At 33.5% G+C, this 72,089-nt stretch overlaps 2 protein-coding genes across 2 annotated transcripts; one reads left to right on the forward strand and one right to left on the reverse strand.

Moving 5' to 3' along the window:
* Nucleotides 1-1,320: 1,320 nt before the first annotated feature.
* LOC142607772 (protein TIC 20-IV, chloroplastic-like) lies at nt 1,321-4,916 on the reverse strand. The gene is made up of 3 exons (XM_075779397.1): nt 4,712-4,916; nt 2,898-2,989; nt 1,321-2,298 (listed from the first exon to the last, which is right to left on the reverse strand). The coding sequence occupies exons 1-3, from the start codon at nt 4,771-4,773 to the stop codon at nt 1,640-1,642; spliced, it is 813 nt and encodes a 270-aa protein (XP_075635512.1). The 5' UTR covers nt 4,774-4,916; the 3' UTR covers nt 1,321-1,639.
* Nucleotides 4,917-20,651: 15,735 nt separating this feature from the next.
* On the forward strand, nt 20,652-32,815 carry LOC142633563 (laccase-14-like). The gene is made up of 7 exons (XM_075807811.1): nt 20,652-20,832; nt 23,674-23,825; nt 24,094-24,338; nt 25,823-25,951; nt 30,553-31,162; nt 31,776-32,134; nt 32,457-32,815. Exons 1-7 carry the CDS (start codon nt 20,725-20,727, stop codon nt 32,657-32,659), a joined length of 1,806 nt encoding a protein of 601 aa, XP_075663926.1. The 5' UTR covers nt 20,652-20,724; the 3' UTR covers nt 32,660-32,815.
* The last annotated feature ends 39,274 nt before the right edge of the window (nt 32,816-72,089 follow it).

Consider the following 72,089-nt stretch of genomic DNA (forward strand, 5'->3'; position numbering starts at 1 on the left):
TTTATATAATTACAAAAATAAATTAATTTTCGGAAATATATCCAACAACTATTGCCTCATTCTCTTCTGTTTTTTATTTATTTATTTTAAAGTTTTTAATTTAGTAACAATATTTTAATTGATGAACTTATTTAGTAACAGTATTTTTTTTATTTAACTACAGGTTGTGTTGATGAGAAAGTACGATAATGGAATGGTACTTAGTAGCTTTGGTGATTGTAAGATCGTTCTTATATATTGCTAGATTTTACACCCCTAGACTTGCATAAAAATGTTCTCAGAAAATACTTCTAACAAATCTCAACCTCACAAATGAAATGTATATTGATAAAAGTTTGGGATCTAAAGTGTCCCATTTGAGTTTACTGTTAGCTAAGACTTTTGCTAAAATTTTATATAAGCAAGCAACCCACAAAACTAATAAACCTGTAATCTTTCAAACTTTGTGCCACAACTTTTTTCAGAATGCAACTCGGAAAGAGTGGGTTGCGCTCACTGAGAATTCCTGATAGTAAAATGCTATTATCAAACTCCATTTTACAAGCTTTAGCACCCTGAACCTGAAGCAACTCTATCATGCTTGAGGATATTGAATACCTCTTTTCACAACTTCAGGTTGAATGTATTTTCTAGAGTTTTGCATCTGTAAGTGTACCACTTGGTCTTGGTGAGAATTTTGATTGTTGATAAATCTGGTGATCAATATTCATACTTATTAAGTCTGAGGTGCTCAATAATTTAGCCTATTTTTCTGAACAATTGCTAGTGAATGAATGAAGACACTGGTAATCTAACTCGTCAAACATGTAAGCTTCACAATGCTGTGGTAACTGCTATAAATGAATATAATTTTCTGAAGGTAACATTGACAACATCAATGTACATTTTCTTCAACACTTATCTTGTAACCCTCAACATGTTACTATGCAAATCGGAGAAACAACCATTTTGAGGTAAAAACATAAAATGGCTTAGTATAATCATTTTACATCGACTTTGGGTCCGTTTGGATAGAACTTATTGCTGAAAACTGAAAACTGAAAACACTGTAGCAAAATAATTTTTAAATGTGTGAATAGTACCGTGGGACCCATTTTTAATAAAAAAGTTGCTGAAAAGTGAAATTTGTGAGTCCATAAACAGTGCACGGATGCACTGTTCATGAGGAATTAGTCAACAACTACGGCTGAAAAAAAAAAAAAAGAAGAAGCTGAAAACGCTGAAACGCAGGATAAGTTGAATCCAAACGCCCTCTTTAACTACTGCATAATATTAAATGTACACACCAAAACATCTGACAGTGTGTGATCATAACATGTATGCAAAAAAGGAACACTGTAAATTAAGCTTACAAAGTTCATTGTTGTTTGGTAATTCATTCTCACTAATCACAAATTTAGAAGTTCTCATAGTTGCAAGACATTTTATACATTGTACCATCAAAAAAAATCAGTTTATTGTTCATCAAAATTTTCAACTCAAGAAATAACCATCATGAAAAGGGAAAGACAAATTTCAACACCAGTGCTGCGACATATTTTCTCTCTTTCTTTTCTCCTCTTTCGGGCAACATTGGACTCCATGTTGGGCATACACAAATCCCAAGCTCCTAAATTTTACAGGACCTAAATAACGCTTCCTAGAAAGGCCGCTGATATCCCCCAATTTTAAAAAGACTATGGATAAATGCACTATCACTTATCAAAGGGATTTTGACATACTTACCAGCAAGAGCACACCTTACACACTCCAACATGATGAAAATATATAGGAATCCCACAGCTGCCCAATAGTACAACCCATATGTACCTTGGAAGTGTATAAGTGGCATGAAATTGCTTGACAAAACTACCACTTGCAGGGCCTGTTCCAATAAAAAGCCCATTGCCACATGGAATCTTAGATAATGAGGCCATTTTTTACTCTGCACCACTCCAAAGTATGCTAAGTAGAAATGTAGTATATGGAACCACCAAGGCAGCCTCCTAACAGCTCCTGGGATATAATACAACAAATCCTCAAGGAATTCATGTCGGTCAAGTAAGGGTTGGACATAAGATGCTGTCTCAGACATCTGCAAAGCTAAAAGATAGGGGATACAGGCAATAATTCTCCACCACCATTCTGGCTTCTCAGTCATTTTTGGAATGCGATAACCGAATGGATTATCCTTGGATGCTTGCAGAGGCATTATAGATTTGCGTGGTCTGGGTAATAAAGGAATTCTATGCAACAGGCCACCTTGATTCCCACTTGAAAACAGAGATGATGTAGCAGAAAGGTGTGGGAATGAATTTCCTGTAGATTATACAATTGGTAATTAGAAAATATCAATGACCTTGGGGATGTCCCACATATAATGATCCATTCAAGTTTTCAACCATGAACAAAATTCTTAATAATATTTAGATATTCCATCTTAGTGCCCAGTTGATCTTGAAACCACAACCTCACCCCTCCAACCAATTGTTACAGGAGAAGGAAGTGTTAGTTAAGCTATAGCTCATTGGCAGATATTCCATATTAGTGGACTACATAAGCTAAGCTATAGCTCATTGGCAGATATTCCATATTATTGGACTACATAAGCAATATAAGACGAGTTAGGGAGGTAGAAACCCTCCCTTTCTGAATGATGTAGCACTTTTGCAGGTAGATAGCAAAAGGAAGAAATGGGGAAGGTAGTTCAAACTTCAAAGCCAGTTCCCTCCAAAAAATTATGCAATCAGTTCTCTTTACCAGGCTTATTAAGCGACTAACAATAAATTGGTTATCTAAACCTGTATCATTTCACCAAAGGCTGCCTTGATGATTTGAACTTTAAGAATCAAAGTCTATCTAGTTAAAAGTGGAAAAGGAGAGAGAAAGAGAGAGAGATGACAAGAAAATTAGCATACCTTTAGAACCGCATGCAACAACTGTGAGTCTAGCCAAGGATTTATGTGTTGTGAAGGTCTTGGTAAATTTTTGTAGAACTGCATCCTTATACCTGGTGTTAAAGGCGAACATCAGTATGAGAAGAACAATATGAAAACTCATTATCCAGGGGGAAACCCCCTACTTTTCCTATTAGACCCACCTCACTCCCGGAACAAGGTCAAGTTTATTAAATGTTATCTGAAATATGTACGCCCTATAGTATCTCTTTCTGTCCCTAAGAGAGGGGAGATTTCTGGAGACTCAAAAGCAATCATGTCCCATCTCTGCACAAACATGCAGACCTAGAAAAAGTCCAACCACTTCGCTTGAGCCTACATCTCTCCCCTTAGGAATGATGATATATGGTATATTATCATGATGATCCATAAAGGATTAGATTTGCTGCCAAAACCCAAATTCTTGAAAATCCAAATTCTTGAAAATGCTTTGTATCCAGTGCCAAACAATAAACATTCAAAATGCTACTCATCAAACTGCCTGAATAACCTTCTATCTTTTATATTTTTTTCCTCCCCAAATAATATTCTTTTTCCCCCCAAGATGCTACTGCATCTTAAAATTTTGTTCAAAGCATTCTGCAATATGTTCAAGTTGATTGATTTAATATATTTCTCACTATATTAGTTCTCAGTTTTATATTAGAAAACTCAAACCCAGGGGAAAAAAAATGATACCACACTAATTTACTTAAGAAAAATAAAAGGACATCTAAAAGTCACAAAAGCACCATGTAGATCTACACTGATATATTATTCTAAAATTCTGTTGCATTGCTAAAATTTCATAATACTATAATCAATCAGACATTATTTGTAGATCTCTCAAAACCCAATGAAACCAATAGTTTCAGTCATAACAAAATAAAAATCAGAGTAATGAAAATAGCAGAACTAATGATTCAGCAGATTGTACAAAGTACAATGTTACAGAACAAATCTCAAGAACTTGCAAGTTCGGCATCGTTGTCCTCTTCCAATTCAAATTGAAGCGATGAATCTTCAGTCTTTTGCATATAAGGGAAATTATAATCAATGCAAGATTCAATTTGTTGCCTGTGAAGCACTTAGAAGTCTATCATTGTCTGAAACAGTAAGTACAGAACAATAATTGCAAGACCAAATTTCAAGACTTCCCCAGCTTAAGAATTTAAAGGCACGGCCTTGGGGTATACCAGAGAAGTTGTTCTACTAGTACTCTCAGTTGCTAACCCGGCATGGAGAAGCTATTGAATTGTAATATTCAAAAAATAATTCCATGCACTTGAGAAGTTTTCAACTTTAACAATGTTAAGGACACAATTTGCTAAGGTAGAAAGTCAAATTCATGTAAATCTACCACTGACATTGCCTCTAACACTGCTTCTCTCATGCACCAATCAGAAGTTCAAAAGTTATATATCCCTAAACTTATTGATTAATGGGTGTCTACTGCAGCAACTATGCTCAAAAGGAAAACAGATAAAAGACAACTCTCATCCTCATATTCTCCAAAAAAAAAATACATATAGAACTTGTCAGCTTAGCATAACATGCAAGCCCAATTTGTGGACTATAATATTAAACTTAAATTTGGCTTACATGACAAATAGTTAGCACTGGACATCATTGAAACCATAACAAATCTAAACCAATCTACCAATCAATTAAATAGTTATACAAATTTAATCAAGGAAAAAAACCACATACAAAGCACAACCAAAACCTGTACAAATTTAAGAATACCAACATAGTTCTGCATTGCAAGATTCAGAGAAAGGGAAAAGCTAGCGTACCAAGAAGAACCGACAATGGTGGAAACTGTTCCTGTTGAGTCAGGCACAATCAAGGTCATCATCTATACAGATGGGTGTGTTCAGGTTTTTGGGGCTGTTGGAGATTGAGATTAGAAGAATGAGAGAGAAGAAGAGGAAGCAGATGAAGAGTTTATGTTTTCTGCGTGTGGGTTTAAGGTTTTCAACTTTGGGTTTATCGGAGGAGAGTTTTAAGTTTTCTGTACCTTTTTTTTTATTCGGTTTCACATAGTAGGCCCATTGAGGTGGGCAACCTCGGCCTTGGACGATGGATTGGGCTTGCTGCTTTTTTGTTTTTTTGTTTTTAATTAGTTATAATAATGGGGAGGGTTTTTATTTATTTATTTATTTTTTATACCAAAACAAATAGGATTACATCACAGAGTTAGGAGTCTGACTTGCCATCATATTAGCAAGTTTCTTACAATCAGCTAAGATAGAGTCCGGAGCTCTCAAAATGACAACAAACATAGAGTATTGATTAACAATATTATGAATATCATCTATTAAACTATCAATCCACCAAGGCCAGTAGCTCTTAGATCTCCAGAAGAGTTGAATTTCTTTACTGTCAGTTAGGATCACCACCCTTTGAAGGCTTGAATGAGTTGTGTAAAGGAGTGCTTCACGGATTGCAGCAAGCTTTGCCTTCTTAGGATCTAGGAAAGCTGTGAGAAATGTATTTTTAACAATTGGATTTCCTTCCTTTGATTTTCCAATTAGGGCAACACCTCATCTTCCTTTAGTTAGTTTGCTGGAAATTGCAACTAGATACAACAGCTGCCAAACTTCTTGACAGGGCCAAACCGGGGAAAGGTGTTGGTTTTCTTCCTTTGATGTTTGATCTTGACCTGTAAGATTTTCAAAAAAAGCAGCATTGTACCTGAGAGTTAAAGCATTTGCGGTTAGAATAACCTCCCTTGCATTGGGTAGTTTCCCTTCGAAGACTACGCCATTTCTATGATTCCAAATACACCAAAGGGTAACAAGCAAGGTAGGGATACAGATCTTAATTCAGATTTCCTTTTGGCTTCCTTGTAGCTAGTTACAAATCCAATCAGAGACGGTGTGATAGGGCAGAATATTAGTACGAATGGTTATTTCACTGCCTAACCAAACAACTCTAGCAAAATGGCAGTTGAGGAACAAGTGCTCTAAAGTTTCCCTATCTCCTTGACAAAAAGGACAGATATCCAAACAATTTAGACCTCTATTGATAAGGATGTTTCTAACAGGGAGGGCTGAGTGTAAACTTTCCAGATGAATTGTAGGATTTTTTGGGGCAGGGGGATTTTTCATAAAGTTTTCTGTATTTTTTGTGGGATCGCAGGTGGATTTGGGTGAGCTGGGAGATTGTCATTGAGGAGGATGGAATTGGCTTTTTTCACTTGGAAGCCTCAGATAAAGTGTTAGTTGAATTACAATACTCTTCAACAATTGGGTTGAGTTGAGTTAGTAAAATTAGAATATATATATATATATATATGGTTGCACATAGTTTAAAAAAGACATAGTTGGAAGGAAATTAAAATCTTTTAGAGTTTGTGAGGTAACTAATATGGAGTTGGTAAAATCTAGTTCATCCATTTTGAAATTGGTGGACTAAATTTTCTCACGTAATCAATATATAAAAAATATGAATTATTACTATTTTGATGTTTATTCAAATTATTGATGATTTGGCAAAATGCAATTCACTCATTTCAAGGGGTCTAAAACTTTACAATTTTTTTTAAAAATAGGTTAAAATTAATATGTTGTTAATTTTTATTTTTAATACACGTATATTGTAGCACTAATGGATGAGGATGTAGTTGCAAAAGATTTCTTTGACTTAAATGAACCACTTCAAGAAAGTATTATAATTTTATTTTATTTGTGATTTACATTTCATTTATCATAGAATATTTTTAAACTCTTGTTTTAATATAGAACCAAAATTAATATGATAATTTTTATTTCTAATACATGTATTATAACACCAATGAATGGGAATGTGGTTGCAAGTGAGACACGTTACTTTACTCCAAAAAATTGTTTTGACTTAAATGAACCCCTTCAAGAAGGTATTATAATTTTATTTTATTTGTAAATTTTTATTTTATTTGTTATCAAATATGATGTTTATATTTTAAACTCTTGTTTTAACAAAGCACCAATGGATGACAATGTAGATGCAAGTGAGACTCATCAATTTGTTCCAATGGATTGTTTTGACTTAAATAAATTGTCTCAAGAAGCTATTATTTTTTCATTTTATTTGTTATATATAATTCATATATCATACAATATGATGTTGACTGTTTTTTTAATTTTTGTTTTAATATAGCACAAGTTGATGATGATTTGATTGCAAGTTTCATGGAAGTGTTTCAAAGAATTGTGTTGAATTAAATGAGCTTTCAAATGATGGAAAAAAATAATAATACTTATAGAGATGAAATAATTGATTGGAATGAATGTCCATAGATAAAATGAGAATTATTGAAGAACATGAAGATATAAATTTAATAAAAAATGAGTTTGAGCCTATAGTTGGTCAATGTTTTCCTAGTGAAGAAAGCTTTCATTTTCTATAAAAATTATGCAAATTAATATGGTTTTACAATTAGAAAAGGTTGTACTGAGAAAAAAAAAGAGAGAAATAGTAAGATGTCATTTCTTTTGTCATCGACAAGGTAAACAACCACTAAAATAGTGGATCCATCTAAGGAGCAATGAAATAGGAGGTCTTTAAAATGTGGACAAAAAGCTCATTTAAGTATCATTTTGCTCAAGTTATTTGATATTTTTCCTCGAGAATGGCATGTCATTAAGTTTGTTGTAAACCACAATCATGATTTGTTCTCTCCTTTGGAAGTGTGATTTCTTCTAGCCAATCGAGCTATCACTATAGATGATGAAAAACACATTTTCTCATTAAAAGAAGCTGGACTTTCAATTAGAGAGGTAATGCGTGTTATGGACCTTGAGAGACATTTGAAACATGGACAACTTTTATTTTTGCAAAGGGATATTCGTAATCTTTATGTGAAAATGAGGAGGAAGAATGCAAAAAATAATGCCATGGATCTTCTACAATTTTGCAAAGTTGCTAAAGAAGATAACTCTAGATTCCAATTTGCATTGACAACTGATAAAGAAAATAGATTGGAGCATATTTATTTGGTCACCTACTCATTGTTTTGATTGGTATGAAAAATATGGAGATGTGTTTGTTTTTTATGCTACTTATAAGGTGAATGCTTATGATATGCTTTTTGGTATTTTTGTTGGTGTCAATAATCATGAAAAGACAATTCTCTTTGGTTGTGCACTTCTTCAGAATGAAACAATAGGTGCCTTTCAATGGTTAACAAAGGTATATTCTTTGTCTTATAAATTTGTGCAGTTATTTTTTAAATTTTATTTGATTAATTAGTAGAATAATAACGTATATCTTTTGAAATATTTTCATGCTTTATTAAATTTGTATTTGATTAGCATACTTTTGCATGCTTAATGAAGAATTAACTCAAGACAATTTTGACAGACATCAATTCGTGGTAATCAATATTCAAATTGGTGCATGGGCTTTTATAAGTTATACAAGTTAGAGTCATGTGAAGATTTTGACAATCAATGGTTTCAAGTTATGACAAAACATGACATGCTTATTAACAAACATGTAATTGGTTTATATCAAATCAAGCACTTTTGGATACCATGTTACTTTCATGGGAATTTTTTTGGTGGAATGACAACAACTGGAATATTGGAAAGTATAAATACATTTATTAAACGGTTTGGTTGTTCTCACACAAACTTGATCCAACTCATCAAACAAGTACGCCATAATTTACCATTGATTTCTTTTGCTGTATAGTGTTTTTTATTTGTTAATATTTGTAGTCTTCATGTGCCATACCAAGGTTTTTAATTTATTTTAATATTTGTAATTTTAGATTGATCTTGCCATTGAAGAAATTGAGCAAACACAATCATGTGATGCGATGTTGGAGACATATAGAGGTTCTTCTTTAAGATCAATGTCATCGTTAGAAGACCAAGCACATAGTGTTTTGACGTCCTATGCTTTCAAGATTTTTCAAGAGGAGTTTGAGAGAGCAACACAATATTCGATACTTCAAGAAAATAGTATTGAATTGTGCTACAATATTATAAAGATGAAACTAGTCAAAGGCACAAAGGATTATGGGATGGTAAGATGACATATTGTAGTTGCAAGAATTTTGAATTTTGGGGTATATTTTGTCGTCATGTACTTAGTGTATTCCTTCATAAAGATTGTTACCAAATTCCATTATTGTATTTACCACCACATTGGTGTTGTGAAGCATCATTAAGTGAAAAAGAATTGCTAGTGGTGGCTGATGAAAATTTAGTGGACAAAGAAAATGTGGTTGATGCTAATGTTAATTATATGATTGATAGAGATTGTTTCATCAATTGTCCCCGGCTCTCAAAGACAAAAGGTTGCCCGAAGCAAAAAACGAATGAAAGGTCGAAAAGAATTAGGAAAGAAAAAGAAAGTCTTGTAGCCTTTGCAAGAATGTTGGTCATAACATCTTAACATGTTCAGAGAAAGATAATTGTACTTCCTCAAATGGGGTGAAAAAAAAAGTACTTAAAGTGAAATTGGATTGAATCCAATATTTTCTTTGAAATTTTAGGCATAAAGTCTTGAGCTTGTAAAAGAAGAAAAAAAATGACATTATCGTGTTTTTTAATTTTGACAATATAATGTCTTTGTTAATTTTGACGCTTCTCTTGTGTTATTTTTTTGGTTTTACATTTCCACTTTGACAATTATGTCATTGTACTAAAACACTTCTTCCTACTTTTTTTTTATAATGAATTTACCTAAATTTTTATAAGGGATTCAATAAATAATAATTTAAATTAAATATTCTTGAAGAAATTTAAATCATGCTTAAATTGCCCATTTATAAGGGATTCCAACCTAAACTCTAATCCATGTTGATATTACATTGTTAGTCCCTAATATTTATCTACTAGTTCTTTAGTCCCTAAAGTATCAAGTGAATGTTATTGGTATTTAAAGTATCAATTTTGACAACTTAATGTATTTGTTATTGTTTTAACTTTCTTTTTTTGGTGTACCCATAGCATAAACAATTCAATCAAAATTAATATTTTTCTTGGGGTTGAGGAGTATTTTCAATTCAATCCACCATATTCAGATTGAAAAAAGATCAAACCCAACCTAGCCCACTTAGATCGGGTTAGAATTTTCTTCAAAAAAAGTAATAATTTAATTGAGCATTCAAACAACACTGATACAAATAAGAGCAAATTTATAACCAAAAAAGCCTGAGCCTACTACCAAACTAACACAAACTATTTTATTAGTGCTTCAAAGTTAGTAGGATATCATATAGCTCCATCCTAACTCGGTTGATAAGAAAAGAATAAATAATAAAATTATATAATATTTTTAAAATATAGATTTAATATAGGTAGGTCTAGTTAGGCGAATTTGCTGACCCACCAATCTTTAAAAACTGACCCAAACTAATAGGTAGGGTTGAATTGGATCGGTTTTGGTGGATCGACGACTTGGTTTCACACCCCTAGCCTCATATAGTAGAATAAATAAAGGGTAAAGAGTTGAAAAAGAAAATTTAAGATTTGAGCTTCCTCTAATGCACTTGTGAATTTATGTTCTCTTATCCTTCCTTATTTGTTTGGTTGCAAATCTTCATCTTCTTTTTTCATCTTTTAATTTCTTAATTGATCTTCCCATCTTTTTTTCATTAGTTTTCATTAGTTTTTTTTTTTCATTAATGGTAGGTGAAAAAATATTAATGTCACTAAGAGGTCTAGATAAGAACTAATAACAACTTATTGCATAAACTTTATTATGAAATTGTTATGAAAATATTGTGTAAATAGCAAAAAAAACTTCTAAAGAAAAATAACACTAGTTTAAAAAGTTTGGAGATGATAAATTTAAAAGACAAAGTTTAGCTACAAAATTGGTTGTAACTTAAGGCTACAACTTTACTTAGTAAAATAAACATTACTACATATTTTGAAAATCTAACCGTTAAATTGTACGTGCTACATGCTCCTAATACACATGCCAAATTTTGTGTCAATCAGATATTATTTACTATATGATCTATAAGCTTATATATTATGCATAATTTTAAATTACAAAAAAACTTGTAATTTAATAAATTTATTGATGACATAGCTATTGATCTTTAATTTTCTAGAAATTTTGCAAACATGAAGGATATAAGAAGAAGATATAATCCAATGGTAACTTTGCCAAAATTCACCTCTAATAAAAATATATTGAGTAAGGTTGTAGCCTTTTGTACCTAAACTTTGTCCTACAATAAATTGTGACAATATTTTCACAGTATTTTTTGTTTTTGGGTCTTGTTAACGGGTGCTGCACAACACCTATTAAGTCTACATGATTTTACTAAATTAGCTTGGGAAATCAAGAAAAACAACAACACATTAATGATTCATGTCAGGCGGCATAAAAAACAACAAATATTGCAAGCTTTTACTTAAATACCGTTTCAACCATTTTTACCATCTCCTTTTTATCTCTCCCCCTTCCTTTGGTTTCTTCATTCATCCTTATCTTTTATTTTTTTCCCCCTTTCCTGCATGGCTATGTCAGGCGCAACATGAAGGTAATGTCAACCATTTGTTATTTATTTATTAATTATTATTATTATTATTTAGCCTCCAAAAAAATAACTTTTTAAAAAAGAAATAAGACTCCTAAATTCAAATATTCATGAGTTGGAATATTTAAAGAAAAAATTTATCTAAAAAAAAAAAAGAATACATAGATAAAATCAGTGGCACAGTTAAGGGAAAAAAAAATCAAAATAAAGTTATATATTTAATCTCTTATAAACATACATGGCTCTGGTTGGATTGGGTCGACTGGTTATACTTATATATGTTCAATCTCTTGCAAGCAGTCTCTTTTCAATATATATTATTAAATTCACATAATATGCCTAAATATATTCCAAATTTCTAGATTCATCAAAACCAATTCTCAAAAATAAATCAAACTTAAAATTAAAATAAGGGTAACAAAATAAACTTAAAAATATGGTGGGTTGCTTTGAGTCAGATGAATTGAAAAAATTATCAATTCAAACTTGACACAACTTAAGACTTAGATTACATCCTTCCTATATATTTCTTTTGCTTTGTCTTTAAATTGTAACTAGGAAAAAGAATCTTGCATTTTCTCTTATTTATGTTCATTTGTTTAACAAATAAACCAAAATTAAGCCAAATTTAAGCTTGACTATTAAACAAGCTAAGCTCAAACATGATAATATATATATGTGAATAAGCTCGTGAATATGATAAAAATTTTATAGTTTATTATAATTAATAATTCTATTCGTAGTAAAATTCATTGATTTGTGAAGGGGTAAAAATAGGTAGTCAATGGTTTTACAATATATGAGAAAGGCTAAAGTGTAAAATACACCCCTAAAATTTATGGTCTTGTAATTTTTCTCCCTAAAGTAGGGCTACTTTAGTAAGACGACTAAGATCGTGCATTTTTAGGATTGTAAGTAGGATTGGTAAAATCTAACTGATCCTACAATCATGAAAGATCCTACTAAAAACCCAAATTTGCTTTAGGTTGGTTTAAAAAAAAAAAACCCCCAATCAACCTAATGGATAGAAATAATCTAATGGGCCTTAAACAATGTTGAAGTGTTGAAAAGACCTCTATGTAAACTAAAAATATCAAAAACAAATTTCACTTTAAATTACAAACTTATTCCATATAGTCTTAGTTATGTGGGATCAAAAAATGATTATCTTCCTGAGTATTTATTTATTATACTTGACATCTGTGTATTATATAAATAAAAAGGCTGTTATAAACTTCCATTAGACTAATATTATATTAATATTAGTTGGTTTTCATCTTTGAGAAGTAAATTTAGTTGGTTCGTTTGATATAAAATTTAAGCAATAGTTTGCAATTGTAGTCTTACAAATTTTTTTTTTTAAATTTTGCTGCTCATTTTTCAAGAATATTTAACCATAATTAGTATAATTTAAAATATCATGATCACAACTGGTCAAAATCAATAAGAGTACTTAACTAACCAAAACAGTTAAGTACAATGCCATAATATTCTCAAAATGACAATATAACACCCAAAAAAGAAAAAAAGAAAAAAAAGACAAGAGAAGCATCAATTAACAATGGCATAACATAGTCATAGTGGGGGAAGAAGCAATGGCATAAGATTGTCAAAAATTACAAAATATTGGATTCAATCCCAATTCAAAAATACAAGTTCAAGAGCTTCTACCTAACATTTCAAACAAAGTATTGGATTCAATCCCATTTCACTTGGAAGTACACGTTTTCCTTTTTTTTTTGCACTATTTGAGGAAGTACAAGTCTTTCTCTGGACACGTAGAGGTGTTATGACCAACATGCTTGCAAAGCCCACAAGTCTTCTTTTGCTTTCCTAATTCTCTTCCGCCTTTCATTCGTTTTTGCTTTGGACATCCTTTTGTCTTTGATAACGGAGGACAATTAATGAAACAATCTCCATCAATCACACTATTAACATTGGCATCAATCACATTTTCCTTGCCTACTAAATTTTCATCATCCAACACTAGCAATTCTTTTTCACTTAATGAGGCTTCACAACACCAATGAGATGGTAAATACAATGGTGGAATATGGTAACAATCTTTGTGAAGGAATACACTAAGAATGTGACGACAAAGTATACCCCAAAATTCAAAATGTTTGCAACTACAATTAGTCACCTCACCATCCCAAAAGACCTTGTGCTTTTGACTAGTTTCATCTTTGTGAGTGGTAATTCTTTTGTTATTGCCTCTGTAATCCATGGATCTTGATCTGTCAAAATTGCATTGGGTTGTTTCTTCATTAAACATGCAAAATTTTGCTAATAAAAAAAATTATTAGAATATGTAAACATTTCAAATGATATGTATTAATATTAGCTACTAATCATGGGATTTAGACTTTTCAGCACAAAAATTAGCCCAATAAATTGCAACTTTCATGAACAAGGGGAAACAATACATTAATATAAACAAGAAAAATTGCATCTCGACTAAAGTGAACTCCACCCCATGCAGCAATTAAAAATACAACTACCCACATTAGCTCTTTTTTATAATATAAATAAGTAAACTTTTATTGAAACAACAAATAGTATTTATCCCCATTTACTCACAAATTTCTAATTGGTTTTGCTTCTTTCACATACAAAAAGAAAGAAGAATCTCAATTCTCACTCATCTAATAGTTTATACAAAACCCAAAATTCCATTTTCAATTCCACGCAAAACAAGCAGAAAATAACACCAAGAATTCCAATACAAACAAACCATTTTCACCCAAGAAACAAAACGCTAATTAAATAAAATGGAAAAATAGTTGTACAAATTTATAAGATAATTAGATTACCTTCATTAGCCATCGAAAGCCGCTAGTTGTTTCATTTCGAAGAAGTGCACAACCAAAGAGAATCGACTTTCCATGATTATTGACACTAACAAAAATACCAAAAGGCATATCATAAGCATTTACCTTGTAAGTAGTATAAAAAACAACCACATCTCCATATTTTTGGTACCAATCAAAACTATGAGGGTGCGACCAAAAAATATGCTCTAACCTTTTCTTTTCATTGGTTTTGAATGCATATTGAAACTTAGAATTCCTTTCTTTAGCAACTTTACAAAATTGTAAGAGATCCATAGCATCATTCACAGCATGCATCTTTCTCATTTACACATAAAGATTACAAATATCCCATTGAAAAAATGGGAGATGTCAATGTTTCACATTTTTCTTAAGTTCCATGACATGTATTATTTCTCTAATTGAAAGTCTAGCTTCTTTGTATAAGAGAATACAATTTTTATCATCTTCAGTGATAACTTGATTGGCCAGAAGAAATTGTACACTTGAAGGGGGACAACAATTCATGATTTTGATCTACAACAAAAATAGTGACATGCCATTCTTTCGGAAAAATGTCTATTGACTTTCGCAATACAATAGTTTGATGTGCTTTGCATCCACATTTTAAAGACTTTCTATTTCCTTACTCCTTAGATGGATCCACCATTTTTAGTGGTTGCCTACCTTCCTGATAACAAAAGAAATAATGTCTTTCTATTTCTCCATTTTTTTTCTCCAAACGACTTTTTTGAATCGTAAAACCATTTTGATTCACATAATTTTTATAGAAAATGAAAGCTTCTTCTTCATTAAGAAAACATTGACCAACAGAAGGCTCAAATTCATTTTCTATTGAATTTATATCCTCATATTCTTCAATAACCCCCATCTCATCTATTGGACATTCATTCTAATCAATTATTTCCCCTCCACATGTGTTATTATTTTTTCCGTTATTCAGAAACTCATTTAACTCAACACAATTCCTTGAAACACTTCCATGAATCTCACTTGCAATTAAATCATCATCAATTTGTGCTATATTAAAACAAGAATAAAAAAAATCAATATCATATTATACGTTAAATAAAATATGGATTACAAAAAAAAAAAAAAACAATGGTACATTCTTGAGGTAGTTCATTTAAGTCAAAGTAATTCATTGGAACAAGTTGATGAGTCTCACTTGCAACTAAATTGTCATCTATTTGTGTTACATTAAAACAAGATTAAAACAATCAATACTCAATATCATATTTTAGGATAAAAAAAAGTGATTCAAATAAAATAAAATAATAGTTCATTCTTGAAGTAATTCATTTAAGTTAAAACAATTCCTTTTAACAACTTGATGAGTCTCACTTATAACTAAATTCTCATTTATTGGTGCTTTATTAAAACAAGATTAAAACAATCCACATCACATTTTAGGATAAATGAAAAAAAAATGATACAAATAAAATAAGATTAACCTCATATTCAAATATATTTTAAAAAATAAAATTATTTTACCTTGCAAATAATTGTTTAATCCTTCATTGAACACTTGAACTTTTCTTCATCTTTTTTTTTTTTTTTTTTTTTGGAAGTGGGTTTGATAATGGTAAAGTGAAAGAAAGTGAGTTTGATACTGGTAAAGTAAAAGAAGATGAAGAGTAAAATATTGATAAAGTGAAATTCGTTGGAAAATAAAAAGTGAAATGGAGAGAAATGTGTTAAAGGTGTGTTAAAAAGAACATTTTTGTCCTATAATTATTGTAGAAACCAAAGCCGCCAAATTGTAGTACGGAATCATCTCCAAAGATTTCGGTCAGAGCAAGCATATGCTAAACGTGAATACCCCCTGAAGCCACGGGCAGAACACCTAGTAAAGAGACCCAATCTTGAGTGAAATAAATACCACAGCTTCGATCTTTTTCAATATAATCATTACGTAGTAAATCAACAAAATCTAAAGTGATTTCTCATCATCAACCACAGCTGAAAAGTAAAACTTTGCCAATTTCCTATGCAGCTGAAAAGTACACGTCTAAAAGCATCCACAACAGTAGAGCTAAAAATTTAGCTATTTGACACCACAAAAAGTTACTTTATCTATTTTACCTACTCACTTTACAAAACATGCTGCAGCAGTAGATCTATTTTAATTTTCAACACAATAAAATAATATAAACATCATAATAAAATAATATATCTATTACAATAAAATAATATATCCACTACAATAAACAACAATCACAACGACCCGCAACTGCAATCGCTACTGCTACCACTACCACCGCTGCCGCCACCGCCACCGCAATTAGCTCAATGTAGCTAATTTTTTTTTATATAAATATGTTAATTTATTTCTACATGCGTGCCTCTCTTCTTCTTTTTTTTGTGTCCTTTGCTTCTCCCTGTTTCTAAAATTTCCCATCACCCACGTGGCTTCACCTAATGCCTAGCCTCTCTCCCCTTCTCTCTCTCATATGAAATCAACTCTCTCACCCAAAATGCCTTTCTTCTCTATCTTGCTACTGAATCCAAAATGTCTCTCTCTTGCTTGTCCCTCTATCTCACTGTGGTTTTTGGTGGTTCGGTGGTCCAATAGGATTTTCAGTGGTTTGTGCTTCGATGGCCATGGGTATTTGGTGGTTTGATTTGATTTTCAGTATCTATTCTTCATGGGTCTGATTGAGTGGCTAATGGTGGCTGGTGTTTTTGTTTTGTTTTTTTTTTTTTCTTTTCCTGGCTAGTGGTGGTGATGCGGTTGTGGGTTTGAGTTTGTGATTTGGTTTTGATTTTGGTGGGTGGGGGTTGAGGTTGTGGGTGGTGGTGGTGACAGTGGCTGTGGCGGTGGTTGAGTGGTTGGTTGTTGAGTGGGTTTCGTGGCAAGTGGGTTATGATTGGTGGTAGTTGGTGTGTTTTTTTTTTTTTCCCCAATGGTGGTGGCTGGTAGTGGGTTGTGGGTTCTTGTTTTATGTGTTTTCTTTTTTAACCAGTGATGGTGGTTGGTGGCAATCAGTGGGCGGTGACGTTGAGGATGAGTCGGGTCGGCGGCAGTGAGACAGAGAGGTGAAAGTTTGAGAGAGTGAGCTTGAGAGAGGCATGGTTGGAAGAATAATATAATAATAATAAAAAAACAAACATGTATTATTTTAATCCGGATAAGAAAAAAAAAAAAATTTTTTTATTTATATATATAATTTTTTTTTACCTTTGAGCTACAGTGCACATCTATCTTTAGATGTGCATTGTAGCTGAGAAACTAATTTTTTTTGCTATAGCTTCACTATTGCATCCATCTTTTTTATGTTTTGGTGTAACTAAAATAGCTATATAGCTATTTAGCTACACTGCTGCAAATGCTAACATTAATAGGTGCTGGTTGACACCTGTTAACAAAGTCCTTTTTTTTTTTAATTATTATTATTTTATATATATATATATATATATAACTATACATGTGCGTTTCTTTTTGTATTTTCACTTTCAGTACATTAACTAGGCCGGGTCCAAGAGAATGTGTCTGTTTGTTCTTTCCTCGCGATGTCCCATCCTTTGGTCCATTCATATTAAATTTGGGATACAGGTGACTTTTACAGATTTCATCGGTGCGAGGTTAATACTTTGTTTAGTTTGAAAGGAAGAAAATGGAAAGGAATCAAATTGAGATTGCAGTCATAATTAATGTAATAGTTATTTAAAATGTAAATAAATATATTAAATTAATACAAATACAAAATTGACTAAATTAATTCCTATATAAATATTATTATCTATATTTCAAATGTATTTTTCATATTATATCTTTCATAAGATAAATAAAAAATTAAATCCATATCAAACATAATAAATAAACAAATATATATAAAAGTACATAACAATGTCAGAGTCGATTTAGGGTTTGTTTGATAAGAAATTTCTAATAATATTGTTTAAGTGTTGTTGAAATACATGTGGATGAAAAAATATTGTGAAAACACGTGTTTGTGGTGTTTAAATAATGAAAACTATTGTTTAAACAATAATACTAAACTAGTCCTTACTGATTATAAAAAAAAATGTAGTTAAATCACTTAATTAAACCAAATAGTAAACCATTGTTATCAATTTTAAATATAATAGAAACTATTATTAAAATTTTAAATAGGACAGTTGATGAAGCTTAAAGCCACTGTAGTAGTTGTGCTGTTGTGGGACACTGATACTTTAATGCATGCATGACTAGAATAACAAAGCTAAAAATTAATTATATAATAAATATATCAATCTCTCTCATAAAAAAACGAATAAATGTATCTATAGTTATGTGATTGTGGTATGACGTCTGTGGTACTAGGCTACTTTCTACTTACTAGGCTACTAGGACTACTCTTGGTCCGCTGAGAAATGTTATCCAGGGCCCTTTAGCTCGGGAAGCCTCGAATTTGAAGATCAAGGATGTTGTAAATTGTGTAGGCAACTGGAATTGGAATATCCCTCAGATGGTCTTCCTAAGGGAGATCAGTGAAGAACTTAAAGCTACGCCCATTCCTATCACTACCAGAATGGAAGATAGACTAGCCTGGAAGTACTCGCCGAGAGGAGGTTTTGACCTTAAGAGTGCATATTTACTAACCATTGAATCCAGATGGGATGCTCCTTTCAAGGGTAATTGGATTTGGAAGTTGAAAACCATGCCGAGAATTCAAAACTTTGTTTGGAAATGTATGCATTACAGCATCGGAGTTAATCAATGTTTGATGGCTAGAGGTTTACAGGTTGAGGCCAGCTGCCCCCGATGTCACAGAGAAGCAGAGTCCATTCTTCATACCTTGCGTGACTGTCCTGTTAGCAAGAGAGTGTGGCTGGAGCTGGGTAGGTAGGCAACAGACAGTTTCTTCTCCAACCAAAATCTGCAAGAATGGCTTAGTTTAAATGCCAAACCAAGTCAGCAATATGGTTCAGGTCAAGTTCCTTGGTTTCAGACTTTTCTTTTTGCCATTTGGATGATTTGGAAAGACAGAAACCATCATGTGTTTAGGAATAAAACCTCGAACCCAAATCTGGCCAAAGAAATCTTGAACCGTGCTTTGGAGTTTGCCTTCTGTGCGTGTAATCAGCTAGTTCCCAAAAGGCTGATTTTGAAGAGTATAAGATGGGAGAAACCGAGGGATGGTTGGCTGACTCTTAATACTGATGGTTCAGCAGCAGGAGGATCTGGGATGGCTGGTGGAGGAGGATTAGTCAGAGATAGCAATGGCAATTAGGTGATAGGATTCGCAAGAAAGATTGGGAAAGCTTCCAGTTTCCAGGCGGAGCTTTGGGCTCTCCGAGATGGCCTTCTTCTCTACTTACAAATCCAAGCCCAAGCTGTGCATATTGAACTAGATCCAAAAGCCGTTGTTGAAGCCTTCAATTCGTGAAATTGTTCTGACACTACTGTGTCATCTGTTATGGAGAATTGCAAGCACTTGGTTTCCCAGATTCCCCAGACAAGGTTCAAACATGTTTATAGAGAAGCCAATAGATGTGCGGACTTCTTAGCTAAATTAGGCACTTATTTTATTGTGTTTTCTAGTCCGCTTGTGGACCTTTTTAGTTTTTGAGACTGAGGCCTGTGGTTTGGCTGTTAACAGGCTTTGTCCTGAATCTGTTCTTGTTGTTTAGTTTTCTTTAATACATTCCTTCTTTACCAAAAATAATCAAACAAAACAAAGACTAGAGGTACGTCTCAGTTAAAAGAAAACATAACAATACAAAACAGTGAGAGGAAGGGAGAAAGAGATAAAAGAGTTGTTTTTCAGAGCCACTACTTTGGAGATAGGGACAGACCTACACTAGGGCAGGGGGGCCATTGCCCCCCCCCCCCCCCCCCCCAAAAGTAGTGTATATATGTGTGAGGAAATTTTAAATTTTGGTCCTAATAGTCTCAATTAAAAAAAAAAAAATTTTGGTATATATATATATATATATATGTATATGTAATTTAAAAAATTAAGATTTGTCCTTAAATATATATTTTTGGATTTTCTCTGAAATAGCGTCGAGTTCCATTTTGATAAATGTGTTGAAATGTTTAAGAAACACTAATTTTATATGTTATACTTTGTTGACATTTTTATAATATCAAATGTTTAAGAAACACTTATTTTATATGTAGTAATTTTGTTAAATATAAAATAGATGTTAGTTTTTATTTTCATAAAAGAAAATTTTGTTTTAAGTTTTGGCCCCCCTGGATCGAATCCTGATTTGGTCCCTATTTGGAGAGATCAGATCACTCGTCAACTGGTGGTTGCAGCGGTCAGCAAAGCAGAATAATCACGTGATACATTATTGGAGTTGAAAATTTGGTAATTATATATGAGGTCACTAGAACACCACGTTCACATCTAAATTCTAAAGAGCAAGGACAATTATTATTATTATTTTTAAATAGTCAGTAGTAACGCATTAGTTAGGCTTATATATTTGAAGCTCTCAAAGAACAACGTCAAGTTCACAAAAGAAAGAGTGAGCTGAGTCAGCTAGAGTAAAAGATATGAATTTCAAGAACAAAGAATGCCTGTTGAACTTTATTGGCTTTTTGTTTCTTGTTGCACAGTGTCTTTCCATGGTCGAAGGAGAGGTCCATTACTATGAATTTGTTGTAAGTACTTACCATATTATATATAGTTGTTTTTTTATCTGCACTGACTATAATAGCAAAGTGTTTCCTGTTTTGGAATGATTCTAAGATATTGCAAAGTTTATAGTATAAGATTTATAAGTTGACATAATACTTATATTAATCACATGAAAAGATGCTGATTTTTATTTGTTATGTTATTGAAATTCATCAACTATGTTCATCATTACGTCAGTTTGTAACATTTTGTAGTAAAATTTGAAATAATTTTAACATTTTACTTTGCAATATTGTGGGTTTGAATGGATAAGCTTATCACTTGGAATGGAGAATAAAATTACAGTTTTAAAAACCGATACAGTGAAAGAACTGAAAAAAGGACTGGTTATCGGTTTTTTGTTAGATCGGGGTTCGACCGGTGGTCAAACCAGTGACGTCAAAAATAATTTAATTAATAAATAAATAACTATAAAAAGATAAAATTAAATAAATAAGAATATAGGTATAGCTACTGATATTTACTAAAAAAAAGATATAAAATTTTAAAAGTATTTTCATGTTAAATTTAACTCAAATTAAAAGAAAAATAAATTATCATTTTTTTAGAGAAAGAAAAAGAAGTTAACCTAAACAAACTACCAAAAAAAAAGTTTTGGTTTTAAAGTTTTATTATCATATATAATTTTCAGTATTTTTAGCAAAACCATTATTTAATTTAAAAGATATTTATCTATGTTAATATAATTTCACATCTATGGGCCTGTTTGGTCTCCTATTTCAAACTCACATTTTTACATTTTAAACAACATTACACATATATTCACACACATTTTCACTCACAAGTATTTCAAAAATCTCATCTCAAATTACAAAAATCTCATCTTAAACTACTTTACCAAACACCCTCTAAATATTTTTTCTAAAAAAATTGTATTTATTATAAAAATATTTTATGCTTGTCTTGAATATTGCAATAACTTTACTACGGTAAGAAGTGCAATTAATAGAAGCTCAAACCCCACTCAAACACAAGACCTGTCCTCTCTCTCTCTCTCTCTCTCTCTCTCTCTCTCTCTCTCTCCTCTCAACTCATTGGTGGCTCATTCTGTCGTCGGTGGCTCCTCTCCTCATCGGACTCTCCCTTTATATTGACCATCTCTCTGACCCACCATCTCTCCGAGCCTAGCATCTTTTCGAGCCTCGTTGGGTCATTCACCATCTCTCTCTCACTGTCAGGTAATTGATTCTATCACTAAGTTCTTTGCTTTTTCTATTTTTTTTTGTTTTTTGTTTTTTAATTTTTTTATTTTTATAACGGGTTTTGACAGAACATTGGTTCTAAAATATAATTTTTAGTTTGAGTATATTTTACTTTCTTACTTCAAATTCACACTGTACGTTGTATATACTTCAAAACTGATCAATGACTGTGGATAAGCCTTAGGGATCACATTTAACATGGAAAAATTTATTGATTTGGTTGCCTGGTTCTTCATTACTTCATTGTTCTATTGTTTCATTTTTGGAGATAACTATATACTGTTCTTTCGAGTTTAATGATTTTTTATTTTCAGGACACCTACACAAACTGAAAAAAAAAGAGACAAAAAGAAGTGCAATTAATTCTTTGGTTGATTGACCGGTCAAACCCACTTAAGACATATCACAATTTCACAAACGTATTTCTCAAAAAAAAAAAAAAATTGTCTGCCTCTCCCACCGAACCATCAACGTGGCAAGTATCCAACAACATTTAAAAAAGATGGTCCTGAGTCTCCTCTCCTTATCTAAGAAGTCCAAAAATAATTGCTCAAATCTCTGAGGGCGTTTGGATTCAACTTATCCTGTGTTTCAGCGTTTTTAGCTTTTTTTTTTTTTTTTTTTTTTTTTTTTTTTTTTCAGCCGTAGTTGTTGACTAATTTCTCATGAACAGTGCATCCGTGCACTATTTATGGACCTACAAATTTCACTTTTCAGCAACTTTTTCATTAAAAATAGGTCCCACGGCACTATTCACACATTTAAAAATTATTTTGCTACAGTGTTTTCAGTTTTTAGTTTTCAGCAATAAGTTCTATCCAAACGGACCCAGATCTATCTCTCACTCTGAACTGTTTGTCACTGTCTCTGTTTACTTTTTTTTTTTTTTTCGTACGTGCTCTGGTTCTTCAACGTTCAACCTCTCCCCTTTTGTTTTTCCTCTCTCCCTCTAGCCAATCCAAATCTTCCATAGAAGCTCACCCTCTCCTTTTTGTTTTTTTTATCTCTCTTCCTTCACTCGCCGCCGACCCATCAGATTTGTCCAGCCATCAGATTTGCCTAGCCACCGACCCATCGAAGCTATATGCTCGGTCAAAGCGGCAGTAAAACAGCACCATGATCGGCAACGGCGGGAATTCTGGGTTCATGGGTTTTGGATTACCGGGTTTGTGGGTTTCCGATATGTTTTTTTTTTTTTTGGCTGGTGTTTTTGGTTCTTCTTCGCATGGGTTTTTCTTTTTTAAGGCAGAGTGAGGCGGGATGATCGTGAGACTGAGATGAGAGAGTGATCCGATTAGGCTTAGGGTTGGTTTTTAGGATCTTATTGAGGACCAAAACGACGTAGTTTCAGTGGAAAAGTAAAAAAACCCCAACGGTCGTTAACCGGTTTGACCACGCCAGTTTTCGGTTCTCAGTTGAATTGGCCGGTTTTTACTATTTACATGTTTTAAACTTATTTTCGGTTTTTAACTATAACTGGACTGGATTAAAGACTGACTCCTGGTAAAACTAGCCGGTTCGGTTTTTAAAACTATGATAATAGCTTGATTTTTTTTTTTGTTACATTAATTTAATTATCAATATATGCTTCTTATTTTGCAGCTTGCAAAGAAAAACTTCATGAAGCTGTGTAACACATCAAGTAAGTTAGTTGTAAATGGCAGTATTCCAGGGCCAATAATACAGGTACACAAAGGGGACACAATATATGTCAATGTTCACAACCAAGGTTATTATGGGGTGACCATTCATTGGTAAGTTCAATCACTCTTTATAAATATGCGCGCGCGCGCGTGCGCGCACACACACACACACACACACACACACACACACACACACATATATATATATATCAAAACAGTTCTTTAACATGAGTTCTATGAACTCACATTCATAAGGGACAAAAAAAAAAAAAAAACCAAACATAACTAATGTAAGCAAAAATATTTTCATTACTCTATCTCTTACATAAGTACTGCACAACAAGATTCAAATCCTTGGATAATTTTATGGTTCTTATAGGCACGGTGTAAAGCAACCAAGAAATTCATGGTCAGATGGCCCAGAATACATCACGCAATGTCCTATTGAACCAGGATCAAACTTCACATATGAGGTCATATTTTCCACTGAGGAGGGAACGCTCTGGTGGCACGCACATAGCGATTGGACACGAGCCTATGTTCATGGTGCCATTGTTATCTTGCCTACTATTGGAACAACTTATCCATTTCCCAAACCACATGATGAAGATATAATCATTCTTGGTATACTTATATTTTTAAATCTCTTAATCCTACTAGATTTTAATTTAAAAAAAAAAAAAATTTCACGTCTGCCCAATAAAGTGTCAACATCATTTTGCTCTTATGGAAAAGATATGAATGTGATGCTAGTGATGTGAGTTAAAAGTGTGTATACAGTTATTAAATTTATATCTAACCTATATGTTTAGTCCAACATGCCCAATAAAAATGGCCCAAATCCAACATATCATATCAATCTAACATTATCTAAGACTTAAAAAAAAATATATATATATATATATAAGAACGGAAAAATAAGAATAGAAAGTAAAATTTCAAAATTGAAACTTGTAAGATCCACGTGATTGCCTTGGAAATAAAAGAGAGTTGATGTGGACAGTAACTCTACTTCTTATCCCAGCCATAACTTTTAACTTTCAACCATTTCTTATTTTTTATTTTTTTTTCTTTTCCTTACTTTTTCTCCTTCATCTCCTTCTCCACTTATTCGTTGGTTCTCTCTTTCTTCCATAAAATGTCGATTTGTCTAACCAAGCTTCAGTTATGCTCAACCCAACTAAAGCAGCACCGCTAGTTCCACCACCACGCCTCTGTTAACCTTTGGTTCATGGTTTGTTTGTTTATTTATTTATTTTATTTTTGATTTAAATGAAAAAATTGCAGAAGGAACCATTTTGGGCCGAAATACATTTTTCGACTAGAATGGCCAAAATGGGCCAAAATGGCTGGTACCTTCCGAAATGGTTGGTACCTTCCGAAATGGTTTGGTATTTAGAGCGAGACGAGATAGGGGGTGTTTTCTATACCGGAGTGAGTTTCGAAACGAAAAATACTGGCCCTACCAGCCGGTACAAAGTTATTAAATATGATTTTTGTTATTTTATAAGTTATCTTATAATTTATTATACTATTTTTGTAACAAAAATCTTAGCCTTACATGTTGTGCATTCATAATGTGATTTAAAGTAGTTTTTGTTCTATTATTTTAATATATTTTTTTTTTGTTTATTCTTAAGGTGTTGTAGTTTGACTCCCTCCGATTCAATCCACCATGTAGCTTTGGAAATTGTAACTATTTACAATGAATTGTATTGACTAATAAATCAAATTATTAAATTTATCTTAAAGAACATAAAATACAACACATGAGGAATTAGACTTAAATTTTGTCCATTATTAATTTTTTAAAATTAATACGTGATTGTTGATTAAACAATGTATGGCATGAGACTAATTCTAATATGTTAAAAATTCATGTTCAAATGAATCAAAAGCAAAATGAAACTTGATTGTCGAGAGCTCTGTTATTGGATGCATCATGCATGAACCCACTCTAAGCCTTCTCATATGTCCAAAAATCATGTGTCATATCTCTACAATCTCTACACCTTTATCTTTTCCTCTATATATAACTGCATGTATTGGTCAATGAATGAATAATATTATGCTAGTGTATTTCTGATTAAGTTTTGTTGAAAATGCAGGTTCATTGTACCGTGGAAATTTAAAAGCTGAATATGATTTCGACCTAATACATGGCAATGACAACCTGCCACACTCTATTGCTTACACCATAAATGGCGAACCAGGAGATTTGGGAGCATGCTCCAAAGGTACATATGATAGTATATTATATTTTAGATTTTATAGCTCAGAAATACTCTTAATTAAGATCTTCTAGAGTTCTTTAATTTTGATCATATATATTTCTGTAATAAAGGTTCAGATTAAATCATGTCATCAATCTATTAGCAAGAATCTTAAAATTATAATCTCATATTTAAAAGAATCAATTAAATTTACATGTCATATTTTGAATTTTTTATTTTATTTTTAAATTTTCAAAAATTGAAAAACTTAAATCCAAGACTCAGTCTTATTGTCGATCTCTCATCGGCGGCAAGTTTATGCTTCAGTAGTTTTTACTTCTTTCGCAGTCTCAATATCTCTCAATTTCACATAAATCTAAGATTGAAGTTGAATTAGCTTTCTTCTTTCATTATTAGTTTTTAATTTCCTGAAAATATGGATTTGCGTGTGCTAAATAAAATTTTCAGAAGAACAATAAGAGCTTAACTAAATGCACGCAGACTCAAATGAACTAGGCACAATAGAAGTATAAACACAGCTGTAATTAATTCTGAGTTTCAAGCATATAAAATTCTCCGAATTGTAATGTTTTCGAGATCTAATAATTGAGCACTAATTGCAACTAGGGATGACAATTTTTATCCATATCCATGAACTCACCCATTAACTATCTAATTTAGATAAGTCTTAACTCAATCCATTTGGAGGTATTTTGGTAATTTTTTTAGGTTTTAGAGATATTTTGGTCATTTTAAAGGTTTCATGGGTATTTTGCTCATTTTACAAATTTTGGGGGTATTTTGGTCATTTTAGAGGTTTCATGGGTATTTGTCTCATTTTAGATATTTTGATGATATTTTGTTCATTTTAGAGATTTTGGGGATAATTTGGATGTCCAAGGGTATATTGGTAATTTTGGAAGTGTAGGGGTATTTTGGTCATTTTGGATATTTAAGGTTATTTAGGTCATTTTGGAGGTTATGAGAGTATTCAAGTAGTTTTAGAGGTATCTGAGTCATGTTAGATAAATTGGTGGGTATTGGGTATAATTTATATATAAACGGGTTATAAATTGGTAAATGGTACATTACATACCCAACCCATTTATGATCCAACCCGCCCATTTGCCACCCCAATTGCAACACATTATGTCAATGTGGTATCCATTTCATTGATTAAAATGCAAGCACATAATAAGTATATATAATTTTATTTGTTATTTTTTTGAGAAGAATAAATAGATAATTTCATTGGAACAAATTGAAATTGAGATATATTTAGATAGAGTGAGAGAGAGAGGGAATGTTATGTGGGTTTGATGATTATGATCTAAGTGATTGGGTTGGGCCGGACTCCATCTTGATCCAAGTTCTCTATCGTTGTTGCTGTCGAGATCTTGCTCGAGACAGGCTTGTGCCATCAATGTCAGCACGACGGTGAGAGTAGAAGTGGAGAAGGACGAGAGGTACAATAGTGAAATTGGTTCTTAGAACTGGGTCTTTTCAAGTTTTTGAAAACTAAAATAAATTTAAAAAATTCAAAATCTAACATGTTAATTTTTTTTAATTGCTAATATTGCATCATTATTTTAAGGTTTTTTTTAATGGATTAATGACACGGTATAATCAACATAGGTAGTAAAATACGTTACGAGTTTAATATGACAAGCATACGGACGAGTATAGTTCGACATCTTTCAAAAGTTCGTTTCCAAAATTCAATATAAAAATATGGAAACAGAGAAAAAATGGTACGCATATATTATGGGTATGTTACATTTATTTTTTAAAAAATAGTAACAAAAATACGTAAACATTTACCATATCTTTTTTTAGATAAATACAATCATTTTTGTATCATAACCTTTTAACTCCTGTCAAGTGCGATTTAATCTTTAGAACATTCAAATAAAATTTAAATTTTTTGAGAACAATGCAAGAGAAATTACAAAATTTTTTATATAGGTCATATAAATTGATGCGTCACTAATTATAAAAAGTAATTAAATACTCATTATTATTTTTGTAAAACAACACCAATTACATTTATTGTCGCATCAATTATTAAGTTTTTGTAGTAAGAGTAGTGCTATGTTCACAACATTTTTCACAAGAATTTTATAACAAATCTTCGATGACAAGCTATTATTGGTGAGTGAAGAAGTGATGTTAATGGTGGGCCTAAATTATAACAAGCAACAATTTACTACTTAGATTTTGTTGTAAAAATATTGTATACATGGCATTCCTAGGTAATATGTGTTGCACTAGCTTTAGAGTATTTAAGATAATAATAATAATAAATCCTTAACACGGTTATTTTGGCACTAGGAACAATGACACAAACTTGGAATATGTGTTTTGTCAGGTCTATATTTTAAATATATTAAAAATCTCTTTTAGGGTCTGTTTGAGAATAACTTATTTAACTGAAACTGAAAACTTTTTACTAAAAATACTGTAGATAAAACTAAAAGTTAGCTGAAATAATATAGTGGAACCCATGAATAGTACCAAAAAGAATAGTACTAAAAGATGCAATAGGATCCATAAATAGTAACAAAAATAAGTTAAATAGTAAAATAAGTTGTTCAATATAAGCTTATCCCAAAAGCAACCTTAGGCTTATTTAGTATTGAACATTTATTCATTTTATTGAGATTTTTTAATATTTTATATTCCTTGTTTGATGCTACAACCAACAAGTTTCAATAAAAAAGATGATTTTTTAACATTTAACAAACTCGAATGTAACAAGCCGATTTTTACACTGTTCATATTTAACGCTTATTGTACATTTAAACTTAAAGTAACACGTTTAGTTATGTAGCTTTGCAAACAATACGTAGTTTTGCAAAATAGTAAGTAAGACACAAGTAACTTTAATTTTAACAGATGTACACGAACTGTTTGTGTACATTATGCATATTTACCAATTGTGATAATCAAAACTGTTTATTATAAAATAAAAGGTCAAGATTAGAATAACCTATGTGATAGAATTCCCTAGAATCTTAGTCCAAAATATCTACCCCGTTGGATCATTTTGTTACAAGAAAGTCTAAGTCTATGACAAAAATTTTACAAACTAAACTAATGGGGTAATAAGTAAGATGAGAAATGCTAAAAAAGAGATGGAAAATGCTAAAGGTACTACAAGTTTTGCTAAAGGTCTTTTTGTAGCAAAAAAAATATGGTAATGAATGTGATTGGTGGGTTTTAACTAGCCTATAAATATTCATTTGAATCACCTCTTTATAATTTGTGACTCATCAGTTTGTAAGCTCAATCTAGTAAACTTGTAGTACTTGCAACATTACTCTTATGTGGCGTTTGGTACGGGGGAATCCACATTACTCTTGGCGTCTAGATTCCTAGGAATGTGATTATTCCTATGTTTGGTTTCATTAGGAGTGTGAGATGATAATGTTTGGTTTATTCCCAGGAATTTTAAATGAATTATTTATTTTTCTCATTCTATCTTTAGATTTGAATGTGAACTACCAAGTCTTTAAAAAAAAATCTTCCTCTAAATAAATAATAAAAAACCAAATATAAACTATTAATTATGACAAATTCATTAAAATTATAGCCTAACATTTCAAAATGACAAGTATAATACAAAAATAACTATTTAAATTATTAAATACTTTTATTCTTAATAATAATTTTTAAAAGAGTTTAATTCATAACAAAACAACCTGACTACTTTTTTTTTTTCCACACGTGAAACCTAAATAAAACTTTGTTAAAGAATATATCAATATAGTTGTCTATCCTGTTTATATTATTTTGGCGGGAAAAGATAAAGATAAGGGGAAAAATATTGATAATTTGTTTTATATTTTATCTTAATTGCTTAAATGATAAGGAAAAAGAGTTAAAATGGTCAATTTATAAAAAATACAATTTCCTTTAAGCTTGGGAATTTGGATTCCCACCTGTTTTAAAGAGAATCCACATTCCTACTGAGAGAGGTTTAAGGGGGGAATCCAGATTCTCCTAGCATCTGATTCCCTAACGTGATTTGTAACCAAACATGAGAATCTTTAAACATTCCTAGAAATTCTAAAACATTACCCCATACCAAACGCCATATTAATGAGATTGTTTCACTTCAATAAGATAAAGAAGAAAATTTTACTATATAACCTGTACAAATTGATGTGGAAATGGATGTGATTGGTGAATGTTAAAAACATAATAAATGAATACCAAAATCACTTTTTTTTTCTTTTTCTAATTGGTGACACATTAATTTCTACCGTAGTAAAGATTATAGTATCAATAGAATCACTTGTAAGATAATTATGAGTATTTGAATTATTTTTTGTGATTAGTGACATGTTAGTTTGCAAGACTTATATAGTAAAATCTATAGTATTCCTGTCATCACCCTTTGTAGTATCCCTAGCATCTCTCTACTACATAATTTTTACAAGTTGACATTTTACTAATTATAAAAAAGTGGTTACATATTCATTTATTAGGTTTTTTAAGTCCGTGATCATATTCATTGTCATGTCAGTCTATAAAATTTATTTACTAAAATTTGAATATATATAATGTTATTCATAAATAAATCACACATTGGAATTAATTGAGTCATAATCTTAATGTTGTAGAAACAACATACCGTCGAGTGGTTGATCACGGCAAGACCTATCTTCTTCGTCTAGTCAACACAGTTGTGTCAGCAAATATGTTCTTTGCAATAGCTGAACACAACCTCACAATAGTTGGAATGGATGCAAATTATATCAAACCCATAACTACTAGTTACATAATGATGGGCCCAGGACAAACCGTGGATATTCTACTCACAGCAAATCAGACTCTTGGTCATTATTATATAGCTGCTCGACAACTCTGGAGCAACCAGGAGGCTGCTACAGATTTTGACCACTTCAATGTCACCGCGATCATCCAATACAGAGGAAACTATACTATTCCATTATCTCCTTCCCTTCCAAGTACACTTCCCAATTACAAAGACTTAACAGCTGCCAGAAAATTCTATGCAAACCCTTTTAGGAGCTTAGCAAGCAAAGACCATCCTGTAAATGTACCCTTAAACATAACCACCAGAATGTATATTACAGTTTCCATGGCTAAAATTGAATGTAAAAATACCACATGTACAACACTCGAAGAAGGACTTATATTAGCTGCAAGCGCGAATAACATAAGTTGGAATAACCCAGTTCATACTGATGTACTGCTTGCTTACTACAGGTTTTTTCCCCTCTTTCCCTCTTTTATTTTTTATATATATTTTTAATATAGATTGCGTTGTTTTTTATAAAGAACAAAGTATGTAGTTTCAATTCTTTTCCATTTCTTCCTTTATGATTGCAAGTGTAGTTTTTGGTAGCTTATTTTCATATTATTTATCAACAGATTAGTTTTTAGTAACTTTATGTTAAATGTATGACAAAAAAATAAAAACTGGTTTATTTTTAAAAGGATAAAAGTTAGATTATTATAATAAAAAAAAAAGAACAAAACCTTACGGACACTGCATGTCCTATGATGCCATAGTAGCGATAATTAAAAACTAAGAATAAAATACTATGACTTTTACTCAAATGACCATGTAGTGTTTGATAATCACTTGGTCCTCTTCCATGTAATCAATATATGTTTTAGTTATCCTTTTAAAGTTGTGATATTATGGTTGAGAGATTAATTTTTTTTTAAATTGTGTATTTTAATAAAGGACTTTTGCCAAACATCGCATAGATTACTGACTAGGTATGAATATTTTATCAAAATGCAACATGATTATCCTTCTACCATATATGACAATACATTTTGATATTTGATTATATTAAAATCTTTCATGCAGGAATATTAGTGGGGTTTACACTACAGATTTCCCAGACCAACCCCCTTATTATTATAACTTCACATCTTACCAACTTCCAGATGCTCTGGCAATAGCAAACCTTGGGTCCAAGGTGAGGGTGTTGAATTATAATGAAGCAGTTGAGATTGTTTTTCAAGGTACCAATATATTTCAAGGATCTAATCATCATCCAATGCATTTGCACGGGCATAAATTTTACGTGGTTGGAAGTGGTTATGTAAATTATAACAATGAAACCGACCCAAAAAATTTTAACTTGGTTGATCCAGTTAAAGTTAATACCTTCGTTGTGCCTAAGAATGGATGGCTTGCCATCAGATTTGTAGCAAACAATCCAGGCAAGTTATTTTATCACTACCTTATATGTTTAGTTTATATTATTATAAAAAGTGCATGCATTAGAGACACAACATTCGTTGGCTCAAGATCTTGTAGCCACAAATATAAAAAAAAAAAAAAAAAGGATAATTTTTTAAAATAAGTTTAAGGGGAAGATGGGATCAAACTTGTAGAAAAAAAAAAGTTGCTACTGACTTAAGGGGAGGAGAAGGGGGAGGGGGGGAAATTGAATCGCAAATGCATGCATTTAAAAATTGATCTAATTATCTGATTCTGGTTGGTCTAAGAATTGTGGATGTTAACATCAATAATATTTGGCAGGTGTGTGGTTTTGGCATTGTCATATAGATAGACATATGACTTGGGGTATGGCTGCTGTTTTTATCGTAAAGAATGGAGGCACTACGGAGACAAGTATCCGCAAACCTCCTCCTCACTTGCCTCCATGTAATGTTCCCTTAGAATCGCGGGTCCAAAACAATGATGGACCAGATGGAAAAGAATATCAGACAATTTTTATTTAAATGGATTGATTTACTTTTTTATTTTATTTTTTGATGAATGTATGGATTGATTTACTTATGTAATAAGTTTATCGAACATTGTATTGCCTTAATTATTTGTACTTCCTAGTCAAGAGAAATTATTAAATAATCTCAAAGCAATGCTCCTTCATTTCACATAATAGTGAATCTCAATAATTAAGTTTATAGTGTGATGCACTGTTCATGTGCTCATGCTCCTACATGACTGGGTATACACATACACACGCTTGGAGCTTGATGCCATGAGTTGGTAGTTTCTCCACATGTACATGCCTTTGCTCCCATGGTCACATGTTTCATCTACTTTCCCTTGCCTCACATGACACATGTTAGGTTTTAAGTTTGTAATGTTTGCAAACCATAACAAAAATTTAGTCTCATTGGTTTAGAATGGTCTACATTGAAGTCCATGACAAAAAACTCATGTTCGGGATGAAAAAAATGAGTTACAATATGTTTCATTCGATTGGTACTCAATTGATCGAAAGTCATTTGATTCGTATTCGATTGGTACTCGATCGATCAAAAGTTGCATATCAGCAAAAAATCAGTAAACGTAAAAAGCCCATAACTTGACCGTTTGAAGCCCAAATTGCAAGCTGTTTTTTCCAGTATTTAAAAGACATTATAAGCCAACCCTAGAGAGGTTTTTTTAGAGGTTTTTAGAGAGATTAGAGTGCATCTTGTGCCTCTTTTTTATATCTAGGGTTTTGTACCCAAAAACTCTCTAAAGTCTTCTACCGGTGTTATTCCTTGAGGAATCTCAAGATCCGGTGTTGTAGAAGTTGCTGCATACAAGATCAATATCTGAGGAAATCCAAAACGTTTGAGTGGAGTCTCAAAGTCACAAGTGTGGGTGCTTTTGTTGCAAAGATCTAATAGAGAAGGAATCTGTGGATTCGGAGCTTGCACATGGTCGTGTTAGTAAGTTCTACATAGGGTAGCAATAAGATGTTAGTGTTCTAAATCTTATTGTAAACTTCAATTCTCTATAGTGGATTTGCTTTTTACCTTGAGGATAGCTAGGTTAAATCTTTCCCAGATTTTTTACCGTTTTGGTTTTCTTGGGTGATCATATCATTGTGTTCTTTATTTTTCACTGCTTTACATGATATGACTTTATTGTTTTAACCTATATCTGAATAATAAACCTAAGTAATCACTTGGTTAATTAATTAGGTTAAACAATCTAGTTTATAGGGGTCTAAAACTTTACAACACATAGACTCACACCCATATCACACCCATGCTTTAGATACAAGTGCACACCTTTTGAGTCATTAGGATAGCTTATTTTCCATCTAGTTGAGCAATGATATGAAGGCTAGTTACGACTGGGCAAACTTAGAGTGCTTAACCTCTTCTCATCGTGTATCATAACTTTAGACCTAGTTTGATAGAAAGACCTTCATGAAGTCATGTTTTGGGTCTTGAACCTATAATCAGGTGGTGACTCCTTCATCTCTTTTTAAGAGGCTTTGTGTACTCTTAGGCTCGTGTTAGTTTTGAATCTAAAACCACTTTTTAGGAAGATTGAGTACTGCGTATCCCACTTTTGCGAGAAGAAACTGACATACCGATCTTTCACAAAGGGGATACGAATCATGAAACTTATAGGTTGCTAGGCTAAATATGCTTTAATACCATGTTTTGGAAAAAAACATGTATCGAGTTTCTTACGTCTAAACCCTCACATGTTATATATACACACACACTCTCTCTAATTTATTGTATTGACCCTAGATATATACTCATTATAATATAATATAATTATTAATTTTTCTTTCAAAAAAATTATTTAAAAAAAACCATGAACCCAAAATCGAATTTTCTCAGATATTTAAATCCCATCTAATCAACCCAAGAAATATTTAAAAAAAAAAAAACAGCAACCCAATACCACAAATACACCAATCATAAAGCCACCCAAACAGCACCCATTATCACTGAGTTCAACCACCAAACCTCCAACGACTCGTTACCAATGACACAGTGACAAGTGACAACAAACCTGATTCTAGGCAGTGACTAAGGTTGAGGTTGGTCTTGTTGTCAAAAACCATGCATCCGATCCATACACATGGTGCAAATTACCTGGAAGGACTAACGGTAACAACAAATGTGGGCATAACAAGTCAAACTTGAAGACCAAAATTTTTGCTCTTTGTTTTCAGTTGCAAAATTATTGATAAGGATAATTCTAGAAGGATGTTAAAATCATTCATGTAAGACAAAGCCGGCGTTCCCAATAAACTCGTCAGCCCTATTTGTGCTTTCATAGACATAGACGCCCAAGCAGCACCCATTATCATTGAGTTCAACCACCAGACCTCCAACAACTCGTCACCAATGACACAGTGACAAGTGACAACAAACCTGATTCTAGGCGGTGACTAAGGTTGAGGTTGGTCTTGTTGTCAAAAACCATGCACCCGATCCATACACATGGTGCAAATTGGATGGAAGGACTAACGGTAACAACAAATGTGGGCATAACAAGTCAAACTTGAAGACCAAAATTTTTGCTCTTTGTTTTCAGTTGCAAAATTATTGATAAGGATAATTCTAGAAGGATGTTAAAATCATTCATGTAAGACAAAGCCGGCGTTCCCAATAAACTCGTTAGCCCTATTTGTGCTTTCATAGACATAGACGACTCCACCTCAAGGCCAACAACTCCATCTTAAGATCAACGACAGCTGTATAAGATGACCAGAACGCCTAGACGAGGTAAGAAGATGACGAAAGGAAGCTGACGGGAATAAAGAAACCTTTGACGGGTCTGACAAGACCTTGCTTGGCTTCCACGCATAAATATATAAGGAAACATCTTACACCCCATGGTTAACCTTAATCGAGAGGATTCCTACAAGGAAAGGATCTCACAAAATACGTTTATTAATGAGAATCTTCCCTACAAGGAAAGGCCTTCTCCACCAAGGAATGAATGTTAATTCTACACTACTATAAAAACCCCAAAGGCCTCACAAATCAAGGTACGCATAATTCTCTTCAACTCTTGCACTCTAGAGCAGTGAAAGTTTGATAGGCCAAGAATGTATTGACCCCTTGTGATGAATTAATTGATTAATTAGCCAAGGTTATTAATTAACTAATTTAACATGCAAACGTATGGTAGCATAAACAAATCACCAATTAACTAAAGTGCAGCGAAAAATAAATTGACACGGTGATTTGTTTATGAATAGGGAAAACCTCCGAGGCAAAAACTTCACCGAGTAATTTTAAGGTTACCACTCCCGAGAATTCACCATTATCACAGCAAGTAGTTACAAGTAAAGGAATCCTAGTACCTTATACCAACTTATAGTTGAACCCTTACCCCAATACCCAATTGGACTTGTTTTGTAGTGACAATCTCTCCTTTTCAATGCACGGCTCCCAGTACGTGACTAACCAATTGCGCGGATCCCAGTACGCGACTTTAATCACCAACTAGAGAAGAATGTTGGCTGCAAAGTTCTTCTGTTCTTCAACATGAAGATCTTGAAGTTGCTTGATCACAAAACCCTACGATGTACAAAACACAGCAGCTTCTCAAGAACTAGAGCAAACTAGGTTTTTGGTTACACTGGATGAATTATACAGTTGTGCAATTGTGCTTTTAGCTGTGTGTAACCTGATACGGCCCTTAAAGTAATCCTTTTATATGTCTAGGGTTATGAGAAAAGAAAGCCCAAACACATAATCACGAATTGGAGGAAAAACAGACTCAAAAATATGAGTTTCACAAACCTCGACAGATACCCTATCTGTCGAGCTGTTGTCGAGCCACGGGCTAGAACAGCTGTTCAAGGCTCGATAGATGGTAGTTGTCGAGTTTTAATGAACAACACTTTTCACACTTGAATCTTGAACAGACTTGCATGGCTTTAACACTTGGTCTTGAAACAAGGTTTCTTGAAGTATTAAATACATCCTAGATCTACCCAATTACAGGTAAAGTGCGTTTTATCAAAGGATTAGTCAATTACATAAATAGTAACATATGTTCCTAATATTCAATCACATATGTCTTAACACTCTCCCCCTTTGGCAATCCGTGACAAAACCACAACAAACAAATGAATATATGAGAGGAATCATAAATCACTCGACTCATACTCACTTGTTGAATACAATAAAATCTACCCTAAAACAAACTCTTGAAAAACTTTGCAAGAAGAGAATTTATGGCAAGGAAGACTTTGACTACCTATATTTATGAAACACTTAAAAAAAACTCATCAAGGCATCTTTGTGTGAAACAGAAATAAAAGATTGCATACAATAAATAAGAAGCATGTGCATAAAGAGAGAAAAAAAACAACACATGTAAGGGTAGGTGAACAAAATACATGTAACAACATATAAAGAAGGCAAGTACAATGTATGTCAAAATGGTCACAAGACCCATGTACAAGAGATAATGTATCTAAAGTAGAAAGAAAAGAAAAGATATAAGTATTCTCACTATATCCCTCAATATAAACACTCAATATCAACACTCCCCCTAACAAAAATCTCCTATATTAACTCTCCCCCTAACTATGACTACTCTCATAACCAAAACTACTCCCCCTTTTTGTCACGAGTGACAAAGGGTAAGAGTGGCAAGTAGACATCTCGTTAGCACTGGAGAAGCTAGCATCACCATCATCCTCATCCTCGGAAGTAGTAGCATCATTAGCATCATCCTCATCCTTAGAAGCCTTTGGAGTAGGCAGAGGAGAAGCAACAAAGCCACCCATGACCGCCTGCCGTCGTGTAATACGACCAACACAGGTGTTCACCTGACACAAATCATCACTAAGAGTGTCGAGGCGAGCATTCATGTGCTGAAGCTACGCTATGATGTCCTTGAGAGTCACACTACTCGTAGAAGAAGAGGAAGCGGATGTGGATGGAGCGAAAGGAGTGGGAGGAGCTACTGACCCAGACCACCTCGACCGAAGCTGTGCCTTACTCCGTTTAACGGTAGCGGCATCTATAGCACCCATAGTAGAAAAGTGGTCGGACATGGGAAAGGGAACAAAAAAATGGCGTAAGAGCCTCGTGATAGAAGAAGGGAAGATGAGCTTATCACGAGTCTCCGTATCCCTATACACATTTATGATAGAAAGAATGAAATGAGAGGGAAAATCTATACTAAGATACTCAAGGAGAAAAAGAAAAAACCGAGCACGGGGCTCTGTAATAGAGTTATAATGAGATAAGGGATATAACACAAAAGTCATGACCATGTTCATGAACCTAGGACCTTTAGCAAAGGTCGAACAGTAAGTAAACTGACGCTCACCTCAATCAGAAGGGCGCTTATAGAAAGCAGACATAAGCTTGTCTTTAGACACAGTCTTAAGATGATCACAATTAGGGTGGTTAGGATGCGCTACCTTAGGGACATGGAGCACGTCGGCTACAAGAACCGGAGTGACCACAATGTGCGTACCTCGAACGCAAGTGGAAAATTGAGGTACTAAATAATCAAATCCATGCATATTGGAGTAGAACTCCTGGATTAGCACGGATGGACAAGTGACCAGGATGTCACACAGTGACTCCTAACCCTTACTGTGAATGATAGTGGGTAGGTCAGTGTTAGAGAAGTTTGACAAAATGACGTGGCGTTTCGAATGAAAGCCTCGTCGTGAAAAGTTCTTAAAGAAGTCTGATTTGGCCTTCTCATCACGGAATCGGATGTGAAAGGGAGTAGGATTGGAAGAAGTGGATGCCCCGGAATGTAGAGGGTTCCAGGACGGAGTAGATTTACGTTTGGGTGCCATAGAAGCAGACTAACACAAACAGAAGAGAGAGAGGGAGATGAAGATAATCAGAAAAGTCCCAAGCAGTTCAAATATATCAAAGTACAGAAAAGAAAGAACGTATGCATGGGAATGCATGAACATGTGACATGCAAAGGTAATTGCATCATGGGCTCAACCTAATCCAATCCTACTAGCACACAATCATAGAACATATATAGCACACATTTAAAATGCATGACAAGGTAGTTAAAATGCAAATGAGATGCAATGCATGAAGTTTCAAGATTGAAACAACAAAACCCTTCCCAAAATTTTTGCAAAAACCTCTTTGATTTTGAAAAACCCCAAAATTTTCAAAAAATCCCAAAAACTTAGCTTTAAAAACATGAAATGCATGAATATGAGGGATTAGGACACATACCAAGTGAAGAAAAACTTGATTAAGGCTGAAAATTTCTTGAGGAAGAGGCTTAGAGAGAGAAAAGTGTGTTTGGGAGGTGAAACAGTTGAGATCGGGCGAGAGAGATCGAGGAAAGTGAGATCAAAATCGCGAAGACCCTTTATATAGAAACCCAGTAATTCTCGACAGATCAAGAGGTGTCGAGAGGTGTCGAGCCTTAAAGGGTTCGACAGATACATCTATCAAGAGGTGTCCAAGGCAAAAAGAAGCTCGATGGATCGAGGATCTGTTGAGGAGCTATTAAGGGGACAGAAAGATTCTTGATCAATTGACCTAACTGTCGAGAGGTGTCGAGATTGTGATAAGAAATCGAGTGATGAGCTCGATAGATAAGCTACATGTCGAGGACCTGTCGAGATTGCTTAAAGCAGTTTTTCAAAGAAGAGAAAAACACAGACATGAATGCAATCAAGCATGCAACTCAACCAAGGATCCAAACAACATTTTGATCTCTCAAAAACTTCTCTCAACAAACATTTTGAAGCACATAGATCCCAAAACACACACACACACACACACACACACACACACACACACACACACACACACACACACACAAAACAAGTCTAACAAATTTTATATTTCAAAAAGTAAGCATACATTAACACATATAAACCTTGTGATGGCTAAATCACATTGTTCTTGCACATGTATCAAAAGTAGCAAAGAATATTGCGTGTTGTGTGTGAAAAATATCGCAAGATTGCATAAGTGTATTCATGTTATGAAGATTTGAGATATGAGAAGATCACTTTAACTCACATATAATCATAACTGTTTGAAGGGGAGTATCACCCTCGAGGTACATCCTATAACTCCCATATCTCCTAGAATACACGCTTGCAATCATATGTAGCGAATTTTGATCTTTTTGCTTATATTTTTCTTTGCATATTTTTTCTTTTAAGCAAACCATGCATGGGCATATAAAAGAGAGGAAATAAATACTCAATTATGTTAAGTTTTTTGACATTGTACTTTTGCTATGCCGAAGCAGACAGATGTCATTGACATTGCACTTTTGCTATGTCGAAGCATATAGATGCCATTTCATGATTGGAGGGCAACAGTAGTGAGATGGTTATTTATGCCTTTCTCTTAAGATTTTTTAGTCATTCCCATCAAAAAGAGTGATACGAGTGTTAAGTACAAGAGATAACTTAATCTTACTCATCACAAACACGAGCCACAAAGCTCACTTGCTTAGTTGTGCATAGAGATGCTCATCTAAGCTACAAGAGATATAAAATTTAGAAAACTCTATTTCAATGGCCATTCAAGGTACACAAGTACCAATGTACACAAACACACACTATTTTTGTATTTTTCAATTTCTTTTTATGAAAAGCAAAATAAAACAAATTGAAACTAAACAACAAAAACATGTTAAACAAAGCAAAGTAATGCATAAAACTAGATGCAAATGCATGAGGAAGAAGGAGAAGAGAAATATATGAATCCATGGAGATGACACCAAGTATTGTGTGAGTCGATCATACCAAGCTCTAAGGGCTTGCTCTAAATTATTAAGTGCCTTTTTGAGGTACAACACATGATCCGAAAAGTGTGGATTAATGAATCCTTTTGGTTGAGCCACATAGACATCTTCCTTAAGGAGCCCGTTCAGGAAAGCAATCTTTACATTCATTTGGTAAAGTTTGAACTTTAAGTGACATGCTAGGGCTAGAAGAATCCTGATAGACTCCATTCGGGCAACTAGGGCAAATGTCTCAACATAGTCTACTCCTTCCATTTGTGAGTATCCTTGAGCTACAAGATGAGCCTTGTTGCAAATCACATTTCCCTCCTCATCAGTCTTATTGCGGAATATCCACTTTGTGCCGATGATGTGGTCACCCTCTGGTCTAGGTACTAGAGTCTAGACATCATTTCTCTGAAACTGAAGCAGTTCACCATGCATTGCTTCAACCCAGCTTTCATCCTGAAGAGCTTCCTCAACCTTAGTGGGTTCAACCTGTGACAAATAATAAGAATAAGACACAAAGCTAGCAACACGTTTATTAACTGTACGCTTCTTTAATGTGAGTTCATTCATGTTTCCCACAATAACTTCTGGAGGATGATTTAATTTGATCCTGGAAGAAGCTCCTTTCTCTTCATGGGATTCAGAATTTGGTGAAGTGGATATATCTGTAGAATCTTCCACAATACTCAGAGTATCAGGAGTACTTGGAGATGCAGGCTCTTCTTCTATAATTTCTTGAACTTCCTTTGGCTCAAGAGGAAGAATTTCTTTGGGGAATTCCTCACTATCTTTTTCAGAACCAGAGTCTAAAGATTCATCAATAACAACATTCAATGTTTCCATTACCTTCATGGTTCTCTTGTTGTATACCAGATAAGCCTTGCTTGTAAAGGAGTATCCCAAAAATATTCCTTCATTGCTTCTGGAGTCAAATTTTCTCACATTTTCTCTATCCTTGAGAAGAAAACAAATACTTCCAAAAACTTTGAAATACTTCCATAACTCATCCATGACAAGGCACTTTCCTTTTGAGAAGAGTACCATGAAATCTTGATCACATATCTGACTTATGCTCAATAGGTTCACTCTTAGACCTTCTACATATAGAACATTTGTAATGTCCGGCAGTCCAGGTAGAGAGATGATTCCCTTTCCTTTAATTTGTGATTTGCTGCCATCACCAAAAGTAACATTGCCACCTTTCCTAGACTCGAAAACCTTGAAGAGAGATCGGTCTCCAGTCATATGTCTTGAGCAGCCGCTGTCAAGGTACCACAAACATGTGTCCATAACTTTAAATATGGATTTCATCATGAAGCACACCTTGTGCTTAGATGACAAATCAGTGAGGACGGTGCTTTCTCTCATCTGCCTTTTATGAATTAAACCTTTAACCTTCACTCTTCTCACATGAACTCCTTTGCACATTTCATTCTAAGACAGTCTAATTTCTTCTTTGTTAACCTGAGATCTTTTCCAATAGTCATCATGATATTATTCAAATAACTTTTAGACTTGCATTTTCTAATACACTCAAACAAGTAAAGATCAGAAAAACAAGATGTATTCGAACACAGAGATCTCTTCAAGCTAGTTGCAGCCATGACAGCAGGGGTCAATGGATCACACAACAAAGATTAAACCCTAATCAGAGTGTGCCCACTCTGATACCACTTGATAAGCCAAGAATGTATTGACCCCTTGTGATGAATTAATTGATTAATTAGACAAGTTTATTAATTAATCAATTTAACATGCAAACGCGTGGTAGCACAAACAAATCACCAATTAACTAAAGTGCAGCAAAAAATAAATTGACATGGTGATTTGTTTACGAATGGGGAAAACCTCCGAGGCAAAAACCCCACCGGGTGATTTTAAGGTTACCACTCCTAAGAATTCACTATTATCACAACAAGCGGTTACAAGTAAAGGAATCCCAGTACCTTATACCAACCTACAGTTGAACCTTTACCCCAATACCTAATTGGACTTGTTCTGTAGTGACAATATCTGCTTTTCAATGCACAACTCCCAATACGTGACTAACCAATTGCACGGATTCCAGTACGCGATTTCAATCACCAACTAGAGAAGAATGTTGGCTGCAAAGTTCTTCTATTCTTCAACACATGAAGATCTTGAAGTTACTTGGTCATAAAACCCTACGGTGTACAAAACACAGCAGCTTCTCAAAAACTAGGGCAAACCAGGTTTTTGGCCACACTTGATAAATTATGCTCTTGTGCAATTGTGCTCTTGGTTGTGTGTAACCTGATACAACCCTTAAAATAATCATTTTATATGTCTAGAGTTGTGAGAAAAAAAGCCCAAACACATAATCACGGACTAGAGGAAAAATAGACTCGAAAATCTGAGTTTCAAAAACCTCGATAAATACCCTATCTGTCAAGCTGCTGTCGAGCCATGGGCTAGAACGGCTCTTCAAGACTCGATAGATGGTAGCTGTCGAGCTAGTTGTCAAGCTTTAATGAACAACACTTTTCACACTTGAATCTTGAACAAACTTGCATGGCTTTAACACTTAGTCTTGAAACAAGGTTCTTAAAGTATTAAACACATCCTAGATCTACCAAATTACAAGTAAAGTACGTTTTGTCAAAGGATTAGCCTATCGCATAAATAGTGACATATGTTCCTAACATTCAATCACATATGTCCTAAAAAAGTTCTCTGACTTAACTTTCGGAGGGTATTTGGCCGGTACCACACCAGTACTCTTTTGAGGTCTTCTTTTTTTGTGTTGTGCAGGTGTTGTCTTGAGCACGTAAGGACCGTGTGACTTACTGACGATTTTTAGCATTATCAATTATATTATAAATATACAGATAAAATAACTTAACAATTGATAAATTGCAATTAGTTCACCAAACTATAGGCATTCGTTATACTGAAATACAAATAAAATGATTGAATTACGCGAAAATATATAATCTACATCATTGCAAACAGAAATGATATATATTTTTCCCATATAAACAACTAGTGCATAGAAAAAAACCTTTCTCATTGAAGATATGAACGTCTCGTTTACAACGCCAGCCTGAAATTCAAAATAGATAAAATCTAAGTATGCATTAAAGAATTAATTATTGGTGGCTTCTGCAGAAAACTTGTTTATGTTTGAAGTCTCCACCGCTGAAAAGCACTGCAAGAATTAATTGTTAGAGCTGTCAAAGTATGCAAGTGAGTTCTTTCATTTATTTCGCATGCTGGAAGAAAAGATGTCAAAGCTGGAGCTTGAACGATGGGCAATGAAATCATGGGCAATCTGGAATGCACGCAATAAGTTTGACTTTGACAAAGTCCAGCAGTATCCAAAGATGATTTTCGAAGGGGCAAATGGATTTTTGAGCGAGCATCAAAGATTATGTGTTACACAGAGGAATAACTAGAACAGTGCAAACTTTATGGTGTTTCTCTTTTTAACTCTTTTGATCTGTTGTTTTTAGTTATGGCAGACTTGTTTGGATCGTTGTGTTGGCCTCTGTTTTCATATCACGTGGCCAGAGTTATACTTTGTTTTATACAAATCGTCAAGCAGTGTCAGCAACATCTTGAGATGTCTAGGATTTTAATGAAACCTTTTAGAAAGAGGGATAGTTCCATATTGTGTTTGTACACAATGGACAAGAGGGAGACAATTATTGATAGAGAAAATAGTAAAATTCTAGGGATATATGGTCCACATAAAACCTTTTTTTTTTAATAAGTAACTATGTATTTAGCTTCTTGAATTTTGAATTCCTTAAGTTATTTCTATCAGCTTGACAAATAGGTAGGAATGGCACCAATTGTTACAGATTACAAAAAATTGCAAATTATAATTCTAGAATATTGCACATAGCAATATTGAGTATGATCGGGTTGGGTTCGAATCAATCAGGTTTGCACCATTATTGCGATCGTGTTGAAATTATCCATGAAAGCTCGAATTTGTATAAAAAAACAAGAGCTATTCAGACCCCAAATTAAAAGATTACGGCTCGGTTAATTTTACTTTGATTTAAACTAAGTGCAGAATAGAGTAAATGCGAGTGAACAAACAATAAAAACTACTTTAAGCCATATTCATCATATAACAGCAGTAAAATGAAAGCTAAAAGAGTAGGGAAGATAAAAGCAAATACAAGATAACACGCCGATATGTTATCGAAGAGTAAACCGAAGAACTTGGCGAAAAACCTCTCCGCCGCCCTCCAAGCGGTAAATCGATCCACTAGACAATAAGTTGGGATACACGAATAGCAAGAGACCTCCAAGCCTAATCTACCTAGTGCACCTGAGCCCTCCAAGCTCCTACTCCGACAAAGCTTTTTGAAATCGTGTCTTGTCTAGCTTTTTGGATCCCGCAATACGCCTGATTGCATCCGCCAAAGCTTGACTTCTTCCAATACTTCTCAGTAGCACCAAAACCTCACTTGACACTCTGATTGGGTGTGGTAAGTGTTTGGGCTATTGACCTCTCAAGAATATGAATATGGAGAGGTAGGAGTATGAGGATAACCACAAAGGATTGTGTAGATGATTAGGGGTATAACAATCTTTAACTCTCAAGTGCGTTTGCTAGGGTTTTCTCTCTGAAAAGCTCTCCTCACAATATGTGGGCAATGTGGGTATATATAGTATGGGTGAAGACATGGTAGAGCAGATAAGCCAAAATAGCAAAACAGAATGTTTCATGGGTAGTTGCGAAAACTAGCTGTCACCAGATTGTCATGACTCTTCGCATTCCAGTCATGTGCTCTTCATGTGGATTACTTCGTGGGAAGTTTACTTGCGAGATACCCGTGAAAACGACTCATTCTTCAATGCAAGCTTGAGTCTTCACACTCTCTCTCACACACAACTCATACAATGAAGTCCCACATAAAATACAAGGTAAACATAATTGAACAAAATTACAATAAAAATTGACACGGAATTAAAGCCAACACAAATAGTTGTAAATAACAACTTTACAATCTTCCCCTTTGGCTATTCCATGACAAAACCCCTTAAATAGACTCTATACTTAAACGTGAGTTTAGAAACAATGGCAAAACTCACTCACACCTAATCTAGAAGTTGTAAAGCACTAGCATGTATACACTTGTATCCTGAAACACTCGCACACAAACAAAACTTTCATTAAGCTTATGACAAGATGAATACAAGGTACGTATAGGAACAAGTAAAATGTGATCAAGGTAGTGAGCAAGATATAAACTATGAAGTATTACTTGATCATATAGGATCAGTCATTAAAGAACGAATACAATGAACATTTAACTAGTAAATTATCATCTGGACAAGCAATGCAATTAAGAGCAATGCAAAAATCAATTGCATGTCTAAACACACAACCAATGCAAAACACCAAAGTATTTGCATTAAGGATTCAAGATCCAACAAGGGGCACAAATGTGTAGTACTAAAGATAATGTATGCATTAATCTAAAAGTACTTAAAAAAGCTACAAAGTAAAGATACATAAAACAAAAGTACTAAATATAAACTGAAGTTTTAAACTAGAGTACTTTAAAGCTTTGAAAGAAAGCAATGTAAATAACCAAGAGTTATAAAAACTATAGAGGTAAAAGAAAGTAAGCTACTAAAACCAAAAATAGACTACTAAACCACCAAAACAAACCAATGTCTATGCTATGCTCCCCCTTAAACTAAGCAGCTCCCCCTCAAACTACTCCCCCGTTTTAACCGGAATGGCCAAAGAGGCTAGAACTCGTTAGATTCTGATTCGAAGCCCTCTTGATGTTGTCGTTGCTCCATCATCATGTCATCAATCTGAGATGATAGTGCAGTAATCTGGCCTTGAACATACATAAACTGATCTGAGGTGTGTTGTACATGCGATTCTATCATCCCATACATCTGCTCAACCCTTGCAATGAGATAGTCAAGGCGGTCGAGTCCTCGTGCTGGTGCTGGTGCTTGGAAGGATGGCTGTGCAGAGCCCTTCGGGGCTGATGTGAACCTATCAATCTCCTCCTCCGTGTCCCCACCTTCTTCCTCAACATTGTCCCTTGGGATTTGAGAAACGCTAGTTTTTGGTCCGGTGATATGAGCTTTGCTTCAGGTCATTATTGGAGCACCAATAGGAGAATCTCTTTGTACCACAGTGAGACCACTTGGAAACTTCAACTTTGTTTTTGCAATGAGAGCCAAGATGAGCCTTGGGAATGGCAAGACGGTTCTCGAATTCCTCTTGGTGATGGCTTTGGTCAAGAGATAGTATATGTGACCGCATATGTCGATCTCCTTATGTGTGAAGAGATCATAAAGAAATGTAGTTCTTGGTTTGAACAATGTGGTCAAATTCGTCATCAGGTAGAGGTTGTAGATCATGATATAGCCCAATGTCCTCATCTTCGGGTTGAAAGGAATTGTGTACATTGACTTCTTTTGGAGAGTACTGTTAGGACATATGTGATTGGTTGTTAGGAACATATGTCAATATTTTATGTATTGGTTAATCTTTTAACAAAATGCACTTTACTTGTAATTTGGTAGATTTAGGATGTGTTTAATGCTTCAAGAAATAAGGTTTCAAGTTCAAGTGTTAAAGCCATGCAAGTCTGTCTAAGAAACAAGTGAAGAAGTGCTGTTCATTAAAGCTCGACAACTAGCATCTATCAAGGTTTAAAAGAGCTGGTTAAGCCCGAGGCTTGACAGCTACTCGACAACTATGGTATCTATTGAGGTTTATGAAACTCAGTTTTTTTTTTACTGATTTTTATCCAATTCGTGATTATGTGTTTGGACTTTCTTTCCTCACAATCCTAAACATATATAAGGATTATATTAAGGGACGTATTAGGTTGCACAGCCAAGAGCACAATTGCATGAGAGCATAATTCCACAAGTGTGACCGGAAACCTAGTTTGCCTTAGTTCTTGAAGAAGCTGCTGTGTTTGTATACCGTAGGGTTTTGTGACCAAGAAACTTCGTGATCTTCAGGTGTTGAAGAACAACAGAACTTTGCAGCTAACATCCTTCTCAAGTTGGTGATCAAGTCATGTACTAGGATCCACACATCTATTGGTTAGTCACATACTAGGAGCCGTGCATTGAAAATGAGAGATTGTCACTACAAAAGAAGTCCAATTGGGTATTGGGGTAAGGGTTCAACTATAGGTTGGTATAAGGTACTGGGATTACTTTACTTGTACCGCTTGTTTTGATAATAGTAGATTCTCGGGAGTGGTGACCTTAAAATCACCTGGTGGGGTTTTTGCTATGTAGGTTTTCCCCATTTGTAAACAAATCACCGTGTCATTTAATTTTTATTGCATATTTGGTTATTTGGTGATTTTTCTGTGCTGCCACGCTTGTTGCATGTAATTGAACCTAATTAATTCACTTAGTTAATTAATTGATTAATTTATCACAATGAGTTAATACATTCTTGGCCTATCAAGTACCATAGAGGAGATCCACCATTGGCTCAAGAGAATCCAATCTATCATCATATTGGATGGAATTTTGTTGAGATGGTAGACGAATTTCCAATAACTGTTGAATGGAATCCCTTGTGATGACAAATTCCCTTTGCCACACCCAACAATTAATGTGATCCCCTTCCACAATGGCGTTTGAAAAGAATTCTCTTATGATTTCAGCAAAGACATTTCTACTTGGATTCAGCAACTTCGTCCAAGTCCTCTCCTTGAAAATTTCAGGAATGCAAGTGTTTTCAAGGGTCTTTATTTTCACAACCCTTTCCATGATGATCGTTACCTTTTTGTAGAAGTCGTTGTATGCCAACCCTGCATCAACGTTTTGGAAATTCTCTGCGTCCGTGCATGGACTTTGACCCTTTCTTTATGGAAAAATACCTAGTAGGAGACATCTACAAAAACATAGACAAAACACAGAGAGACAAGTGCAAAAACACAAACACAAGAACATAAACTTGATTAGTACTAAGTTAGTCCATAAAACAACTACAAAGTCCTAAAAAGAACAAAAATAAAGTCACTATATCATGTTATGTGTGCTAAGCATGTTATAACATTTATCTAGCATGAGTCATATGCAAAACATGACAAGTAAACATGTGTATGCATCAAGTGTGCATGTGGTGTGCATATGTGATGCATGATCAAGGCATGACAAAACACATATGGGTCAAAGTGTGTAAAACACACAACCAATGATCAAAGCATGATTAACATGCATAATCATGGTGATCCCCAAAGTTTGGTACTCATTGGAGTCCAAAACAACACCAAAATGTCATTTGGGCGTTATATCAAACACTTGGTATGCACTCACGCAACTAAGATGTAATCAATGCATAAACATGTGTGAATCTTGCCTAAATACAAGTTAAAATGCTACAAGGGGCCAACACAAACACAAACAAAACAAATGAAACAGAGCCCAATCAAGAAATTGAAAAAAATTTCGCAAAATAGAGGTTTCCCAACCCTTCTTCAAAAATAACCCAACTCATGCATAATCTCTAATCTAAGGCATAATCTAATGAAATAGAGAGAAGAAATTGAGTAAGCATACCTTAGAGATGATTTCTCTTGAGATTTAGATTTTTGAGAAATTTTGGGTTGAGAGAAGCTCAAGGGAGGCAAAAGGGTTATGTTTGAAAAACTGTCAAGATTAGCTCTTAAAAATTGAAAACATGCGTTTTTTGCGGGATAGCTTCCTGCGAAGTTACTCGCAAAAAATGCCACTGAAGCACAAAACTTTTCGCGGGATAGACTTACTCATGAGACAGTCACGAAAGTTTCTGTCTAAATTTCATGTGTTTTCATTTTTTGCCTATCTCATTTTCGCGGGAAGAGCTTAGTTGCAATCTTCTCGCGAAAATGCCCCTGAAGGAGTTTTTGATGAAAACATAAAAATGCAATATGAACAAAAACTCAAAGACACAAAAGCATAAAAACACTTTCAAAAACATATAAAATACTCAAAAATATTTTTGGGTTTGATCGACAAGCAATTAAGTATACACATCACATTTGAGTATGTACAATCACACAAATGAAATAAGCATTCATTGAACAATAGACTTGTGTGTTGTATGTGTGTACCAAATGTAGAATAGACCTTAGTCTAGAGTGAAGCTTCAATGATCAATTCAATCAAGTCATACACAACTAGTACTAAGTCAATTGGTCTATCTCAATTATAAAAATGAACATATATGACCTCCCACAAGAAAATGATCACAAAACTTTGAAGCTTTTTTTTGTAGCTTCTTACAACTTATAACTTTTGATCATATAAGAACATTACATCTCATTTGGAGATCGATGCCTGAAATTTTTGATATTTCAATATAGAGAGTAAGCCTTTGGCTTTTTGAGGCACCATACATTTCAATACAAGTTGCTTTCCCTTTTTCCTAATTAAATACTAGTATGTGCGACGGCTTTTGCAATTCATTATCTCTTTTCAAGATTTGACATTTGTTGAGCTATAGAGCAAAAACATTAAAAAAAAAACGTGGGAAGATATATAGACACAAGTCTATGCATGTATCAAAATCAACAAGACTATTAACTAATCATTCATGACAAACTTGAAGATCGATTTACAACAATCACACATAGATTTCAAGATTTTTCCCACAAAGATAGACGTGCATACAATAAAAGTTATGCTCGTAAATGCACTACGCCATTAGTATGAAGGTACTAGGCCAAACTCACATGTCATAAACACAACACAGGCGATCAAATTTTTTGGGGATTTTTAAATTTTTATGGGTTTTTGAATTTTTCAACACACCAAAAAACAGAACAAGTAAAGCAAGATCAACAAAAGCAACAATTACAAAATAAAACTTGTAAAAGAAACATGCTAGAAGCCGGAAGCAATGACACAAGAGGATTATGTATGTCACCTATGACCCTAAATATCGGAAGTATTAATGCATGGGCATTGATAGTGATCATGCATTGTACCCTTCTTCACCCAAACTTTATGAGTGTTTTGGGTGAGATCTTTAGATGGAGGGGTACGACCAACATAACCTTCCAACCTCGAAGTGAAGCTAGCAAGGCATAGTGAGATGTTCTTCAACATTTCCATAACGTCTCCAATGAGATGTCCCTCACTTTCTCCTTTAGCTTGTACTCCCTTTGGTTTTCTCTTTGAACTTTCTTGGCCACGCATAGAGTCAGCCTTCTTGAGTGCATGAAGCTTGAACCAATTCGGCCTTGTGTACCCTTGTATGCCACAATGATGACACACATGCTTCACTTGAGGCCCCCTTTGATTTTTGGGTAATGACTTTCCTTTATCCTTTGGTTTTGCACCTTTGGTTCTCCTTACAGTAGCAGGGGTCTCAATCTCAAGCCTCACTTCTTTGAGTTTCTCTACATTCTTGGCTGATTCGAACCTCACTTCCTTCTTGGGTTCGCTGTTGGAGCTTCCTTCTCCAGAATAGCCTAAACCAGTCTTATCATCGAAAATTTTTGTAAGGACAACACGTTGTCAAGTTTCTTATTGGAGATACGCTCAACCTTGACATTGGCTTGGATAATTTCAAGTTCAAGAAACTAGATCTTAGAATAAGCTTTAACCAACCCTCCCTTGAGTCCTTCTACTTCAAATTTTGCTTCTTTAAGTTGCACAAGGGTACACCTATGCTCTTCTTCAATCTTCTTCATCTTTCTCATAGCATGATTCGCAACCTTTGTGTATTTTCCACAATCTTTTAGCAAAGAATCGTATGCTTCTTGAAGGTTGTTCTTACCTTCATTTTGGCATACATCTTCATCTTCCGATTCTTCAACTTCCTCACCCTCGGAATGCTCACCAAGTTCATCAACCAAGTTACTCAAATCATCCTTAGAATCAATGGAGGTAATTGCCATGAAGGCTCTATAATTTCCTTCACTGTCACACTCCTTCTGTGTCTGACTTTGAGCTTTCGGAGTTGCTGAGAGTGGTGGAAAACACCTTACCCTTCCCTCTCAAATAATTGGGACATTCCTTCTTGAGATGTCCATGGATGTTGCATTCGCAACACACGATTCCTTGAGGGGATTGAGAGTCCTTCTCGTCTTTCTTCTTGAACTCCTTCCTATCACCTTTGGAGAATGAAAAATTTTCTTTGCTGAAAGACTTCCCACTGTTTTTCATCTTCAGAAATTTTCTAAAGTTCTTTGCAAGGAATGCTACCTCCTTCTCCACATCATCTTCTTCGGAGGAGTCATCCATTCTCTCGTTGATGGTTTTGAGAGTAAGGGATTTGCTTGGCTTGTGGGACAGCAGTCCAAGCTCATATGTTTGGAGAGATCCAATGAGCTCTTGAATCTTAATCTCATCCAAATCTTTTCTTTCTTCTATAGTTGTGACCTTTGCACGGAAGCTCTCCAGTAAGGACCTCAAAATCTTTCTCACCACCTTAGCATCCTCAATGTTCTCTCCGAAATTGAGCTTGGCAATCACGATTTCATTGAGCTTCCCATAGAATGAATAAAATGACTCATCATTACTCATCTTGAGCTCTTCAAATCTGGTGGTAAGCATTTAGAATTTTGTGTCCTTGACTTTCTTGGTACCTTCATATGTAGTCTCAAAAATCATCCAAGCTTCCTTAGCAGTCTTCACATGTGATATCCTGTGAAATTCATCAGTAGACATACCACAAAATATAGCATTAATTTCTTTACTATTGGCATTTGCTAAAGCAAGAGCTGCCTTGTCCCATTTGGACTTGGCTTTCGTGGGTCTAACATACGCATTCTCAACGAAATCCTATACGAACTCATCTATAGCACAAAGGAATGCCCTCATATGGACTTTCCAAAATGTATAGTTGCTTCCATCAAAGAATGGTGGAGCATTGATCGATTGTGACCGATCCATCACAAAAGGGGTTTAGGATCACACTTAGGTAATGAAACCACAAGAAGTGCACCCACTCTGATACCAATTGAAAGCTCGAATTTGTGTAAAAACACAAGAGCTGTTTAGACCCCAAATTAAAAGATTATGGCTTGGTTAATTTTACTTTAACTTAAACTAAGTGCGGAATGGAGTAAATGTGAGCGAACAAACAATAAAAACTACTCTAAGCCATATTCATCATATAACAGCAGTAAAATGAAAGCTAAAAGAGTAAGGAAGAGAAAAGCAAACACAAGATAACACGCCGATGTGTTATCAAAGAGGAAACCAAAGAACTTGGCGAAAAACCTCTCCGTTGCCCTCTAAGCAGTAAATCGATCTACTAGATAATAAGTTGGGATACACGAATAACAAGAGACCCTCCAAGCCTAATCTACCCAGTGCACCTAAACCCTCCAAGCTCCTACTCCAATAAGGCTTCTTGGAACCGTGTCTTGTCTAGGTTTTTTAGATCTCGCAATGCGCCAAATTGCATCCACCAAAGCTTGGCTTCTTCCAATGCTTCCAGTAGCACCAAAACCTCACTTGACACTTTGATTGGGTATGGTAAGTGTTTGAGCTATCAACCTCTCAAGGATATGGATATGGAGAGGTAGGAGTATGAGGAAAACCATAAAGGATTGTGTAGATGATTGTGGGTATAACAATCTCTAACTCTCAAGTGTGTTTGCTAGGGTTTTCTCTCTGAAAATCACTCCTTACAATATGTGGGTAATGTGGGTATATATAGTGTAGGTGAAGACATGGTAGAGCAGATAAGCCAAAATAGCAAAACAGAATGTTTCGCAGATATTTCGTGAGAAGGCCTTACTCGCAAGATAGTCGCGAAAACTAGTTGTCATCAGATTGTCATGACTCTTCACATTCCAGTCATGTGCTCTTCACGTGGCTTACTTCGTGGGAAATTTACTCACGAGATACCTGTGAAAACCACTTCTTCTTCAATGCAAGCTTGAGTCTTCACACTCTCTCCTACACACAACCCATACAATGAAATCCCACATAAAATACAGGGTAAACATGATTGAATAAAATTACAATCAAATTTGGCACGGAATTAAAGTCAGCACAAAATAGTTGTAAATAACAACTTTACAATCCAGATACATAGGTTCACATCCATAACAACCCCCCCCCCCCTCCTCCCCTCTTAAAACATAAAAAATATATTAATTAGTAACATGAAAATTAATAAAACGTCAAATATCCCAATTAGTAGGAGGTCCAACTTATGCCCATTTGAATAAGATAACTTCAGCAAATTACTAACAAATTAAAAAAAAAAGTTCTAAATATTTACTAAAATACGGTTGCCAAAGTCACATGTAGCTAATATGGGATACGCATGGGACACTGCTGTACGCATGTCCCAAATTTTTAAAATTTTTTTTTTTTTAATTATTGGACACGGCCTATGCCAAAAAAAGAGAGAAAAAAATAATCTATAACCATGAATCTCCATTCTCCATCTTCAATCTTAACTCTCTTTCATTTTTTGTTTTTAGAAAAACTTTTTTTTTTTTTTTTGAGTTATGTGACAGACTATCTCTTCTTTTTCAATTTGACTTTTTTTTTTTAGAGAGTTTCAACTTATGGTTTCCGTTCCTGATGGTAGCTCTTTATTGTCAAACCAAAACACCAATTAGTTTTTGGTGCAGGCAGGGATTGAACCCTAGATCTCTTATACAACCATCAATTTGACTTTTAAGTGGCTAGTAGTTAGCCACTTCTCTCTCAAACTCACGTGTCTTTTTATAATTTTTTACACTTTCCCTCTCTCACTTACATCTCTTTTTTTCTTTTTTTTTTCAATTCAAATATCACGATGACACTCACATAATAGGCTTTAATATACTTGGGACATGGGCTTAAATTATTAAAGGAGGTAAAATATTTTAGATTTCTATCATATATATATAATATTATATGAAAAATAAATGCTTAACCATATATAAAATATAAATAATGATTATTTAATATACGTATCTCTGCCATATTTGTATCCTAATTTTTTAGAATATTGTCGTATCAGTGTGTTATACCCATACCCAATATTCGTATCTGTGCTTACTTGTTAATAATTAATCAGTCCCTCCATTTCTATATTAGTTTCACAAAAGGTTTCAATAAGTAAATATAAATGCATGCACACATACATAAGCACACCACATTAAAAACTGTGATATTGTGTGTGTGTGTGTGTATATATATATATATTTAGTTAGGTTCAAGTTACACCTAGTGTAACTCTAAGAAACGTTACACCACCCAATAACTTCTTATTGAATTCATATTTTGAAAATCCAACTGTTAAATTACATGTTCTATATGTTCTTAACATGCATGCCAATTTTCATATCAATTAGATGTAATTTGTCATTCGATTCATAAACTCATTTTTTATGCATTGTTTTAAACTATAAAAATTTAAATTTAAACAATTGATTGATGACTTGGCTATTAATCTTTGACCACCTTGAAATTTTACATGTATGGAGAATATACAAAAATAATGTAATCTAACAATGGATTTGTCATAATTCACATCTAATTAAGAAATATTGAGTGATGTAATATTGCTTAGAGTTACATCAGGTATAATTTGAACTCAACCCATATATATATTAGATTAACATGGTTGCTTTCGTAGATGGCCTATCATCAAATATAAAGCCATTTCTGCACATGATGCTTCATTTCCGGTTGGAAAATGTTAGGACTATAATTTTTGCTACAACTTATCCATGTGGCAAGTTGTAAGTGATAGAATAAAAGTGATGGGTTCATGTGGATTCACAATTCCACTACTCACAACCCACCACGTAAATAAGTTATGACAAAAGTTGTGGTCATAACATTACTCTTTTCAATTACATCACTGGGAATCCTTGCAACTTTGATTCCATACTTGGTAGCGGCATTAATATCAATTCCTTCAGTAAGGTCATAGAACAGAAGTATATAAGGATCCAAATAAATGCATTAAGTTAAGGTAAATTAACACCCACAACAATTACCTTCCACACCAACACCATACTGCACGACAAAGTTTCATTTGAGTTGCATGAGAGAGAACATTTGATTAAAAATGAAAACTCTATTACAATGACAACCAGTCCAGTAACGTGTTAATTTATCTGTTTATGCTCTAATAGAAACTTTATTTGTATAATGCCTTCTTCCTAATTTTAAGAGCAAATGCGCAGAGAGAAGTAAGAAGAATCGTACAAAAAGAGAGAAAAAAGAGCTAGGAATGGCACAAAGTGAATGGGGTATAGGATTTTCTACCATAGTTCATTAATAGAAATTCTAAAATCCTGAATTACACAAATACCCTAGTAAGGTACAAAAGATCATCACATAGACATAGTGTTCTACAACACTTAGTCTTTAAAATAATTTACTGTATTTGAAGTATTTATTCAGACAATTATTGTGGAATGTTCCACCAAAAACATATCAACCTTTGATAGTACAAGGATTTTATTACAAGAAAAACATCAATCATCATAATCTAACACACTGTATCCACCATGCCATTGGCTATATAAAGCTTAAGAGCAGAAATGATACATTTATTAAGCTCATTAAGCCTTCCTAATCATTGACTTTATTATCCTATTATTTTAAAATTGCTAGTTCAAACACTCAGGCGTGATGGCCAAAACTAAGATTATGAAAAATTTACAGAATATACAAGCCTGATTTCTTAAATTCGTTCGCTTTTTGAACTTATTGTTACTTTCATGTTATGAAAGCGCACAATATATACTTTCTAACATAACCAAACTGCATGAGAACCTTAGTTTTCCACGTCCCTTTTGGAAAAATAGAGTATTTCTCATTACAGCAACACAAAATTCTTGGAGATGTGAATATTCTTGAGAAGAAACCCTTTCTTCCTAGATCTACATTACTTAGCACCTTCCAAAATAGAATGTTAGCAATAGCAATCAATATTGTAAAGTAGGACAAAACCAAAACAGTGCAACTATAAAATTAAAGAACAAAAAAAAAATTTTAAGAGGGCGAGTGACCTAGGAGCTAGGCCTGCTTGGAGTCAGCATCTAGCAAGAGAAAACAAACCTCTAAAAGTTAGCACCACGCAATTAGAAAATTCCAAGAGAAACTTGTTTAATTAATTAACCCGTAATATGTATTCATAACAGTACAATAGTATACTATGCCCATTTACACTATAAGGAAAAAACCCTAATACTAAATGTAATTGACTAAGGAAACTTAATTTTAAGTGACTTGGGAAATCCCAATTATTGCATATAAAATAGCCTTTACTCTAGGAAACTAATAATAATATAGAATAAAATTTTAATTTAGTCCTCCAACTATTGAATAAAGTTCAATTTGATCTCTCAACTATTAATTGTATCAATTTGGTCTCTCAACTTTCAAAATTGAGTCAAGTTCATCCTTAGATCTCTTGTCTATTTAAATTTTAATAGAATTAATAGTTGAAATTGATTTGATTTTAAAATCTATACACTTTCTATAATAGGAGATTCATGGAATAAATTGACTTGATTTTGAATGTTGAAGAACTAAATTGGTTCAATTAATAGTTGAGTGACTAAATTGACACAATCGGTAATTGAGAGACCCAATTGAAATTTACCTTATATTTGAAAGAACAAATTAGTAATTTAGCCTAAAAATCTAATAGCGTAATTAACCACTCATACCTAAAAGAAAACACAATTAACCAATACAAATACAATTGACTTCCAAAATTAAAATAACCGTTGGCGTGGGGGCATCAATCCTTTTTTTCCCTCTTGTTCTTTTTCTTTTTCTTTTTCTTTTTTGGAAAAATACTATTTGGTTCCTATTTGAATTTCATTCTTAAACTTTAAAAAGTTCATTTTTAATCCTTCAACCATTAAAAAGTTTATATTTCGTCCCTAAACTATTGGAAATGTTGATTTATGTTCTTAAAGTTTACCAAAAGTTTGTTTTTCATCCTTAAAATATTGGAAAAAGTTCTTATTTCATCCCTATTTTTGTCTCTAAACTATTGAAAAATTTCTTTACAAAGTTGAGGGATGAAAAAAGAACTTTTTAAAGTTTAGGGGTGAAAAATAAACTTTTGGCAAAGTTTAGGAACCAAAATGGTATTTTACCCTTCTTTTTTTTTTTTTTTTGAAGATTTTGGTTTTGCTAGGAGATGGATTTGGTGGCTTCACAATTTTTTTTTCTTGTAATAGATTTGACTGTGACCCATGGGGGATACTTGGAAAATACGATTAAATTTTTGCTTTGATACCAAATTTGGTGCATAAAAAAAACCAAAACAACCTAACAATAAAATTGAAAAACATAAGCTTAAAGGATAGATGACCAGCACCTAGACTTACTTAGAGGCATCATTGACATAGTAGGCATTTTGAAGTTTGAAGTGCTAAATATAGTTTTTTAGTGGTTTTATTGCATATCAACCTTCCGATTTTTTTAAAAATTAAATTAAAAAAATGGTTCTCATTAATTTTTTTTTGGATCCCAAAACATGACTGTTCATGTTCTTTCAAAGAACATTGTTATTCATGTTCTTACTCAAATAACATGTTTGGCTGCTTAGAAAATTTAAAAATCAAGAGTTTCTTTTTCTTTTCTTGCATTTTCTTAGCAACCAAACCCATAAAATCACCAAAACACTAAAACCAAGCAAAAACCCAGCAATCTGAAACCTCTAATAAATCAAACCAAAACTTCCAATAAATCGAACACAGCAAATAAACTCATAAAACCAGCAAGAAAACACATAGAACGTGCACAAGTATTCACACATATCAAAGCCCACAAATTACAAATAAAACATCCAAAGCACAAAGATCTTCAACTATATTCATTTTCAATTTCCTAGTAGAAATCGATTCTTTCAAATGAAAACCTAAAGCCCAGCCAACTCTTTCCATTTTTTAGTTCAAACAAATCCAAATGAAAACTCAATAGTAGAAACCCAACGAATATATTATTTCAATTTCCTAGCACAAACAATCTCATATGAAACTAAGAAGCCAAATCCATATGAGCATATCATACCACCAATCAATAAAAACATCAAAGTGATAGTGGACAAATTAAATGTGTTCGCCACCACCGATCAGTCACCAATGGACACATCAGATCATCGTAACCCATACCAATAATAAATCCAACCAACAACCCACCACTAGACCCAACTGACCACTACTTCACAACCACCACCGATCTTAGCCTCTCTCTCTTCTCTAAACTTAGATCAAAGCCAAATCCCAAACCATGTTAACCACCACCGATCTCAGTCCCTCTCTCTATCTCTAAACCCATATAAAAGCTATTAGGGTCATATTTTGTGTAATTGGCTAATCTTTTGACAAAATGCACTTTACTTATAATTGGGTAGATCTAAGATGAGTTTTTCAAGAAACATGTTGTTCAAGTTAAGTATTAAAGATATGAAGATTGGTCCAAGAAACAAGTGAAGAAGTTGTTCATTAAGTCTCGACAGGTAGCTCGACAAAAGCTTGCTCTCGAAACTTAATGTGAAGCTCGATAGATAGCTCAACAATAGCTCAATCTATCGAGAATTACAATTTTAGAATTTCTAGATTTGAAATTCGGCCCAATCTTGCATATTTGTTTAGGGTTTCTTTTCTCACAATCCTAGACATACCTGAAAAATGACCGAAATATCCCTTAGACCCAAAAAATAACCAAAATACCCCCAAAACATAAAAAATAACCAAAATACCCCCTGAACCAAAAAATGACCAAAATACTCCCAAAACCTAAAAATGATCAAAATACACCCCCCCTAAACCTAAAAATGACCAAAATACACCTCAAACCAATAAAATGATGAAAATACCCCCTAAACCTTTAAAATGACCCAAATACACCAAAAACCTCTAAAATGACCACAAATAACCCGAAACCTCTAAAATTACCAAAAGAATACCCTAAATCCTCTAATACGACCAAAATATCTATAAACCTCTAAAATGACCAAAATACCCCTCAAAATATCTTAAATGACCAAAACACCACTAATCTTGTGAGGATACTTCCCCAATTAATCGGATTTATCCGCTTTGGGGAGCCAGTCCCTCACGGTTTATCGGCTCGTCCCCGAGTGCAGGCAGGATTTTCACCTGGAGCAAGGGCTAGACCTTGGACTCGCAGGCTTGACACCAAGTCCCACATCGGTTAGAGTTCCCTCCCACATATGGTTTATAAGCTTCTGGAGCGACCATATGTGTACCATTACTAACACATGTGTTAGTAATGGTACACATATGGTCGCTCCAGAAGCTTATAAACCATATGTGGGAGGGAACTCTAACCGATGTGGGACTTGGTGTCAAGCCATGTGTTAGTAATGGTACACATATGGTCGCTCCAGAAGCTTATAAACCATATGTGGGAGGGAACTCTAACCGATGTGGGACTTGGTGTCAAGCCTGCGAGTCCAAGGTCTAGCCCTTGCTCCAGGTGAAAATCCTGCCTGCACTCGGGGACGAGCCAATAAACCGTGAGGGACTGGCTCCCCAAAGCGGATAAATCCGATTAATTGGGGAAGTATCCTCACAAATCTTATATGATATACAAAATACACCCGAAGCCACCAAAATTACCAAAACACAAGTTTAGGGTGTATTTTTATCGTGTTGTAGGTTTAAGGGACATTTTTGTCATTTTATATGTTTAGAGGTATTTTAGTTAATTTTTAGGTTTTGATGGTATTTTGGTCATTTTTTAGGTTTAGGGCGTATTTCGGTCATTTTCTAGGTTTCAGGGGTACATTGGACAATTTTCAGGTTTCGGCGGTATTTTGGTCAATTTTTAGGTTTCATGGTATTTTGGTCATTTTTTGGTTTAAGGGGTATTTTGGTCAATTTTTAGGTTTCGGGGGTATTTCAGTCATTTTTTAGGTTTAGGGGGTATTTTGGTCATTTTTTAGGTTTAAGGGGAATTTCGGTCATATTTTAGGTTCAGGGGTATTTCGATCATTTTTTTTATGTTTTGAGGGAATTTTGGTCAATTTTTAGGTTTTGGGGGTATTTCGGTCATTTTTTAGGTTTAGAGGGTATTTTGGCCATTTTTATGTTTCAGGAGTATTTTGGTTATTTTTTAGGGTTTGGGTTATTTCATACGGTTTTTAGGTTTTGAGGTTATTTTGTTCATTTTTTAGGTTTCGTGTGTATTTAGGTCATTTTACAAGTTTCAAGGATATCTTGGTCGTTTTATAGGTTTATGTGGTATTTCGGACATTTTTTATGTTTAAGGGGTATTTCGGTCATTTTTTAGGTTTTAGGAGTATTTTGGTCATTTTTTAGGTTTCGGGGGTATTTTGGTCATTTTTAGGTTTTTGGGTATTTTGGTCAATTTTTAGGTTTCAGGGGTATTTCGGTTAATTTTAAGGTTTCTAGGGTATTTTGGTCATTTTTAAGGTTTAGGGGGTATTTCGGTCATTTTTTAGGTTTTGGGGGGTCATTTTTTAGGTTTCAATGATACTTTGGTCTTTTTTAGGCTTCGGGAGTATTTCGATAATTTTATAAGTTTCGGGAGTATTTTAGTTGATTTTTAGGTTTTGAGGGTATTTTGGTCATTTTTTAGGTTTAGAGAGTATTTTAATCATTTTTTTAGGTTTATGGGGGTATTTTGGTAGTTTTTAGCTTTCAAGGGTATTTTGGTCAATTTTTAGGTTTGAGGGTGTTTTGGTCAATTTTTAGGTTTCTAGGGTATTTTGGTCATTTTTTAAGTTTCGGGGTGTATTTTTTAACACTTGAAATATCTACTATTTTTAGAATAAATAATTTTATATTCCATATATATAGAACACATTGCGCAGCAATCTACTGGTTGGGTTTTAGGTGGAATAACTCTTGCTCATGAGTTCGATCCCTTTAGTTGTGCTTAACTGTTTTCACATCATGACCTGTAGTGACGAAATAAATATTTCGTCACAAATTTAAACATCTATAGTGACAAAATATTGATTTCGTCACCCATTTTAAATTTTTGGTGACGAAATCTTCTTTTCCTCACCGAATGCTAACTTTCAGTGACAAAATTGTTTATCCTCACTAGATTTTGTCACAATAGCCCACTTTTGTTGTAATGAGAATGACAAATAGGAAAAGCTAGTTGAAGAAGAGAAGAATGAGAAGTTGAAGAAGAAACAAGTTATAAAGCAACAATGAGCTAAACGATCGAGCATGGATTACAAATGTAGTTTCACCAAAAATTCAAGTATTAGCATCATTTACATAGATACAGCCTTGGAGATTTAGAATGATTTTAGAGAGATTTATCTTAATTTGCAAAAAGAGATTACAGAGCTTACACTTGTAAATGAATAAATAAAATTAAAAAAAAAAACGAATCCTAAACCACATTTCAAAATACATATTTCAAACACTCATAATAAAATATCACTACCAAGCACAGTTTTTATTTTATTTTATTTTTTACCCATACACTGAAAACCGTTGTTTTAATATTTCTACCAAAAAGGCCCATACCTTTTAGGAATTTGAAATATACAACTACTGGGAATGAATAGAAAAAGGATAAAGAAAATTTTAAAAAAATATAGAGAGAGATTAAAAAAAGAATAAATAATATTTAAATGAAATAGAGAAGTGATAAAGAGTCTATTGGAATGTGTATTTGAAAAAAAATTAAGCAAAATATAAGAGTAGTGTTAATGGGCACTGCAAAGTGTCTGTTAAGAAATAACTTTATGTCAATAAAGTCAATTTTTTGTTAGATTTTTTACTAATTTTATAGGGTGTAGAGTCAATAAAGTCAATTTTTTTAGTTTCACCCATGACTTAGAAATATTTATAGGCAAATGTTAACAAGGACCGGATGGTACTTGTTAAGGCTTGCCAATGTGGGTCTCACATTAATAAATAAATAAATAATTGAGTAAATTGAAGAAAAAGCATAACATGGTTGGTAAGAAAAAATTGGACAAATTTGCCCTCTTAAAGAAGACATGGTTGGCATTGGCGGGGGCATTTTTTTTTCTTTGGACAAAATTGCCCTCTTAACACATTTTCCTTTCTTTCAGTTTTTATTTCCCACCAAATCTTATTTTACCAATATTTTACTATCCGCTTTCTTTCACCTTACCAATATCAAACTCAATTTCTCCCCCTTTACCAATATCAAAGAGAAGAAGTGATGAAGAAATGTCAATAAAGGATTAAGGAATAATTAAACAAGGTACCGCTATTGTATTTTATTTAATTCATAGTTATTTTTAAATAAAATAGGTTAAAATTAATATGTTGTTAATTTTTATTTTTTAATACATGTATATTGTAGCACTAATGGACGAGGGTGTAGTTGCAAAAGATTGCTTTGACTTAAATGGACCACTTCAAGAATTATGATTTACATTTTATTTATCATAGAATATTTTTAAACTCTTGTTTAATATAGCACCAAAATTAATATAACGTTAATTTTTATTTCTAATACATGTATTATAGCACCAATGAATGGGAATGTAGTTGCAAGCGAGACTCATTACTTTACTCCAAAAAATTATTTTGACTTAACTGAACCCCTTCAAGAAGGTATTATAATTTTATTTTATTTGTAAATGTACATTTCATTTGTCATCAAATATAATGTTTATATTTTAAACTCTTGTTTTAATATAGCACCAATGGATGACAATGTAGATGCAAGTGAGTCTCATCAATTTGTTCCAATGGATTGTTTTGACTTAAATGAATTGTCTAAATAAGGTATTATTATTTTCATTTTATTTGTAATATATAATTCATATATCATATAATATGATGTTGACTATTTTTAAAAAAAATTTGTTTTAATATAGCACAAGTTGATGATGATTTGATTGCAAGTGAGGTTCATGGAAGTGTTTCAAAGAATTGTGTTGAATTAAATGAGCTTTCAAATGATGGAAAAAATAATAATACTTATGGAGATGAAATAATTGATTGGAATGAATGTCCAATAGATAAAATGGGAGTTCTTGAAAAACATGAAGATATCAATTCAATAGAAAATGAGTTTGAGCCTATTGTTGGTCAATGTTTTCCTAGTGAAGAAGAGGCTTTCATTTTCTATAAAAATTATGCAAATCAATATGATATTACAATTTAAAAAGGTTGTACTAAGAAAAAATATGAGAAATAGTAAGATGTGATTTCTTTTGTCATCAACGAGGTAAACAACCACTAAAATAGTGGATCTATCTAAGGAGCAATGAAATAGGGAGTCTTTAAAATGTGGATGTAAAGCTCATTTAAGTATCATTTTGCGCAAGTCATTTGATGTTTTTCCTCGAGAATGGCATGTTACTAAGTTTGTTGTAGACCACAATCATGATTTGTTCTCTCCTTCGGAAGTGTGATTTCTTCTAGCTAATCGAGCTATCACTATAGATGATGAAAAACGCATTTTCTTATTGAAAAAAGCTGGACTTTCAACTAGAGAGGTAATGCGTTTATGGAACTTGAGAGAAATTTGAAATATGGACAACTTCCATTTTTTCAAAGGGATATTCGTAATCTTTATGTGAAAATGAGGAGGAAGAATGCAAAAAATAATGCCATGGATCTTCTACAATTTTGCAAAGTTGCTAAAGAAGAGAACTCTAGATTCCAATATGCATTGACAACTGATGAAGAAAATAGATTGGAGCATATTTATTTGGTCACCTACTCATTGTTTTGATTAGTACCAAAAATATGGAGATGTGGTTGTTTTTTATACTACTTATAAGGTGAATGCTTATGATATGTCTTATGGTATTTTTGTTGGTGTCAATACTCATGGAAAGACAATTCTCTTTGGTTGTGCACTTCTTTGAAATGAAACAACAAGTGCCTTTCGATGGTTAATGAAGGTATATTATTTGTCTTATAAATTCGTGCAATTATTTTTTAAATTTTATTTGATTAATTAGTAGAATAATAACGTATATCTTTTGAAATATTTTCATGTTTTATTAAATTTGTATTTGATTAGCATACTTTTGCACGCTTAATGAAAAATTAACTCAAGACAATTTTGACGGACCAAGATTCATGGATTACAGAGGCAATATCAAAATAATTACTGGCTACAAAGCATGCATTTTTTATATGGCATATTACCACTAAATTTAGCGGTTGGTTTACATCAATTCATCGTAATCAATATTCAAATTGGTGCAAGTTAGAGTCATGTGAAGATTTTGACAATCAATGGCTTCAAGTTATGACAAAATATGACATGCTCTTTAACAAACATGTAATTGGTTTATATCAAATCAAGAACTTTTGGGTACCATGTTACCTTCGTGGGCATTTTTTTGGTGGAATGACAACAACTGGAATATTGGAAAGTATAAATACATTTATTAAACGGTTTGTTAGTTTTCACATAAACTTAATCCAACTCATCAAACAAGTAAGTCATTATTTATCATTGATTTCTTTTGCTGTATAATTTTTTTATTTTTTTATTTTAATATTTGTAGTCTTCATGTGCCATAATGTTAGGTTGATTTTACCATTGAAGATATTGAGCAAACACAATCACAATATACGATGTTGGAGACATATAAAGGTTCTTCTTTAAGATCAATGTCATTGTTAGAAGACCAAGCACATAGTGTTTTGACGTTTTATGCTTTCAAGATTTTTCAAGAGGAGCTTGGGAGAGCAACACAATATTCGGTATTTCAAGAAAATGGTATTGAATTATGCTACAATATTATAAAGATGAAACTAGTCAAAGACACAAAGGATTATAGGATGGTAAGATGACATATTGTAGTTGCAAGAATTTTGAATTTTGAATTTTGGGGTATATTTTGTCGTCATGTACTTAGTGTATTCCTTCATAAAGATTGTTACCAAATTCCATCCTTGTATTTACCACCACGTTGGTGTTGGGAAGCATCATTAAGTGAAAAAGAATTGCTAGTGGTGGATGATGAAAATTTAGTGGACAAGAAGATATGGTTGATGCTAATGTTAATGATATGATTGATGGAGATTTCTTCATTAATTGTCCTCCACTCTCAAAGACAAAAGGTTGCCCAAAGCAAAAGAAATGAATGAAAGGTGGAAGAGAATTAGGAAAGAAAAAGAAGTCATGTGGCATTTGCAAGCATGTTGGCCATAACATCTTAACATGTTCGGAGAAAGATAATTGTACTTCCTCAAATGGGGTGAAGAATAGAAAAAAAAAAAGTACTTCAAGTGAAATTGGATTGAATCCAATATTTTCTTTGAAATGTTAGGCATAAACTCTTGAGCTTGTAAAAGAAAAAAAAAATTATGACAATATTGTGTTTGTTAATTTGACAATATAATGCCTTTGTTAATTTTGATGCTTCTCTTGTTTTGTTTTTATTTTGTTTTTATTTTTTTTTTTTTACGTTTCTATTTTGACAATATTATGCTAGTGAATATTTCACATTATCATTATCAATATTATGTCATTGTACTAAAACACTTCTTCCTACTTTTTTTTTTAATAATGAATTTACCTAATTTTTATAAGGGATTCAATAAATAATCATTTAAATTAAATATTTTTGAAGAAATTTAAATCATGCTTAAATTGCCCATTTATAAAGGATTCAAACCTAAACTCTAATCCATGTTGATATTACATTGTTAGTCCCTAATATTTATCTACTAGTGCTTTGGTCCCTAAAGTATCAAGTGAATGTTATTGGTCTTTAATGTATCAATTTTGACAACTTAATGTATTTGTTATTGTTCTAACTTTCTTTTTTGGTGTACCCATAGCATAAACAATTCAATCAAAATTAATATTTTTCTTCGGATTGAGGAGTATTTTCAATTCAACCCACCATATTTAGGTTGAAAAAAAGATCTAACCTAACCTAGCCCACCTAGATCGAGTTAGAATTTTTTAAAAAATAATAATTTAATTGAGCATTCAAACAACACCAACACAAACAACACCGATACAAATAAGAGCAAATTTATAACCTAATAAGCCTGAGCCTACTACCAAACTAACACAAACTATTTTATTAGTGCTTCAAAGTTAGTAGTGATAGGCCAAGACTATATTGACCCTTCGTGATAAATTAATTGATTAATTAGCTAAGTTTATTAAATAATCAAACTAACAAGCAATGTATGTGGCAACATAAACAAATCACCAACTAAAATAAAATGCAACAGGAAATAAAATTGATACGATGATTTGTTTACAAGTGGGGAAAACCTCTGAGGAAAAACCCCACTGGGTGATTTTAAGGTTACCACTCCCGAGAATTCACTATTATCAAAACAAGCGATTACAAGTAAAAGAATCCCAGTACCTTATACCAACCTACAGTTGAAACCTTACCCCAATACCTAATTAGACTTGTTCTGTAGTGACAATCTCTCCTTGTATTGCATGGCTTCCAGTACGTGACTAACCAATAGATGTGCGGATCCCAGTACACGACATTATCACTAACTTGAGAAGGATGTTGGTTGCAAAGTTCTTTAGTTCATCACATGATGAAGATCACGAAGTTACTTGGTCACAAAACCCTATGGTGTACAAACACAGCAGCTTCTTCAAAATGAACTAGGGCAAACTAGGTTTCTAGTCACACTTTTCTTCATGCTTGTGCAATTGTGCTTTTTTGTGCAACTGTGCTACCTGTGACGGCCCTTAAAATAATCTTTATATATGTTTAAGGTTGTGAGAAAAGAAAGCCCAAACATACATTCACAGATTGGATGAAAATCAAAACTGAAAATTTGTTTTTTATAAACCTCGACAGATACCCTATCTATCGAGCAGCTGTTGAGCCTTGGGCTAAAACAACTTTTTAAACCTCAATAGATACTAGCTGTCGAGCTAGTTGTCGAGATTTAGGCTCCGCTTGGGAGAAGGAAATGGAATGGAATAAAAAGAATATTTTTAGAATATTCTTCCCTCCCTCTTGTTTGGGAGTTTTAACGGAGGGAATAGAAAGTCCATTCCCTTGTTTGCGAGTTTAGGTGGGAGGGAATGGAATGGTTAAGAGGGAATACTCATTTCCTCCTAAGCCCTCAAAATCTCAAATTTTTGTTCCCCAAATTGGGAGGAATAGGAGGGAATGAATTTAGGTTTAATAAAAAATTTATTGAAATTCCTAAATTACCCCTTGAATCTTAGCCCTTTTTATTCTACCAATATATATTTTTTGATAGGTGGCGTACCAATATTTTTGTTCTCTTTGCCGCTCCTTTCTCACGCTGCTGCAGCCATACCCAACTGTGAGTTTTGCAATTGTTTTGATTTCATTGATTTATTGGTACTATTAAAAAGTTTTTCAATTGTTTTGCTTTCATGGATTTTTCCTCAACTAGCCGTACTCATTGTTTTGCTTTCATTGATTCATGCAGTTTGCTGCTGCTCCTTTCTCATGCTGCTCCTAGTACCCAACTGTGAGTTTTTCAATTTTTTTGATTTCATTGATTTATTTACTATTAAAAAGTTTTTCAATTGTTTCAATTGTTTTGCTTTCATTGATTTTTTTCTTAACTAGCCGTACTCAACTATATGATGAACTCGGGTGCATGTGTTCTTAATTCCTATAATTGATACACGTAGTGTTTTGTTTTTTTTTTTCCTTTCATTTCCCTGTATTCGGTATGCTGGAACAGAGTAACATTGTTGCTGCTTCAAAAAAATTTTACGGACCAGTCCTAGCTTATGAAACCAGCATAAAAATTCAATATGGGTGTAGAGATAGATAATTACCTACTTGGTTAAGAAGAACACTTTCTTACTTGAAAAGAAACTTACTTGTTTAGTGAAAGTTTATATACAACTACACTGCAATGCCTTGGTCTCAAAACTATGGAATCAGTTATGGTTCTGGATCATCAATTAAAATAATCTTGATTCTTCACATGTGTGTGTGTGTATATATATATATAATTTCAAAATCGGGATTAGTCAATGTATATATGATAAACCAACATCAAAATTGCAAAGGCTAATCATCTTTGACAAAATAAAATAAAATCTGCAATCCTCTCAGCCAGCGTTTCACTTTTTTTTTTGATTGGTTTGTGATTGGTCCTGTAAAGACATGGAATGATGTTTTGTCTCCCTTTTTGAAAGCTTCCTTCAAGTGAATTACCTATGGTGATACTGTGCAGAATCTCATTTATTATATGGTCTTAAAATGATACTATAGAAATGCTAGCTCATGAGTCATGATTACCTCTTGGCCATTTAAACTGAAAAATTTGTTTGCTCCGATCCCTTTTTATTTTCTAGTCAGTAGGAATCCATGATCTCTTGTAAAGGGTTTTGTTTATAGGCCAAATGCATGACCCCACCACCCCTAGTGTCCCTCTATAATCTTATTTAAATTACACTTTACTATCATGTATTGTTTTACATTTTTCTAAGCTCTTATCAGGTTGGGAATTTTCTTTGAGGCATTGTTGTAGGCTTGGTCAGGTATTTAAAACCTGATAAAAAAAATAAAGCAATAAAAGCAAAATCCAAAGTCTTGTCATCCCCTTTTTGTCTTTTTATTTTGGTCTCTTGAGAGAGAAAGACATGTCTTGAACCAAAGGATTTAAGAGGCAGAATCCGAAGTCATGTCATATGTTCTCAAATTAAGAGGATAAATGGAGGGGAAGAATGGCCTACCTTGGATGCCACAAATATTAGTCAAATGAAGCCTCAGTTAGTGTACAGCATCCTTGGGTTCATGGTCATGCAAGTCAAGGGACACTTCATTATCTTGGCTGTTAAATTGAACAAAAGAAGATACAACTCTTTTTGCTCCATTACGTGTGCGTTAATTCCTATCATTGTCTTTTGTGTTAATGAATGCTAATGTTTATAGTTTAAAAGTTTTATTTTTAAATTAGTTGTAACATATTCATAATTAGTTAGACTAATAACGTAATTATTTTTTTAGAACATGTGCCCATAATTTTTTAAGTTGGACTGATAACATAATTTTTTTTTTTACATAGATGGATTTGAATGATGAGGTACTTAAGACCATAATTTTTTCGGACTTTATGCAAAAACTAGCCTTGGTTCATGCTGCATGCCGTCATTTTTGTTACATTATCCATCAACGGCAATAACTAAAAAGAAAACGTGTTCCCCACATTCCTACACAATCAACCATAGAAAGACAAAAAGTTCCGTGATGAAATAATGTCTCGACTTAGGAATAGTGAAAAATGCTATGATGTAATACGCATGGGTCCACAAGCTTTTCAAGATTTGTTTGACATTTTGCGGAGAGATGGTGATCTTCAAGACACACAGCGTGCCACGGTTGAAGAGCAAGTTGGCAAGTTTCTTCACATGCTAGCACATAATCAGACGCATCGTACAATGTCCTTTTTTTGTCGTTCCCGTGAGACATTAGTCGTCATTTTCATAACATGTTAAGATCAATAATTATCAAAGGCAATTGATAGGGTGACTAAGGTTATGGCAAAGTGCTTTTCAAAGTCATATGGAGGAGAAGTTCACGCAACTTTGGGCGTATTGGACTTAGATCCAATATCAAAGACTGAGGCCTACATATTTTTGATCGAAAATCCAACATATAAGGAGATATTCTTTGGTTGCCCAGATCATGAGCGCAAATGTGTCTTATTGACACTTATGTCTAGGCCTAAAAATTAAAAAAGCGTGGGTTTTTTTGGCCAACCCTAGTTTTGGAATGGATTATGTTATTTTGTTTTGTTTTGGCAAGACTCATTACTAGAGTTTTTTTTAAAAAGATATTTGTTTGCATTTTTAGACAAATTTTATTTTGTTGAGAATAAATATGTGATGTGCTAATTGCTTTACAACATAGAAATATACATAACTTGCTTTTTAGCTACAATAAAATTTTCTTTTTTCCTTAAACTAGAATTATTTTAGTTTTATATCAAGAAATTGATATGTTAATAGTTCTATCACCTCTGGTCTTAGCGTGATGCAATCTATTCACCTTGCAAAACTATATTGTAATTCAATAATCTAACACAGACCCAATTGTGGCTAACTAGTTTCACATTATCTACTAAATACTAAACATTTCAAAGCAATTATAAGTTCTCATTGATTATTTTTTATGTTCTTTAAAATGAGGGGTATAATAGTAATGTTATTATAAAATGATTCCATTTTCTTCATTCCAATGTCACTTCCAAACAGTGTTACTTAATTTCCATTCAATTCCATTCATTTATTTTATAACATCCAAACAAGATTTTTAAATTCTATTCCATTCCTTTCCCTACTAAATCCATTCAATTCCATTCCATTCCTTTAATGATCATTTCATTCCATTCTATTCCATTCCTTTATAAACTCCCAAGCGGAGCCTAATGACCAGCACTTCTTCACTTGATTTTTGAACAAACTTGCATGGCTTTAACACTTGAACTTGAAATCTTGTTTCTTAAAGCATTAAACACATCCTAGATCTACCCAATTATAAGTAAAGTGTGTTTTGTCAAAAGATTAGCCAATTACATAAAATGTTGACATATGTTCCTAACATGAAACACATATGTCCTAACAATCTCTCCCTTTGGAAATCCGTGACAAAACCACAACAAACAAATGAACATATGAGAGAAGTCATAAATCACTCAACTCATACTCACTTGTTGAATACAATAAAATCTATCCTAACACAAACTCTTGAAAAACTTTGCAAGAAGAGAGTTCATGGCAAGAAGACTTTGACAACTTGTATTTCTTAAACACTTTAAACAAAACTGATCAAGGCATCTTAGTGTGAAATAGAAATAAAAGATTTCATGCAAGTATAAAAGAAGCATGTGCATAAAGAGAGAAAAGAAACAACACATGTAAAAGTAGGTGAATGAACTGTAATAACAATCTCAATGTATATATATCATCAACAAGTACAAGGTTTGCTATCACAAAGTGGTCACAAAACCTGATGGGACTGACGAGATATATCATCTTGGACGACTCTAGAGAATACCTTCGTCCATCCATCCAAAGCATAGAAGAAGGCAGGCAAGTCATTAATAAGAGGATTCAATACCTCAAACAGTTACAAGCCAGCTGTCAGATCGTTGGAGCCTCATCAATATGCACACTAATAAGCCCTGAGGCGTTACAATGAAGAGCATTAAAACCTCAATCAAGGTCCCAACGCTAAAAACTAAAAAGTTATACATACACATTCCTTAGGAATACAGAAGGTACATAACTCATTTATACTTTTACACTTCTCATTTATTCTAAAAGGATTTCTAAGTACTAACTTAAGCATCGGAGACGTTGTGGCAAGCGCCACACCGGTGTCCACCTTAGAAAAGCTTTAGTTCCTTTTTGCAGGAGCAGTGACGAGGTCTAGGAATCATCAGGACGGATATACTTGACTGACAAATAGGTTTCATCAAGACCAAAGGTGCAAGAATAATGTATCTAAAATAAAAAGAAAAGAAAAAGATACATAAAGTCCTCACTACATCCCTAAAAAAATGTACACTCCCCCTAACAAAAATCTTCGAAGTACTAACTCTCCCCCTATGAGTATGACTACTTTCATATCCAAAACTACTCCCCTTTTTTGTCACGAGTGATAAAGGGTAAGTACATCAAGTAGACATCTCATTATCACTGGATGAGCTAGCACCACATTAGCATCATCACTACCGGAACCATCATCACTCTCATTCTCTTAAGCCAATGAAGATGGAGAGGAAGCAACGAAACCACCCATGACAACCTATCGTTGTATGATACGACCAACACGGGTGTTTTCCTGACACAACTCATCACTGAAAGTGTCAA

This window comes from Castanea sativa, chromosome 1 (assembly GCF_040712315.1).
Source record: "Castanea sativa cultivar Marrone di Chiusa Pesio chromosome 1, ASM4071231v1".
Classification (NCBI taxonomy): Eukaryota; Viridiplantae; Streptophyta; class Magnoliopsida; order Fagales; family Fagaceae; genus Castanea; species Castanea sativa.

What these genes read in the sequence shown, in the direction of transcription:
- LOC142607772 (XM_075779397.1), bottom strand. Translation starts at nt 4,773, where the DNA reads ATGATGACCTTGATTGTGCCTGACTCAACAGGAACAGTTTCCACCATT. An exon ending in ACCATTGTCGGTTCTTCTTG is followed by an intron (nt 2,990 to 4,711) that starts GTACGCTAGCTT and finishes CTTTAACACCAG; the next exon opens with GTATAAGGATGCAGTTCTAC. An exon ending in TGTTGCATGCGGTTCTAAAG is followed by an intron (nt 2,299 to 2,897) that starts GTATGCTAATTT and finishes TATAATCTACAG; the next exon opens with GAAATTCATTCCCACACCTT.
- LOC142633563 (XM_075807811.1), top strand. Translation starts at nt 20,725, where the DNA reads ATGAATTTCAAGAACAAAGAATGCCTGTTGAACTTTATTGGCTTTTTG. An exon ending in TATGGGGTGACCATTCATTG is followed by an intron (nt 23,826 to 24,093) that starts GTAAGTTCAATC and finishes TGGTTCTTATAG; the next exon opens with GCACGGTGTAAAGCAACCAA. An exon ending in TGAAGATATAATCATTCTTG is followed by an intron (nt 24,339 to 25,822) that starts GTATACTTATAT and finishes TTGAAAATGCAG; the next exon opens with GTTCATTGTACCGTGGAAAT.